Genomic DNA, 72,089 nt, shown 5'->3' on the forward strand with positions numbered 1-72,089 from the left:
AAATTGGACTTGAAATTTTCAAGCCTGTGATTAAACAGTCACCTAGACACAGTGTAATCATTTCTGTGATTTGGTTCTAATGTTCTTCCTCAATCCCTTCCTTGGTTTAGTTTGAGTTGGAGACCTCCCCAGGCAGAACCATGATGGACAGCCATTAACAACTACATAGGAGAGGACTTTATAAGGAATGCAGGCTGGATATTATGTTCTTGTCATTTAATGTCTGAAAGGGGGAATACAAGACAGTGGTAGAAAGAGGGAGGAAAATGGAAACCTAGCTAGTTAAATGCAGGAGAGCCCACATGCCCCACTTCCAACCAGTTCATCTCAGGCACCTGCTGAATGATTTAGAAGCATGCATGCGGAGGGAAGAAGCCAGTAAGATACACAAGGTTATGCTATTTCCAAATTTGGAAGTGAGAGGATTTTAGAATCAGAGGATGGGCAAAGGCAAACTCACTGATTTGATACCTAAGTCATACCAATGAGAAGAATACAGTAATCCAGAGATGGGTTCCGAATCCACATTTCCAGGGAAGAACTCTATACATCAACAAGTGTCTGGGCACTTCTCATTGCCAGGGAAGTTTGTGAAACCCACAGTGATCATCAGTATCCCATGTCATCTTCACACTAACCTTTTCAAGTTGATAACAGGCTTACATCTTTTTGCCAGATGATAAAACTGAGTCTTACAGGGTTTTGGGGCCCTGCTAGGTTCGGTTTGCACAGTTCTGTCCCCCAATCCCAATGTGTTCATACCTGTCTGCTTTGGAAAAGAAGTGGGCATCAAAAATAGTCTTGATTGAGACAAAGGCAGTTAAAGGAAAGTAGACACAGGACCACTGGTGTTCTACCTGAAGTGTATGAAATCGAAGTGGGCATTGTTGTGCCTGCCTGCCTGTCCCAGACCCACTTATGATATCTGGATATGTCAGTGTGGAGCACATGGTTAGGATTAGAATGAGGGAGGAAAGAGGATATGAGAGTGAGAAGCCACCAGTATTTCTGGAGTTATTTTTATTCCAAATGGTGGTCCCATGTTAACCTCCGGTTTAAGAGAGAGACTTTATCTGAGCTGGACTCCCCATACTTGTAGGAATTACTTCCTGCCTATTTCATCAGAGTGACTAGCAATAAAATATGAATATTTGTAGTAAAAAGAACCTGTGATTTCCTTAAGAAGCAACAGAGAAGGAGGATGTGGTTCTGTACCTTTCCACCTGTGAGATCTGGGCAATTTACTTGTGAGAGTCTTAGTTCCCTCACCTATCAGTGAGTGTGATCATTTCTACCTCTTGAAATTGTTTTGGAATTTAACAAAATATGTATGTAAAACACCTAGCATGCAAAATGCCTCACAAGTGACAGATAGCTCCTTCTTCATATACATCCACTGTATCTCCACCAGTCTTCTATCCAGTTCCTGCCAGCATCTTATTCGAGTGGAGAATATCATCTCATGTTCCAAACTTTTCCTGAGAGAAGCTGAAAGAGGAGCAAATTAGAGCTGCTTTGGGGCAGCAATTTTTACACACTCAGAAATAGTGCAACAAAATTAAAGCCTCCACACCAAATGGAATACCCACTCTCACCCCGCTACCCAACCTGGGTACCAGCTAACAAAGAATGCATCTCTATTCATTAATAAGTGGGCATTTTTTTGTGTTTATGTTATGCTAAATGTTGGAAATGACCCCCTTCACTGCCCTGAATGCCTTAGATCATATCTCCTCACCTTATCTTACTGGCAAAGAGGTGTACCTTAATTAGCATTTTACAAGCATTTTGTCTGCATTGGTTACCTTTACTCTAAGTTTGATAAGTCCTTCTTGAAAGCTCTATATTCATTCACTTTTCCTGAAGTCTTGCTAAATACTCTCTTACGCAACCAAGCTCTGATGACATCATGCTTCGTAGCAAACATACATCCTTGGTGAGTGGTCTTGCCAAATCGGTTGGTTTTCTACATTTGGCACTTTGTGTGTAAGTTGGTTTGTTCCCCTGTGGGGATAATTTCTGCACATAAATTCTGGAGAAACAGACTAACGAATACCTAATGCAAAGCTGATTACTCTTCCTTGAGTAAAGCGACATCTCCACAGGATTAAAGTCATATTTGAAAAGAACACAGACTTGGAATTGCACAGATCAGGGCTTGATCATTTCCACCATTTAATACCTACATTGTTATTAAATCTCACTCAGCCTCAGTTTTTTCATCTGTAAAATGGGGACAACAGTGTCTTCCACATACATTTACTGTGAGGATCGAATCAAATGTAAGATGTTTGGCCTCCTGCAAGGGCTCCACAGATACAGGTCTTAGTTTTCTTTCCTAACGTATCTCAAGCACCTAAAACAGAGCTTGGCCTATGGTAGGTGTTTGATAAGTATTTATTGAATGAATATCAAATCGATAAATATTTATTAAATGAGTAAATCCATATTGAATGAATAAATACATATTGAATTAATGCCAACTGATTGAACAAATAAATAATAAATATTGAATGGATAAACAGTTTATAAAACCCTACAGCACCAGGACAAGGAATATCAGTAAGAGCTCACCCCAGTAAGAGCTGTTAATGAGACCAGCAGTCACAGGTGGCTTAGTTGGCAGCCCTAAGCCTATTTTCATCCTCTTCCATCCTCTCCTTGGCTTCTCTAATCACTGTCTCACCCACTCATGCATCCCCAAATTTTATAGGCTTCTTAATAACCTTGCTGATGTGCCTGGATCTACTTGTGACCTGGCCAGACCCTGTGTGCTGGCTGTGCTGGGAAGAGGAACAGCTCTCAGTGACTCAGGTAAGGTGGAGGTCAAGGAGAAAAGTGAAGTCAGTTGCCTTTAGCATGGAATAGCCTTTTCTTCACATCAGGACAGCCTGTGATGCCCTAAACTCATCAAATGATGAACTCTATTTGGATTCTAAATGACAGTTGTCGAGGAAACAGCCACTATTCCCCCACCACCCAACACCTCAAAGGGAAACCTAGAAGTCTCTCTCATTAGAGCGAAGCCTGACTTTTGCTGGTTCTCCTGCCCTCTTGCCCTGGCATGCCGGGATCTCACAGCCCCCTCCTGCACAGCATAGCAGTGAAGCCTCAGCTGTGGTCCTGGAAAGGTGAATCTTTGGGACTCTAGATCTTAACTTCCTAACCCCAGCCTTGGCTCGTTTTCAGGCAAGTAGAGGTCAGCCTTTCTGGTTTTCTTTCAGTGGGGCTAAAAGCCAGGCCAGCCTTTGGGTGTTTTCAAAATCTGGGGCAAATTGCACTGTGTCTCCAGTCTCCTCAGCCCCAGCTCCCCCCACCATAACCCACATATTTGTTTCTGGTTAAAATGAATAACAAAGGCAGACATAAAGAAGAATAGAGAGGGAGGAGACACCACAAAGCAGACCTTGGGGGGCAGAGGAGAGAGAAGAGAGGAGAAAGGGCAGAGAAGGCCCCTTGCTGGTAGGACTGTGTTCCACCGCTATAGAGAGGAGGAGGGAAGGCTGACAGACAGGAGCTCCTAGCTTCCGACTGTTTTCAGGCTGGAAGCACCCGCCTCCATTGCTTTTTCCTCTGGCCTCATGATCTCTGCAGCCAACAGAGCGGGAAGTATGAGGGGAGAATGTAAAACGCAGAGCCCAGAGGATGGTGCGATCCAGAGTGCCGTGTTCCTAGACCTTCCATCTGCACACCCCCAGTGCCAGTGCGAGTGTGCTTTCAGAGCAGCCCAGTCTTTCCATGCCTCATCTTCATTGGAAAATAAGAAAAGACACGTCCCCTGCCTTAGTATTGCCTGCATGCTACCACTTGGCAGACCTTCAGGATTTTATGACAAATAGTAATGAATAATTAACTAATCATTTGAGCTGCTGAAGATAACAGCCTTGCCTCAGCTTGCACCATCCCAGACAGGCCTTGACAGTGTTTCCTCTCTTCACAAAGGCTGGCTGAGATGCAGGCTCTCTCCGAACACCCGTGAGGCCATCAGGGAACTGGATCGTTCCTTCCTGCATTCTGCTTCTCACTGGGCTGCTCACAGGAGAGTGAGACAAATACAGCTGGTGACTCGACTCTCTCTCAGTCCTGCTGTGCTTTTCTTTTGGAGACCAAAGCGCTGGGGGCCTACAACCTCCATGAGCTTCATTAGAGCAGTGGCTTGTCCCCTAGGGGACGTTTGGCACTGTCTGGACACATTTTGATTGTCGCAACTGGGAGAGGGAGTATTGTTGCTACTGGCATTTAGTGGGTAGGGTCCAGGGATGCTGCTAAACATCGTACAGTGTACAGGATGGGCCCCCACACCAAGAATTGTCTCGGCCCCAAATGTCCACCCTGCAGTAGAGTAGCAGAAGGACGTGTCTCCCCAACATGTTCCATTGCATCCTGGTGACTGTAGCTAGCCCAGTACCAAAGAACCTTGGGCTCCCTCGAGTGGTGATTCACACTATGACAGCCAAGAAGGGCCCATAGCTGCAGGGGGTAGGGTGTGTTTGTGTGTGTGTGTGTGTGTGTGTGTGTGTGTGTGTGTGTGTGTGTGTGTGTGTATGTGTGTGTGTAACAAGTCATTTCATTCATCACAAAATATGCTTTGGTTGATGGTGACAGCAATTTTCATAAATCATTAATGAGCCATTTTCTTCTCTCTATGTTGTTAATATCTATGCAGAGGCCTTTGAATTCGGAGAGCAGATTTCCTTCTGATTAGTCAAACAGAGTGTTTATTTTTTGAAATATGTTCTTCCCATTTAGAGTAGCACTTGAGTGTGAATTTGCGTAATTTCTTTCTGTTTGTTTTCTTCCTAAATGGAAACTCCAAGAGCTTCCATCACATTTCCCAGTCCTTCTTTTGGAAAGAGAACATTAGAAGGTTCCAGGATGGATGGCTCAGAGATAATGCTTCCACTTACATTTTTGAAGGGATGAGGATAAGGGGGTGGAAGGTAATTTTAAGATTCCAATTCTGATCATATGAACCATAATGACAGCAAATCTTGCATCGTCCTATGAATGTCTCTACGGTGAAGCCTTTGAAAAGCACATCTTTTTTATGACAGATTATTTGGTTTCCCAACCAAGCAATATTCTTAATGGGTTCTTTAAAATTTAACTGACTGTTCTCATTTATCTTGTAGCCTGTCATCATGCCACTCCCATGTTCATATAATAATAATATCTACTGAGTACATTCCACATGACAGGTACTGTGTCACATTCGTTAACTCATTCGTTCTTCACAATAGTTGTATAGGGAAATACAACTGCATCTTTCACAGGAGGGAATGGAGACAAAAAGATAAATAACTTCACAAGGTCGCTCAGCCAGCAAGTAAGAAAGTGGGAAAGGAGTCAAGGTCAGTCAGGTCCCAAAGCATGCTGACTGTCCCACTGAGATCTTTAGGGTTCTGGTCCATCAGAACAGCTCTCCAAGGGGCCCTGGGGGTCTCGGCCAAGCACCCCACCTCCTCCATCCTGGCATCATTCTTATGATCCTTTCCTCCTAAGCTCTCACTCCTGAGGCCAATTCCTTGCTACGCTCCATCAGCTGTTCTCCTCCTCAACTTCAGGTCTGTATGCCTGTTTTCTCATGAGAAACACCCTCCCTTTTTCCTCCAACACTTCAGGTTCTGTTTTTGTTCAAAGCCCACTTCTTACCACCACCATAAAGCCTTCCCTAATGTTTTCCATGTTGAAAATGTGCACTGTCTAGGTTTGGATGAAAGCCTGGCTCCTTCCACACACCGCACTGCCTAAGAGATAATAAAATATATCTATGTCATGCACTGGGTTTACAGTTTGAGGTCTCCGTACCTCCTTCATTACCTGCACAATAAGCTGAATCGATGGAATTAAAATACCCAGCCCACTTCACAGGATTCTTACCATACATAAATGAGATAATGGAAATGAAAACTTTTTGTAAATGTAAGGCATTGTTTGATTATCATCCTGGTCTTTCTATTTTCAATTTTTATTACTTTCATTTTTCTTTTCTCTGTCTACTTCCAGATTTTGCTCAGTTAGAGACACAGCCAGTCACTAGCAGCAGGGTTGGAGAGAAAGTGGTTTTTCTTTTCTTGATTTCAGAATTTCCAGCTGTAAAAATGCTACATGTTACAAGCAGCCTCAGGCCCCATCGTAGATTGTGTTTTTAGAAAAGCAGGGAGAGGCCAGGCGCCCTGGCTCACGCCTGTAATCCCAGCACTTTGGGAGACTGAGGCGGGCGGATCACGAGGTCAGGAGATCGAGACCATCCTGGCTAACACAGTGAAACTCTGTCTCTACTAAAAATACAAAAAATTAGCCGGACTTGGTGGCGGGCGCCTGTAGTCCCAGCTATTCGGGAGGAAGAGGCAAGAGAATGGCGTGAACCCAGGAGGCGGAGCTTGCAGAGAGCCGAGATCGTGCCACTGCACTCCAGCCTGGGCGACAGAACGAGACTCTGTCTCAAAAAAAAAAAAAAAAAAAAAAAGGAGAAAATCAAATTACTTCAGTCATGTAAATGATCTGAATAGCATCTTACAACCCAGAAAATGCAGATTTTAATAAAATGTGGGGAAAATTCACTTAACGATGCCACTCTGCTAGGAGGGGAGGAATTAGAGATTTCCTTTGCTATTAACAACATCACTATCCTGACACTGATGGGTGACAGAAACGGCTTTTTTTTCCTAGGATATTTATTAAATATATAAGGGGAAAATCCTGTTAAATGTTCATTGAAATTGTATTGGCTTTAGAAATTAATTTATAAAGAATTGACGTCTTTACATATTGAATCTCTCCATCTAATAAAGTATAGCTCTCCATTTATCCAACTCTTCTTTTATATCTTTTAGTAATTATGCCCATAAAGTCTTTTATATTTTCTGACATTTATTGCTGGGTAGCTGCAGCTTTTCTTGCTATTACCATAGGCAGTTTTTTATTTAAATTAAGCTTATTTCAATTAAATAAAATAATAAAATAATTAATGAAATCATAAAATAATTATTTTATGATTTCATTATTTAATTGAATTTTAATTCTCATGTGTATTATTTAAATGTTTGTTATAGTTGTTTATTATTAAATTTTATTAAATTAAACTTATTTTGGACAATCTTCCCTGTGTTTTGTGAAAGCTCTACCATTGTTTGAATATTAACATTGTAACATTTGTGAAGCACATATTCAGCACACAGGAACCACTACAATCAGCCTTTGAAACAAATGAATGTGACATTGTCTCTGCCTTTGGGAAGTGTTGCGTAACTTTAAAACATGATAATAACTAAAAGCATAATTAATACAGTAAACTGATTGGCTATGGCCTTGTGCTAGAATCCCGGAACTTTCTAATAAATGGGAACACCTATTATATGAGCCTAGAGGCCCCATAGTCCCTGTGGTCAGGAACGCCTCACTTTTAAGTATGAAAAATTCTCCCAATTGATAGTCACTTTAACTAAGAACTCTAAAAGCCAAAGATAAGAATTCGATAGGCCTGTGTTTCTCTTACTGGTTACTCACTCTCTGGAAGACTTCAGTGATGGATTCAAGAATACCATACTGTGGCCGGGCACGGTGGCTCATGCCAGTAATCCCAGCACTTTGGGAGGCCGAGGCAGGCTGATCACGTCAGGAGAGCGAGACCATCCTGGCTAACACAGTGAAACCCTGTCTCCACTAAAAATACAAAAAATTAGCTGGGCGTGGTGGCGGGCGCCTGTAGTCCCAGCTGCTGGGGATGCTGAGGCAGGAGAATGGTGTGAACTCGGGAGGCGGAGGCGGAGCTTGCAGTGAGCCAAGATCGTGCCACTGCACTCCAGCCCTGGGCAACAGAGCGAGACTCTGTCTCAAAAAAAAAAAAAAAAAAAAAAAAAAAAGAAAGAAAAAAAAGAAAAAAGAGTACCATACTGTGATACCGTGATTCAGCACAATATACTGGGGTGATCAGCAGAAACCAAAGAATATATTTTATGCATCAGACTGAAACACTGATTGTGTATTAAAATATTTTGACTAATTTAACTTGCAAATAATTTAAAACACCTATATTAAGATAACTAGGGATACCTTATGAACTGGAATGCGAAATTTCCATTTCTATTTAAGAAAAGGTGTTAGGACACTGCCCAGGAGGTTCCCAATCAGTCTCCTCTGCCTTTGGTGTCTTCAGGGGAAATGCCTTTGATGCCTCAGAAGAAGAAATCATCAATAACATGTGTATACGAGACCCATCTGAATCCAGTTCTCCCCTTGCTTTTGCTATTCCCTGGTTGCTGTTTGGACTCTTCAGGAAGATACCATAATGCCATTAATACATCTTTTTACCTGCTCCAGTGATCCTAGAGCACCCACTTAAGATCTGGTGGAATAACTGCCCCAGGCAAAGTTTCCACAACTTAAGGTTTACAATTTGAGATCTCTGTTCTTCCTTCATTACCTGGAAAATAAGCTGAATAGATGCAATTAAACTACCCAGCCCACTTCACAGGATTCTTACCATACATAAAAGAGATGATGGAATGGGGTGCCGACGCTGGAATGCAGAGCATGGCATTTGGTTTCCTGTGTGCTATGTTAGTACTATATCCAGAAGGGGTAAGCTGATTGATGAAATGTGGAGGGGAAGCAACACATTTTTGCAAGTAGTTCCACAGTGGAAGAAAGACTTGAGCCAGAAGGACTCCTGCCTGCTGCTGATAGAGGCTGATTTGTAAGATGAGGCTTGGCAGAGAGTATCAATTCTGAGCTGAATTTTACAAAGTCGATTAGTTGGCTATGATGCATCTATCACCAAGTTCTGTTTATTTTTCTTTTGGATTATTTCTTCCTATCACCTGTGTTCCTCCATTCCCATTGCCTCCTCATAGTTGGATTTCTTCAACGGATTGATTCATTCATGTTCTCATTCAATAAACATTTAATCAACTCTGTGCTGATTGCTCTGCCAAGCTCACAGTTCCCTCAAGAACTCACGATCTACTGAGGGAGAAAAAAATGAAGCATCAGTTACCAATTGGTGGTGTAAAGACAATTGCAGAGAACAGTGTGGGATGCTATGGGACTGTGGAGAAGATTGAGCTTATCCAGCCTTGCGGGTCAGGGAGACTTGATATCTAATCACTGAAGAACAAGAGGGTGCATGGAGGAAGGAAAAAGAAGGTACAATCCTCTAAGCCAAAAGAAAAGCTGCAGATAAACAGAGACATATAAAGTTCTGGTGTGGAGCTTGGGTCCTAAAGACTATAGAAAATTTGGAATAAAGGGAACAAGGTAGGGAAAGGAGTAGGAAGTGAAGTTGGAATAACGAGCAGAGACCTGGGCAATGGAAGGCATTGTGTGTTACACTAAGGAATTTGCATTTCATTATCCTTAGGGCAATGAGGAGCCATGGAAGGATTTAAAGCAGGGGAGAGACACTATCAAATTTGTGTTTTAGAAAGTTCACTCTAATTTCAATGTAGGAAATGGATTATCTGCATACTAATTTATTTAAAATTTCATTATTATAATTACATATAGGTCTATACATAGAATATGATTGATGGTCATTTACTATATTGAGTTCAGGATTTGTGTGTGTGTGTGTTTTTCTTTTTTCAAATCAAATAAGATCTAACTATGTGCAACAGAAATAGCCCTCTTTTTTTTTTATTATACTTTAAGTTTTAGGGTACATGTGCACAACATGCAGGTTAGTTACATATGTATACATGTGCCATGTTGGTGTGCTGCACCCAGTAACTCGTCATTTACATTAGGTATATCTCCTAATGCTATCCCTCCTCCCTCCCCCCACCCTACAACAGGCCCCGGGGTGTGATGTTCCCCTTCCTGTGTCCAAGTGTTCTCATTGTTCAATTCCCACCTATGAGTGAGAACATGTGGTGTTTGGTTTTTTGTCCTTGCTATAGTTTGCTGAGAATGATGGTTTCCAGCTTCATCCATGTCCCTACAAAGGACATGAACTCATCATTTTTTATGGCTGCATAGTATTCCATGGTGATATGTGCCATATTTTCTTAATCCAGTCTATCATTGTTGGACATTTGGGTTGGTTCCAAGTCTTTGCTATTGTGAATAGTGCTGCAATAAACATATGTGTGCATGTGTCTTTATAGCAGCATGATTTATACTCCTTTGGGTACATACCCAGTAATGGGATGGCTGGGTCAAATGGTATTTCTAGTTCTAGATCCCTGAGAAGTCACCACACTGACTTCCACAATGGTTGAACTAGTTTACAGTCCCACCAACGGTGTAAAAGTGTTCCTATTTCTCCACATCCTCTCCAGCACCTGTTGTTTCCTGACTTTTTAATGATCGCCATTCTAACTGGTGTGAGATGGTATCTCATTGTGGTTTTGATTTGCATTTCTCTGATGGCCAGTGATGATGAACATTTTTTCATGTGTCTTTTGGCTGCATAAATGTCTTATTTTGAGAAGTGTCTGTTCATATCCTTTGCCCACTTTTTGATGGGGTTGTTTGTTTTTTTCTTGTAAATTTGTTTGAGTTCATTGTAGATTCTGGATATTAGTCCTTTGTCAGATGAGTAGATTGCAAAAATTTTCTCCCATTCTGTAGGTTGCCTGTTCACTCTGATGGTAGTTTCTTTTGCTGTGCAGAAGCTCTTTAGTTTAATTAGATCCCATTTGTCAATTTTGGCTTTTGTTGCCATTGTTTTTGGTATTTTAGACATGAAGTCCTTACCCATGCCTATGTCCTGAATGGTAATGCCTAGGTTTTCTTCTAGGGTTTTTATGGTTTTAGGTCTAACATGTAAGTCTTTAATCCATCTTGAATTATTTTTTGTGTAAGGTGTAAGGAAGGGATCCAGTTTCAGCTTTCTACATATGGCTAGCCAGTTTTCCCAGCACCATTTATTAAATAGGGAATCCTTTCCCCATTGCTTGTTTTTCTCAGGTTTGTCAAAGATCAGATAGTTGTAGATATGCGGCATTATTTCTGAGGGCTCTGTTCTGTTCCATTGGTCTATATGTCTGTTTTGGTACCAGTACCATGCTGTTTTGGTTACTGTAAACTTGTAGTATAGTTTGAAGTCAGGTAGCATGATGCCTCCAGCTTTGTTCTTTTGGCTTAGGATTGACTTGGCGATGCGGGCTCTTTTTTGGTTCCATATGAACTTTAAAGTAGTTTTTTCCAATTCTGTGAAGAAAGTCATTGTAGCTTGATGGGGATGGCATTGAATCTATAAATGACCCTGGGAAGTATGGCCATTTTCACGATATTGATTCTTCCTATCCATGAGCATGGAATGTTCTTCCATTTGTTTGTATCCTCTTTTATTTCATTGAGCAGTGGTTTGTAGTTCTCCTTGAAGAGGTCCTTCACATCCCTTGTAAGTTGGATTCCTAGGTATTTTATTCTCTTTGAAGCAATTTTGAATGGGAGTTTACTCATGATTTGGCTCTCTGTTTGTCTGTTATTGGAATATAAGAATGCTTGTGATTTTTGTACATTGATTTTGTATCCTGAGACTTTGCTGAAGTTGCTTATCAGCTTAAGAAGATTTTGAGCTGAGACGATGGGGTTTTCAAGATATACAATCATGGCATCTGCAAACAGGGACAATTTGACTTCCTCTTTTCCCAATTGAATACCTTTTATTTCCTTCTCCTGCCTGATTGCCCTGGCCAGAACTTCCAACACTATGTTGAGTAGGAGTGGTGAGAGAGGGCATCCCTGTCTTGTGCCAGTTTTCAAACGGAATGCTTCCAGATTTTGCCCATTCAGTATGATATTGGCTGTGGGTTTGTCATAAATAGCTCCTATTGTTTTGAGATACATCCCATCAATACCTAATTTATTGAGAGTTTTTAGCATGAAGGGCTACTGAATTTTGTCAAAGGCCTTTTCTGCATCTATTGAGATAATCATGTGGTTTTTGTCTTTGGTTCTGTTTATATGCTGGATTATGTTTATTGATTTGCGTAGGTTGAACCAGCCTTGCATCCCAGGGATGAAGCCCACTTGATCGTGGTGGATAAGTTTTTGATGTGCTGCTGGATTGGGTTTGCCAGTATTTTATTGAGGATTTTTGCATCGATGTTCATCAGGGATATTGGTCTAATGTTCTCTTTTTTTGTTGTGTCTCTGTCAGGCTTTGGTATCAGAATGATGCTGGCCTCATAAAATGAGTTAGGGAGGATTCCCTCTTTTTCTATTGATTGGAATAGTTTCAGAAGGAATGGTACCAGCTCCTCCTTGTAACTCTGGTAGAATTTGGCTGTGAATCTGCCTGGTCCTGGACTTTTTTTGGTTGGTAAGCTATTAATTATTGCCTCAATTCCAGAGCCTGTTATTGGTCTATTCAGAGATTCAACTTCTTCCTGGTTTAGTCTTGGGAGGGTGTATGTGTCGAGGAATTTATCCATTTCTTCTAGATTTTCTGGTTTATTTGCGTAGAGGTGTTTATAGTATTCTCTGATGGTAGTTTGTATTTCTGTGGGACCGGTGGTGATAACCGCTTTATCATTTTTTATTGTGTCTATTTGTTTCTTCTCTCTTTTCTTCTTTATTAATCTTGCTAGGGGTCTATCAATTTTGTTGATCTTTTCAAAAAAACCAGCTCCTGGATTCATTGATTTTTTGAAGGGTTTTTTGTGTCTCTATCTCCTTCAGTTCTTCTCTGATCTTAGTTATTTCTTGCCTTCTGCTAGCTTTTGAATGTGTTTGCTCTTGCTTCTCTAGTTATTTTAATTGTGATGTTAGGGTGTCAGTTTTAGATCTTTCCGGCTTTCTCTTGTGGGCATTTAGTGAGAAATAGCCCTCTTTCAAAGGGTGTTGACATCAACTCGTTCAAACTAAACTATCTTTTTTAAAATTTAATTTTGTAAATAGGTAATATATTAAAGTGGTTCAAAATTCAAAATGTGCAAAGGCTATGCAGTGAATAGTGTAACTTCCACCCTGTTCCCTGGATATCCAGTTCATCTTCCCACAGCCAATGTTATTAGCTCCTAATATGTTTTTCCATAGAAATGCTGTACTTATGTGTATGCTCATATATTCTCTATTAGCCTTTTTAAGATCAATGGCAGCATACGATACACATTGCCGTTGGCCTTTTCTTTCTCACATGACAATTTTATTTGAATGTCTTTTTATGTCAGTATTTAGAATTGTCTCATTCATTGTTATGGTTGTACATTGTTCAGTTATGGACCTGTACTATAATTTATTTAGCCATCGTCCAAAACTGGGCATTCCAGTTGTTTTAAGACTTTTGATTTTGCAAACAATTCTGCAATTAATAATGTTGCCATTGCCATTTCACACATGTACAGGTGCATCAATAGGATAAATTTCCCAAAATGGGATGGCGGGGTCAGAGTATGTTCTTCGGTGCTTTTGACGGATATGAGCAAATTGTTGCCTATTGAAAACGTAGCAATTTGTACCCCTACCAGAAGTGCTTCCATTTGCCAACATAATGTGCTATCAAACTCTGGGATCTCTGCAATCTAATAGCTGAAACAATTTTATCTTACTTTAATTTTAATTTTAATTTTCAAATTAAATGAGTGAGGCTGCATGTTATGAGTGAGGCTAAGCATCCTTTCATATGAATAAGAGCCAATTAATACTTTGTCCTTTGAACTATGTGTTGATATTTTATTTTAATTTTCCTAGTGCATTATTGGCTTTTTGTGCATTGATCTGTAGAAGTTCTTTGGATATTAGAGAAATTAATTATATGTCTATATAAGTTGAAAACATTTTTGCATGTTTGTCCTTTGTCTTTTTACTTTGTTTGTGGTGATTTTTGCCTTCCAGAAAAACTTTATTATTAAATAGTTGAATTTAACCATCTTTTACGCTATAGGCCTTTGGATTCCGTGTCATAGCTTTAAAAGTCTTTTCCAACATAAGAATGTTTTTAAAAGCCAAGTGATTTTAACTTTCATGCCTTAAATGATAAAAAAAAAAAATGCCAAGTAGTTACTCCAGGTGCTTTTGTAACTTCAGTTTTTATTAGGTGAATCATATGAAATCACCAATATTTGATAATTTTTGACCTACAGAAATGGTATTATGATCAAATCTAGTACATTCAATGCTTCGATCCATTTGGAATTTATTCTGCAGTATATGAGGTCAGGTCCAACTTGTTTTTGCCGATGCCAATCCAACTGAATTATCCATCTTTTCCCACTGACTATTAATGATACCTCTTGATACTAATTTTCCAAATGAACTTGTATATGTTTTTTATTTTCAAAACTCTCCCATTGATCTGCCTGTCCATTCAGAATGTTGTATTAATTATTTAGATCCTATGTTTTAATATCTCATAATTCTTTTTTAGAATGTTCTTCTTTTTAAAAAATTTTTCCAAGTGAATTTAGAATTTTCTAGTCTAGTTCCCTAAAAACGAATGATAAACTTGTTTATACTTTTGTTGAGGTCACTTTGAATGTATAGCTTACCTGAGAGTTAATTGCCCTTTTTTTGATGGTACATTTTCTGAAGTAGCTTCTTAACTGTTTCTAGCCTCTCAATTCTCTTCTCTAATCCGTTCATTCTGCAGTCTGCCGCCTGACTAATCTGCCTAAACATCATCTTCATTAAATCATATCCCTGAGTTTCCCTAATCCGCACGTTTTGTTTTCATCTTTCTCCTTTTAGAAATCTGCCATGTCCTCCTCTCACCCCTCCACTAACTAAAAGCCTTGATAAATCCACTTGTTCATCCAGTTCACATCCTCAAGTGCACTCTCACCTGGCTATTGCGACATACCACTTTTCCCTCCCTTCCATGAATCACTGCTCTACCTCACTAGTTAATACTAAATAATGCATGACTTTTGTTACATCACACATATTTAACTTGAGTGGCTTAGGTTTCAAAAGCAGATAATTACATGTTTATTACATTAAACTCCAAATTTCTGTGGTTGAAATAATGATACACCCTCAGATTTTTATTACTTTGCACCTGCATATGCCTTAAATTCCTGTGTGTCTCCATTATGTATCTCTATTAATTCATTCAATCTGTCACCAAATATGTACTGCAGGCCTACCATGTGCCAGGCATCCTGACAGTCATCAGATATTTGTATCGGTGAAATTAAGCAGCAGTAACAAATAACCCCCAATCATGTGGGCTTACAACCATAAAGGTTTATTTTTTGCTCGTATTACATACCTGTTCCCACTCAGGTTTGACTCTGCTCTAAATCTTCATTTCAGAATTCAATTCATTCCAGGTTCGAGGAGCAGCCCTATCTGGAATATGCTGGTGTCTTGGCATAGGGGAAAAGCAATAGGGAGACCATATGAAAACCTTTAAAGCTTCTGCTCAGAATGACACATGTCAATTCCACTTATATTTTATTGGTCAAAGCAAGGCATGTGACTAAGCTTTGGGACTGGAGCTATAACATTCTGGTAGGGAGGGATTCTGTAGTGAAAGGTACAGAATACTTTTAACAAATAGAACAATTACCACAGCAATAAAGTGGTGGAAAAGGCAAATATAGAACTGATGTTACAGAGCTTACAAACTAGCAGAAAATGCCAACATTAGCCAAATAATAACCCAGTTGTGACAAATGCTTCAAAGGAGTAAGAGATAATGGTAAGAAAACATAAAATAGGTAAGTCAACATAGTCTAGGTGGCTTAAAAGACCCTGTTTTCCCTACCACTAAGAAATATTTGAGAGTTAACAAAAATTAACCAGGCAAGAGAGAGGGTTACCTCCTGGTCAAATGCTTTGAATAACTTGATGTCATTCAAACCTCTTGGATGTATTAATTTGACCAAGATGAGCAGAATTAGCACACTTCTATTTTGCAGATTGTCTGCAGCTAAATAACAACATAATCTTCTCAGAGGCTCACTGTTCCACAATTCCTTATTAATATGTTTTCCTCATTTGACAAGTCAGGTGTAAGTTTACAATTACATTATTGTATTGACAATTGTACTGGTTTTGAGGAGTCCTAAATGACAACTTGTATTTGGACTGGAATGTACTTTCCTACAAATGGCAACATGTGAGTCTTCACATTTACACTACCTATATGTTTGTACAATATGTGTAATATATATTGTATTTTTTTTTAAATTGAGTCTTGCTCTGTCACCAGGCTGGAGTGCAGTGGCGCGATCTCGGCTCACTGCCTCCCGGGTTCAAGTGATTCTCGTGCCTCAGCCTCCTGAGTAGCTGGGACTACAGGTACCCACCGTGCCCAGCTAATTTTTGTATTTTTAGTAGAGATGGGGTTTCACCATGTTGGCCAGGGTGGTCTTGATCTCCTGACCCTGTGATCCACCAGCCTCAGACTCCCAAAGTGCTGGGATTACAGGCGTGAGACACCGTGCCCAGCCTATATGGTATTTTCTTTTTGTTATAAAAATTTACTGCTATTTGCAAAAGAAGTGGGCAGTAATTATGGAGCAAGGGAATAATGTTACCATTTCAAATGGGAATGTACCCTATCCCTAAAATGTAATTTTTAGACCATTTCTACTTTCATAAGACAATATTACTCTCAATGATTTACTAAGAAATAAATGAGTAAACTAATAACGATGCTATATTCCTAGTCTTGTTTTCTTAATGGATGCCTCAGAAGACAGCCTTTGTAATTCTGTCTCCATACCATATGTCTCTGTTGACATTAAAGTGCTTAGTTCCAAATGAGTTGGCTTCATTCAAGCATCTTAATTCAAGAGTAGATGATTAGATCTTAAGCTAAAAACCTATTAGGATGTAAGCACTTGTATTTTTGAGAAGTATTAAGGGAACATCATAGTGTGGTTGCAGATAAATCCTCCCTATCTAGTAGTGGGTTGGCAGAAATCTCATTTGATCTTCAAACATGACAGACTAGCTTCATGTCAAAGTTAAACAGAGAATGAGAAACCTGCCAATGTTTGTTATACAATACACACACTGGATCATGTCTGTTTTTATCCTTTGCTAGGAGTCATTTCAGTGATCCTGTCTTTGAGCAGGGATAGTCAGAGAAGACCAAGTGTCCTTTAAACACACAAAAGATACCCTGAACAAGATTCTGAGATCAGGGTGGGAACACACCTCACTGGGAGTTCTAAAGTGAATGCCACACTGTGGTGGGCTTATGCACCCATGAGGTTTCTTAACAGGCACTATGCTACAAAGCAATCAAAGTGGAAAAAGACAAATCACATTCCAAATACTTTCAATCCCTTGAGAAAGCACATACTGATCTAAATAAAACCCAGTGCTATGATTGTTCCTGCTTTTATTTAACCACATGTGTGGTCCAAACTAATAGGATTCTCCCCCTTCTCCTCCCTGCTTCCAGTTAATTTGTTTTAGTCCCTATGTAATCCTGTCATCAGCAGGGCACAGTGATCTTCATATAGGGAATGTGAAAATCATTTGATAACCATCTGCCTAATGTTTTGGCAGATATTTATTTAGCTTACAGAGCTACTACCAAGTTGGGACTCCTCATCAGGAGTAGACATGTCTACTAGAGAACGGGGCCAAATATGAAGTCCCAGGGTTGAGATTTTCTCATTATATTCTGACAGATGACCTGTAGATGACTGTACCACTCCTGAAGAAAGAAATACAAGATTGATATATCATTACCTAACTTCAAAAGCACCTGCTACTTCCTTCCTTCTTTCCTTTCTTTCCTTTCCTTTCCTTCCCCTCCCTCCCTTCCTTTCTTTCTTCCTTCCTTCCTTCCGTCTCCCTCTGTCTCTCCCTACTTCCATCCTTCTTTATCTCCATCCCTCGCTCCTTCCTACTTTCCCTCCTTCTTTCTTCTTTCTTTTATTTTTTAATGTAAAAAATATCATGGATACAATGAAACAGTAAGGGTGGGTTTTGACTAAAACTGCTTGGGGAAATTTAGTAGCTCATACCTCTAACTGTACAACCCCTCATTGTGTTACCTCTTGGTTCACATCAATGTTGACAGCTCCTTTATTATTCATTAGAAACACGAATAACCACAAAGGAATAAGAAAGGCTTTATGAGAACAGAAATGCAAATTGCTGCTGGAGAAAAAGTCAGATCTGTATGTCAAATTAGTTATTGACTTAAACATGAAAACCTGAAAAATGAGAGCAGACATCCCGGATTAACTTGTGTTGATAATGCCTCTTAACTGCATCCTCCCCCCAGCCCCAAGGGGCTTTTAGTACCATAAAGATATTACGTGGTCCAGACGTACAAATTAAAACAGGACGACAGGTTCAGAACTTGCCAAAAAAAAATAAGGTCATACTTTAAATAAATGAGGCTTCATGAAAATAAAAATTTTCATGAAAATTCAAATCAAAACATTAAGAACTGAGACCACAGTGGGAAACTCAAGCTGCCTTTCAACAGAAATATCCCCATTAGGACAAGTTTTCATATTCTATGTTAAATGGGGGATTAAAGCCCTCTTAAGTTACTGAAGTTTAATCAAATTATACAAGCAAGCTCTAAAATATTATGATTTGTATGTGGCACTGGATATTTGGATGCTAGTTCGATATTTGATGATGCTTAGAAACTATTGTCAAACTTTTGTTCGGCCCGAAGTGGTATTGTGGGTTTGGTTTGGTTTTGTTTTTTTAAGTGCTTACTTTTTACAGATACATACTTTAAACATCCTTATATTTTAGAGATACAAACTAAAATGTTTATGAATAATTGGCCAAGAGTTGATTAATGTTGAAGCTGGGTTCAACATTAAGGTTCAATATATTATTCTATATTTCTATGTTTAAAATGCTTCATAATAAAATTTCAAAAGAAAGAAATACTGTGAAATATCAGGTATACAAAGATGTAATAAAGAATAATCTGGTGAACACCTATCTATCCACCATGCAGCTGAAGATTTAAAACATATAAATGTTGTTGAAAAATTATAAAGTGACTCTTCTACCTCAATTATCTGGCTACCTTTGTGGTGTCCCACTGGGAGGGTAGGAGCTGATGTCGACTCATTAAAATTGGTAACACCTCAAATGTTTCCTCCAGCTGGCTAGAGTAGACCTGGATTCAGGCTTCACTGAGGCAATGTGGTGCCAGCACCTGGACCAAAATCCCTGCTCTAAATAGTTGTGTGACCCCGGGTAAAGTTCCAAATTTCTGTGAGTCTCATTTGTGAAAAATATAATTAGTGATACCAACCCTGAAAATGTATTCAAAGCATGACAGACAATGTCTGTAAATCACACGGCTGGCACTGGGTAAAGTGTAGCTATTTTCTTCAATGTTTTAAAATAAGACATTTGGACATTTCCCAACTGAAATGTATGAGAATCTCTGAACAAACAGTAAATAGATACTTCATGGCCAGTTGATAAATAAAACAAAGCCCAGTTTTTGCCACTTAAAAAAGAAAAGAAAATCACCTTGAAAGTGTTTTAGTAGTTCCCAGGAACCAGGAGGACAAAGTTAGAGTATTTATGAGTTTGTGGTGCGGGGGAAGGGGTGCTGTAATATCTGATTTAAAGGGAGTCTCTCAATGCAGTGTAGGGGGGCACTTAGTTAGAACTGAACAAGGTTTATTATAAATAAAGATCAGAGTACACAGAGTGGGGAGGTTTTCAAAGTAAAGAATAAATGATCTTTTGAAATTTTCTATTATTCTAAGAAAGGGTGATAAATGAAGACAGGATAATAGACTTGGGGAAAGTTCTTGAAACGAACTATAATATTATCTTCAACTTCAGCTTCTTGGGCAAGAGTTTCATGGAAAAGTAACGTTAGGTCAATGCAGTTCGAAGAGTAAAGTTGTGTTGATGTAAGCAGTAGGTTGAGTGGGTATAGATGTTTTCTTTTCCCAGTTATACGGAGGGCTTTAATGAGAATGAAACCATCATTCTCAGCAAAATATCACAAGGACAGAAAACCGAACACTGCATGTTCTCACTCATAGGTGGGAATTGAACAAAGAGAACACATGGACACAGGGAGCGGAACATCACACACCGGGGCCTGTCGGAGTGTAGGGGGCTGGGGGAGGGATAGCATTAGGAGAAATAACTAATGTAAATGACGAGTTAATGGGTGCAGCAAACCAACATAGCACATGTATACCTAGATGACAAACCTGCACATTGTGAACATGTACCCTATAACTTAAAGTATAATAATTAAAAATAACAATAATTTTATTTAATTAATTAATTTATTTATTTTTAATCAAGATGGAGTCTTGCTCTGCTGCCCAGGCTGGAGTGCAGTGGCGTGATCTCGGCTCACTTGCAACCTCCACCTCCTGGGTTCAAACGATTCTCATGCCTCAGCCTCCCAAGTAGTTGGGACTGCAGGCATGCACCACCATGTCTGGCTAATTTTTTTGTATTTTTAGTAGAGACAGGGTTTCACCTTGTTGGCCAGGCTGGTGTCAAACTCCTGATGTCAGGTGATCCACCCGCCTCAGCCTCCTAAATTGCTGGGATTACAGGTGTAAGCCACTGTACCCGGTTGAGAAATATTTTTGTCTGTTTCGACTTTTGTTTTTCAGCCCCAGCATGAACAGGGATTATATGATAAAAAACGATGCATTTCAACAAAATTAACTTCCTTTATGATCACACTTTCAACTCATGCATTCTCTATTGCTTTTTACCATCTCATTTGAATATTTCCGACTGTCTTTAGAATGCTATTATAGCTTTATGCCAGTGATCCTCAGCTTTGCCTGCAAATTGAACTCATTTGAGGAGATGTTTAAAGTCCTGAAGCTCAGGTTCCATCTCAGGCCAATTAAATCAGAATATCTGGAGTGGTGCATAGGCATCAGTAAGTTTTAGCTCTCTCAGTGATTCCAATGTGCATATAAGTTTGAGAACCACCGCTTGAAGCATAGTTGGGGAAATAAAATTTTGGGGGAATTATGAGACTTTGGTTGGACCCTGACACTAACTACTGACTTCTGAATATTGAAGCAACTTTCTGATGCCATTAAATATTAGTAGAAAATATTAGTAATGACACAGTATTATATACAAACATCCTGCCCTTTAAGGTCTGGGAATTAAATTGCATCAAATTGCATCAAATTTTTCAGGAACTTAAAGTTTCATGGTAACCTTCAATCTTTGATCATCCATCCCAGCAACTTCCTTTTCTTCACTGTCTCATAGTGCTCTTCCTTTATTCTACCCTAGCATTGACTCCAACTGGGAGCAACTCCCTTTCTTTGATTTGTATGCATGTCCCTCTATCTCCCAATCCTCATCTGTGCAAGATTTACGCAGCTGTAGCAGACATTGCTGGAGGTTGGAAAAATGAATGGGAATATTGCAAAACCATAAAAATCTTAACGTCGAGTATTAGATACCAGCTATCCATGGGATGACAAGTTCTTTACCCACCTTGCTTGCTGTGCTGCTACTACCCTACACAACTCTGTGCTCCCACTCTATTTCTTATTTGCCCCTCTTTCAAGAGGAAATAAAAAGTCCTATCCTTGTCTTATTCAGTACACTCCATTTGTTTCCAGCCTCATTCCCACACTTAGCTTTGGCTTTCCCTTTGCATATCCAAAGATTCATTAAAATCCTTTGATAGACAATAAAGCATTTCCTCTGAATAGCACCTTCTCCATCTCAACTAGATTTGTTTAAGAAAAAGAAAGCACTGGAGAACTATTACTGCCACTCTCATGGGCATTATGACAATCCCTTCAACTCTTAGAATATATAAATAGTTAAATCAATTCAGATTTTAAATAAAAATTTTTTTTCGGATGCAATCATTTATTTCCTTATTTCAGCCAATAATTATGCCTACCACTATAGATACCACAAGATACAAACTTAATAAAGAATGAAAAATCTTCCAGGAAGCATCAGTTTATTGAGGACATTAAGACAGATTCATATGACATAGTTAAGTTATACATAATACAAGAGACTAATTTTGTGTACAATGAACTCAGTCCCCAAGAATTGATTTTGCTTTATTGATAGTCACTTTTCTGTGATCCATATTTTCACACTGTATAATGTTTGCAAAGAACCAGGCTTTTTCTCAATCCCATCTATGGTTACATATATGGTCAAATCACAAGTTATATACTTTTTTGATTCTCAGTCAAGTTTTCTATAACTTCATTGATAGAAAGCCAGATCAGTATAGGCTAAAGAATCAATAGAGGACTTCCAATTTCAGTGTAGGTACCTTGATCAGCCTTCCTTCTATGCATAATTTAAAAACTTGTCTAAATATGTGAAAAAGCATCATCTTAAATCGATCAATGAACTCTGAAAAAAGAAAAGAACTTTCAGCCTAGGAACTGGGATCATTTGTTGAAACAAATGAACATGAACTCTTGTTTTTATGACTTCTAAGGTACAGAGAATGGGACACAAATCCCAGAGCCCACCAAGGTGGGGAGTCCACATGCCTGTATCCCAAAGAATTATACTCTCAGAATAAGAGTGAACTAGAAATAATGCGGCTATTTCTCTTCACTCCCACTCTCAACCAGAAAACTACAAAGAAAATATACTGCTTTTAATGGTGAATGTGGTGAATGCGGAGTGAAGGTGAGAAAAGAAAAAGAAATCACTACTGAGAACTTATAGCCACAGCTTGTCTGAGATTTACAGCCTGAATTCACACTCATTTAGTGGTTTTTAAAGCCTCAAGCCAAGAATTTAATTGAGAGTGACCCCACACTAATTGTACCACTGGGTGAATGATAGAAATAAATGTAGATCCTCTCTAAAGAACACATCTTCTTTCCAAGCTCTAAAGAACTCTCATGAATACAATTCTGAGAATATGGAGCATACTGCAATAAAACTTTACTAAATGCACAAGGAAATAATGCACCATGAGCAATAACTAAAAACAAACAGAGCAGACATAGATTCATAAGGACTTCAGGTTGTGGAAGTTTCAGACACAGGCTATTAAAAAATGATGTGTAATATTAAAGAAATAAATTGCAAACTTGAAAATATGAAACAGAAACAATGAACTATAAAACATAACCAAACAGACTTTCAAAGAACTACATTGAACTTATGAAATATAAGATTCTTATGATAAAAATATCTCAAGCATATAAGGAATTTCTGTGTTGGTTTATTCATATGTGATAAAAGCATGTTGGTTCTGCATAAATATAGATGTTCTTATCCATTAGAGATGACTACTAAGGTATTTTCAGGGGAAATGTTCTTTCAGATGGAATTACGTGATATCTGAGATTTGTTTGAAAATTTTTCTAAGAAAAAAGTGTTTAAAGTGTGTTGGTAGAGAAAGATACAATAAGATTGTTAAAATGATGATTATTAAAGTTGAGTAATGCGCAGAAGTTGTTTTTATTACTATTCCCTGTACTCTTGTGATGTCTTTAAAATTACATAATAATATGTTCACTTATTTAAGAGACATAATATATTTATGTAGCTAGTATGGGCCCAGATATTGTTAGTGCTCACTACATAATTTTTAGGTATGATTTTAAAATGTATGATTATACTGTTTTCAAGTCATATTATTATATATATGACACACATATAAATTTTCACTGGCTGCTACAAACCAAAAGTAGATGTTTTACAGGAAAGAAATGAAATGGATGAGTTTGACAGTAGAGTAATGAAAGCTGAAAAGGAAATTTGTGAACTGTAAAAGAGATCTGTAGAAATTATCCAGAAAGAAGCATAGGACAACAAAACAAGAGTAAAAATAAACAAAGACACAGACATGTGCGGTGTAATGAGAACACATAATGTAGGTTGGACTGGAGTCCCAGAAGGATAAGACAAGGCGAATTAAGCAGAGACAGTATCTGAAGAGATAATGGCTAAGGATTTTTCAGAACTGATACAATGTTCCAACTCATAGATTCAAGCCCAGTTAATCCTGAACAGTGTAATTAAAAAGAAATCCATACTTAGATACACTATTGTGAAACTGAAAACATAACATACAAACAAAACCAAAATCAAAATGAGGAAATTACCTTAAAAGGAGCCAGACAGCAAAGGTACGTTCTTTGGGTGAGCATCAGTCTGAAAGCACCTATCTCAGCAACGAAAGCTGGAAGAGAGTGCGATTATATCTCCAACATGCTGAGAGAACCTGGAATTCTATGCCTAGTGGAAATGTACTTCAGAAATGAAGATTAAATCAATACATTTTCACACACACAAAATCTGAGCCAGTGTGTTACCAGAAAACTCTCTAATGGCTATTCTAAAGGATGTTATTTAGGCATCAAGAAAATGTTCCCCAATCAAACATCAAAGATGCAAGAAGAAAAGAAGAGAATGAAAAGTGACAAATACGTAAATGAATAGAAATAAGTATTGGGTGTATAAAACAATAAATAGTGTCAGGCTAATCTCATTCGAGAACACAGCATAAATCCTAAACAAAATTTCATCAAACCAAACCAGCAATGCTCCAAAAGAATAGAACATAATGACCAAATTAGACTAATTTCAGAAATGCAAGGTTGGTTTAATATTTGAAAATTAAAACTTGTAAATTTGGAAATTAATGTACACATTGACAGATTAAAGGAGAAAAATCGAATGATCATCTAAATAGAAGCCAGAGTATTTGCTAAAATTTAATACTCATTTTATGATCTAAATTCTAAAAAAGATCAAAATTTCTTATGCCAACTGGCAATAGGAGGTCACTTCCTTAACCCAATAAAAGGCATCTATAAAAACTTACAGTAAATATTACAGTTAATGATAGTAATGGTAAGAACATTCTCTCTAAGATCAGGAAAAAGATAAAAATGCCTGCTATCACTCCTTTCCTTCAAACTTGTACTGTAGATTCTAGCCATCACAATAATAAAAAAAGAAATGATTAAAATTATCACTATTTGCAATGATATGTATGATTATCAAAATAGAAAACCCCCAAAATATAAACGTTAATTATTAGAATTAATAAAAGAGTTTGGCAAGTTTGCCAAATTAAAACCAATACAGAAAAATCAACTACATTCCTATATACCAGCAAGAAATAGTTGGGGCCAGAAAACACCACACGGCACTGAAAATAAACAAACTACAACTATACACATCAACATGGACGAAGCTCACAAACATATCATGAGTATAGAAAGCAAGCCACAGAAGAACACATACTGTATTGTTCCATTTATATAAAGTTCAAAAGCAAGCACAATTGAACAATCTATGATTGAGGAATGTATACATAGGTGGTAAGACAAGAAAGAAAAACAGGGGAATGATTATCATGTAAGTGAGGATATTAGTTGCCTCTTGGAGAAGGCAGATAGTGCACAAAAAGGGTCTTTACAGTCCTTGTAATATTCTGTTTTAACTTGGTTAAGCTTATTTTCTTGTCTAAATTATTAATGATGTTCATACGTTTTTATATTCTTCTGACATATTTCACAATTTTTTAAAAGTCAAAGAGTAAACGGGGATAAGGACAAACTTTGGTAAATATTAAATGGCTGGATAAGGAAGTACTGGCTGTATCATCTAAGATTTGTGTTTTCTTTTCCCCCGATACATTTCTGAGTCTTTCAACATCTAATCATGAAAACAAATCTTTCTCTCTGGCATGAGGTTAAGTAACACCTTCAGGGATAATTCACTCTTATTTAGAAGCTCATCCATTCTCAGAGCTTCAACAATTACCATGATGCGTATGACTTTCAAAACTCTATTTTTATTGCCTTCCATTACCCAGCCCAAGTGTCAATTTTTTCTAGCCATTACCTTCTAGAGAGTGCCATTTGAATGACCTACTGTTACCTAAAACTCCATATCTGGTTTGATGATCTATGTTGAATTTATGAATACTCTTCTAAAATCTACACTCTCTCCCTAGGTGTGTTCTTTCATTGTCTTGGTTTTAACACCATCTATATATTGCAGCTTCCAAACCTCTTACTCTAACCCTAAGCCTCTCTTGTGAGTTCCTGGTTCATGTACCTAACAGCGTATTTGATATCTCAATTTGGATCTTTCACTGGCATCTCAAACTGACACATCAAATATGTAATTTCGTATTATTAGGGCCATGAAAATCATAAATATGCTTAGAAAATGACAAATAATTTTGCTTAGCTGATCTTAGTATGAGGGATTGAACAGAGGTAGAAAATATTACCAGAAAAATAGTTTGGGGACACATACTGAAGAGCCTTTGATGTTTTGTTTAACAGTTTGGACTTTTTGGACAATGGACAGTGACAGAAATTTTTATTTTCTGTTCTTTTTTCATACAGTAAATATTAATTGAGGACCTCCCACATGTTAGGTAGACAGTATGCTCAGCAGTGAGAATACATCCACATCTGTAAGTCAGTTTCTGTCTTCATGGATATTACAGTCTATTGTGAGATTTATGCCACTAGATTTATATTTTAGAATGATAACTTTGTATTTGTGGAAAATTAAAGGGTGAGACCACAGGCAAAAATAGGAAGGCAAGAATGCCAAATGCCTGGACTAAAATAATTGGGAAGTAAAGATGAAGAAATATCTCTGAGAGTGTTAAGAGGAGGATGTACTGCAATTGGGCCCAGGTTAGAATAAATGGAATGGAGAAGCATGGCTTAGAAAGGGACTGAGGATGGCATCGCAGTTTTCATCTGGCTCATGAAGCTTGAGGAACGGCAGTGCCTTTACCTGAGATAGGTGATGTGGAAGAAGAACGGCAGGTGGGTGGGAGACACCTGACTTCAGTTTGGACAGTGAACCTGAGATGCCTATGAGACAGTCAGTGAAGAGGCTGGGTAGCTAATTAGAAATATGGCATCATGTTTTTTGAGAGAAGCTTCAGATGAAGGCATTGGTTTGGAAGCCCATCTATAGGAAGTATAGCTGAGTATGGAGGATGGAGGTGGGTAGTTATGGATACTGCCAAGAAGGAGAGCCGAGATGATCGTTCAGATGGCACACAAGAAGAAAAATTTGGCACTGCTCAACTGATTACCCTCAGCACTGCCATAGTCAGCTGTGAACCTTGACCTTCCTTTCCCAAAGCTCTGTGAGTCGGCCTCCCACTGTCCTGCATTCTGGGAAGGAGAGAAGCAACACCACATATAGGCAGAAGAGTCATGGCGGGGGGGGGTGGATTTAAAGATCTATGAAAGGTTTGCCTGTCACCACACCTGGGATTGGCCATGTCGCAAGTGTGGCCCTGCATCAAAGCCTTGTGCATAATAGCCTTCCGCAGACTGCAAACACTATACCTGATAGAAGAAACATGTTCTAGTTATACACATTAGTGATACCATTGTTACTAATAAAAATAGCAGCTCATGGTTTGTTATGAGTTAAGCTGTGTCCCCTCAAAAAGGTATGTTGGACTTGAATCCCCAGATCCTCAGAATGTGACCTTATTCAGACATAGGGTCTTTACAGAGATAATCAAGTTTTATAGGACTAGTGTCCTATCAAAAGGCAAAGTTTGACACGGAGACAGACACACACACGCAAAGATGAAGACAAGAGATTAGAGTGATGCCAAGCCAGGGAACGCCAAAGATTACCAGCAAACCCCCAGCTTGGGGAGAGGCCTGGGACAGATTCTCCCTCCCAGCCCTCAGAAGGAACCAGTCCTGCTAGCTCCTTGTAGCCTCTAGAACTGTGAGGCGATCGGTCTCTGCTGTTTAAGCCACCCAGTGGTAGTGCTTTGTTATGGCGGCCCTAGCGGACTAATACATGGCCGTGTTTTACTGGACATTTTGTCAAATGCATTTTTTGCTCATGCTCATTTGATCCTCTCAACGACCCCTTGTGGAAGATATTATTAGGTAACCTCTTTTACAAGGTGGGAAACTAAAGCAATCAGAGATGCATGTTCCTGTGTGATAAGACACAGGAGACAGAAATTTTAGTGGGGAGAACAGAAAATTTCACACATGGGGCCCAGCACACTAACCAGCATCGTAGGAGAAGGTGGTGATTAAGCGAGGTGGACCCAGAGTTAGCCTCCTAGGCTCCAGTCCCAGCCCTGGCAGCTCTGGCTGTGTGGTCCTGAGCAAGCTCCTTCACCAACTCTGCACCTTGGTATGATGAAGAAAATCATATCGAAGGTTCTCCTGAGGATGAAATGACCTAATTCCTGTGAAGTGTTTAGCACAGTGCCTGCCGTGTTACTATGTGCTCAACAAATGGTAGCTATTTTAAAACAATCATTCATGGGAAATTACAAGGGAGCAGAAAAGCCCTTGTAATAAGCCCTTGAGGGTAATACAATCATAGTTGCCTCTCGTAAATGTACCGTACAAAGGGTCTGTAATAAATGCATTGTATATATTTAACGGTCTCTGGGTGCCTATGGGTAGGGATGGATAGCAACTACTGCTTATTCCACAGGCAGACATGGCCACTTGGTGATACTCTTCCGTGGTCCCTTCACTCACCACTGGAGGAGGCCCTCTCCTGAGGTCAAGCCCATCTTGACCCCCCAGGAAGCTGCTTGTCATAGTAATAAGGGTTGAGACTGCCTTGTCAGATGACAGGCAGGAAAAAAAAAAAAAAAAAGAAGAAGAAAAAGAAAGAATTGTGGGCTATATGCAACTGGGAATTAATCAGTTAAAAGGTCAGAACATAAAGTATGGGTTTTGATATAGATGGATCCCACATGCTTTGAACTTTAAAAATCACCGCATAAGGTTTCACTATAAGCACGTTCACCATAAAGGGACTTCGCTACACAAATAACAAGAAAAGAAACGAAATCTCCATCCTGAATTTTAAAAATGCAATTAAAATCGGCGCAGACCCACTGAGCCTTGCCAAATCCTGCTTTAAATAACAGTTTGGAGAATCACAAACTTCAATTACTTTTGGCAATGTCTTGGTTTTCCATGAGGCACTACAGGTTATTAAATGTCGTAGCTATTTAGCTTGCTAATGAATAGTTTATCCTACATTCAATTAGGCTGGTTTTCCCTCCGTTTTTTTTTGTTGTTGTTTTCTCTCTCCTTTTTTTTTTTTTTTTTGAACCCACTCAAAGAATTGATGATAATTAAGGGAAAGCTGTCAAGGGTCCAGGTTTTTTTATCCAAGATATCTTTATAGTTCTAGGGCTACCTAGAGTAAAAATCTGGCTTCATCTTATAAACCTAATATCTATCTTCCACATCAGGAATGGCTGTCATAATGATGATAATAGTAAGAAAAATTGCAGTTGTATGTTCTACACAACACCTTTCAAACCATTCTGCATATTTCACATTTTTCTCTTAATACCTTTGTGTAGTAGAAAAGGAGCAGGTTTATTATTCCTTTTAAAGTCAATGAGGCAAAGGGGGATAAATGAATGTTCCCAGATTATAAACTTCATCATGAACAAAGCAGAATGAAACATGAACAGGTATTGTAGTGTTAATTCTGTGTTCATTTCATTGCATTATCCAGTTCCCTGGTTTCTCTCTCACTCTCAAGTGACTGAGGCATTGTTATCAGGGGGTGCAAATAGTATTTTCATGTATTTTTGAATCACAAGATTATCAAGGTCTGACCAGTTGGACAGCAGTCTCTTCCTGATCAGTGATGTGCTTGTTTATTTCATAGCCCTGCTTTAATCAGGAGAGATTGTGGCCCTAGTGATTTTTGACATTCATAGAGAAGGTTGAAATTGGACATAGACTCTGTGTAATTCAACAAGTATATTTGTGAAATGTACTTCAAAGCAGGCAAAATTAAAATCACCAATAACAAAACACCTAACCATAAGAAAAATAGGCCAATTAAAGAGCCCTTCAATCAGTATCAGCTCCTTCTGCAGCTCTAAAATGAGACCGCACTTCAGGGATTCTGGATCACACCCAGGCCAATTCAATATTTCAATCTAGTCAGTGTGTGCTCTGTCCTAGGTGCTAAGGTGAAGCGTGTGGGAGACAAGATGAAGAAGACACAGCTGTCCCCTTGCAGAGCTCTGTGGCGGTAGACTGCCCCAGCCCCACCCCAGCTCACACCAGGTGCCTCATGCATGTGAGGGCTCAGCAATTTTCAGAGCAAGCTCATTGTCACCACTATAAGAACAAATCTAGACAAAAAGTAGGTCCACCTGGTGAGCCAAATGCCTGGATCGTTCTACAGAGGAAGGCTTTGAGGAACGACTTCCAGCTCCCATGTGGCTCAGCCACCCTCTCTCCTTCCAATTCCCATCCCAAAGCTCTTCTCCTGCCCTGCCCACTTAGCTCCTGATGAAATTGACTGAGATATTGGTTCATATAGGGCAGAAAAGGCAATGTGTCAGCCCAAAACTGGAGCAAAGTGCTTCCGCCTCGGGGGTGTTTTCAACCCTTACACCATGTTTTTGCCTCTCTACTTGTTTTCCTCACATGCCCCTGTCATGTCCCTATCTCTGGAATTGGAACCACCGTGCAGACCCTGAGGCACTCTGGCCCATCTGGTGTCCAACTCACCCCTTGGCCCTGACCACTTCTCATAAACAGAGCCCAATCCCTAAACCTCAGGCCACTTCTGGGGCTTGACATGTGCCAGCTCTCCTGGCACCCCCTCTTTCTGGCCTGAGGCTCAGGGAAGCTCACTCCCACATCTGGGGTGGCCAAAGTATAGCTAATATTTATTAAGCACTTACTAAGTACCAGGCACTCTTCTAAGCACATTGTATGTTTATTCAATCCTCACAATAGCCCTATAAAGTAGATATTATTATTATCCCCTTTTTAGGAAGGAAATTTAAACACAGAAAGATTAAATCATTTGTCCAAGGCTATCAGCCCCAGACCTTCAAGTAGCCTGTGCCTCGTTCTGTCACCCAGGCTGGAGTGCAGTGGTGTGAGCTCTGCTCACTACAGCCTTGACCTCCTGGGCTCAAGGGATCCTCCCACCTCAGCCTCCCAAGTAGCTGGGACTACAGGCCTGTGCTACCATGCCCGGCTATCTTTTTGTTTTTTGTAGAGAGGGGATTTCACTTTGTTGCCCAAGCTGTTCTCAAACTCCTGGCCTCAAATGATCCTCTTGTCTCAGCCTCCCAAAGTGCTGGGATTTTAGGCATGAGCCACAACGCCCAGCCTGAAACTTCTTAACAAAAAGTAACTCCACAGGGATTGGTTAGAACCCTCTTGGCCATAAATCCAGAATGCTAACTGGGCTCCTTCCTGCCAACACTTTTCTTTCTTAAAACTTCAGAATCTTTATGTGATGGTAAGAGAAAATGTGGTCATTGGGGGCATTCCCAGGCTCTCCAGTACTCAGCAATCCCTCTCTGCACCCCATGTCCCTCTTCCTCTGGCGTCCTGTTGCCACCCCACTTTCTACACACAGAGTCCTCATTCTCTGCCGCCCCAGGCCTTCAGCTGTTCTCCCGGCTCTTTGTTATTATACATTATCATTAATGGATCAGCACCCCCTCACAAGGTTTCCAAATAGAGGCCTGGCCCACCAGATCGTAAAGGTTAGGCCCGTGTATTCCAGAGGGCTGTGTCAGATGAGGAATTCTATTAGAAAGCTTTGCATCTGGAGTTTTCTAATGGTGCCTTCAGGCAAAAAAAATTAAAATTAAACCACCAACCAACAACCCCTCTCCACCCCCACCACCCCCTTTCCAGCTTTCCCCACAGCAAGATTTCTGACTTGGTTAAATAGAATTCATTAATAAGCAAGGGGGAAAATCACTCCAGGCAGTTTACTCTCGAAAATGTAAACTGTTAAAACATTTTGTGGTTATAAGAATTCTGAAAATAATGTGTTGTTCTCTGGTGTTTCATGCTTTCTCAGGATCAACGATTTTCTGATACACACAGGAAGCGTTGAGATGGTCACACCTAAGACCATTTAGCACCTAGCATTTCTTTCTGATGGTGATGTATTTGGAAGCTTGAAATCTGGAGCTGCAATTGACTTGGGCTTCCTCTGCTTTCAGCTATCTTATTTTCTCCCTAAAAATATGATTTATTTCCATGGGTGTGTGTAGTATATGAGCAATCCTTGGTACCCTTACAAGCACGAGATTTGTCCAGCTTTTCTCTCCTTCCCTCCCTGCTTCTCAGTACCCCCTCATCTACCCCCCACCAGTCTCTCTCTCTCCATCTCACACACACACACACACGCACGCACACACGCACACACACAGACACACACTAGGATGGGGGTGGTGTTCTAGAAAGTACTCAAGAAACAAGAGACAGGACTCTGGGAGGAGGGAACGTGGAGTCTTCATTGCAGGGGGGTTCCCAACCTGTCTTTGTCTGAAAACTGGGCACTGGGCCAGCCTCAGCCCCATGGATTGCCACTCTTGGCCTCCAGCCCAGTGATGGATCTGACTGTCATTTCCCTACCCCCAGCGAGGCAGGAGGCACACTGAGAAGAGGGACGAGCAAGGAGAACACAGAGCTTGGCCTGGAAAAAGGGAAGGAGTGGCAACGCTGGAGATAGGACTCGGCTGGGGAGGTGGGGGACCCCCTCCGGTCCCAGGCCCTCCTGTCAGCTCCCAGCTCCTCTGTTAGAATCCATTATAAACAACCAGGGAGAGGAACAACTCCATCAGAAGAGCAGCACCAGGAGGCAAGAGGAGAGGCAGGAAAGCCAGGCTGTCTCACGTGGAACAATGGGCCTCTGGTAAACATTCATCTTATCTTTAAAACTCTGAAAGGGGAAGTCAACAGTCTTTGAGAATGAATTCCATAGTTTAATGCCCCGCACAAGCAAGAACTTCTTGCTTACACCCAACTTAAATCACTCATACAACAGACTGATCCCTATCTATTTAAAATGTGTTGCTATAGGCAGGGAAATAAGGCTGACAACATTTGGAAACCGACAAAGGGACAGCTTCCATGAACTTAAGAAAACACACAAAAGATAACTATAATAGCTATAAGATTCTCCTGCTTTGAATAGGTGTTTTTTCCTGCACACTTTTTACATTTGGATATTGTTTGTAAATGTATTTCCCTATATTAAATGTATGGCACGTCAGCAGCATAAAGAATCTGAAAGCTCATCTAGCCCAATTTCCCTTACCTTTCTGATGAGGAAATAGAGACACAGAGAGGTCAAGTGACTAGTCCAAGGTCACACAGGGAGAAGGGTTAGAGAAGGAACTGGAGTCCAGACAAAGCAGGCCACTTTCTTCTCTGTCTCTTTCTCTCTCCTCCCTCTCTCTCGTAATGCCTTCCTGCCTTTCTCAACTTCAAACTCATTTGAAAACTTTTAAGGAAATATGTATTTCCTTCCGGGGCGCCAGCTCATATATTATCTCTATTCATCTGTGTCTCAGTCACTAGACTATAAATTGTGTGAAATCATGATCCATTTCTGTTTTCTTCTCCACTGAATCCTGAAGATTCAGAAAAAATAACTGAACTGTAGTAGATCCCAAGTCTTTGTGAGTCATGAATCAATTAGTGGGAGAGTGATAATAATGTCACTATTGATATAGCACAATCAGAGAAAAAGAATAATCAGGTGGTACGTTGCAAAGAAGTTGCATCCTTCTTTGCACTCTGAAGTGCCATCAGAAACCATGTTTTGGTTCCATGGATTTTTCCTTTTGTAGTGAGTCACAGGTATTTGGCGCTGTGGAAGAAATGTGAATGCATATCCTAAGAGACAGTGAATGTGCAGGAGAAATTTGGTAACTGTTCAAAAGTCTGTCTCACTCTAACAGGCAAGAACCTTTCAGAGTCTATCCACACAATGACTGACATCAAGTAAAGGAGAAGCCCGTACAGATGCCAAATGAAAGCCTTACCTGGTGAACACTTCTCCGTGTCAGGGTTTTGCTCCCCAGTCATGTGTGTCTTCAGGCACACAGTCTCACAGACTTCTCCAAGCTGAGATTCACCACTAGTGGCATGGCTGGAAGTCCTGAGTGATGTACACCTAAGATGTTCTGCTTTCCGGGCATATAGCAGGGATGCACTGCCTGGGACTTTTATAGCAGGCTGAGGCCATGGAACCAGATCTAGCCAGTGAGTTGTAAGAAGAGATTTTCATTGCTGGTTCGGGAATCTGAAGAGCTCTTTCCATTTGCCAAAGCAATGAGCAGTGTTCATGACAGTGGTTGTTACCTTAACCTGGTTCCCTGAGTGAGGAGACAGAGAGCAGGGCCATGCAATGAATGTGGATCAGCGCAAGGGAAGGAAAGCCTTCCTTATTCCAAGCCACCAAGATTTGCACATTGTCACGTAGTATGACCTAAGCCGATAGATCCAATGTGTGAAGTAATTTAAGGAGTTACCTAATGGGTGTGGCATTTAATAGTGTTAAAATCTGTGAAGAGAAAGTTATTCCTTTTTCAAATCTTTTGTGGTCATTCGGAAGAGTCCAGAAGAAGCCTGGTTCTGAGGCTCACGAGGTTTTAACAGATCTGCCCACCTTCCTTTTAAACACAGAGCAGAACTTGAGCTTGGAACTTAGGGTGTCTGCTAGGATTTAATTCTATTGGTTTGTTTTCACATTTTGTTTTAGAGTGACCTCTATTTATGGAATGTGTTACTATGTTTTTTAAATATATGGAATGTCATAAACTTTCCTTTGAAAATTTATTTATTTAAATTATAGTAATGAAACTAACATTTCCACTGTGCTTACTATGTGACAGATCTATTTTAGGTTGTTGGCATGTACTTATCTGTTTAACCCTCATAACAATCCTATGAAGTAGTTGCTATTTTTATCTCCACTTAATAGATGAGAAAACAGAGGCACAGAATTTAATAAGCAGCCCAAGTTCCCCCAGTTAGTAAGTGATAGAGCCAGAATTCAAATCCAGATAGTCTGGTTCCACAATTTGTATGCTATGAGTTTATCTTTTAAAAATATTATTTCTCCTGTGCTTCAGTTGGTACATGCCCACAGCAAAAATTATGAAGGTGGTACATGAATGATTATACTTTGGGAAAAAATTATGTCCTCTTTTGTCAACCAGGAGATTTGGTTTGCCCTCTTGCCACGGGGTGACCTTTCACCAGACTCACCCACATGTATTCCTCTTCAGGCCAGAGAATGCCTTGCCTGGTTCCCGCATAGGGCATGCATGGCTCAGGAGCAGGAACTCCAAGCAAGAATCTTCTATGTGGCAATAGAAGGAAGATGTATTTGTGAGAGATGGAAGAAAAAGAAAAGGGGCTATAGATGATCAGATGGGAGTGAGTGAGTGAACATTTATGTCTGAAACTTTTCTCTTCAGAGATATCCTCCTTCTAGAAGGCTTAGAGCTGTGAGTACCCAATCAATACACGCATGAGGTTCTTGCCACCCACATACAGTGCCAGCTAGCTCCAGCTGTTCCCAGGTCCTCTCTGTATAGAGGAATTAAAGGAGGCACCCTGATAACAATCCACTGATTAGGTATTTCTGTGCATTTTGTTTTAAGATTTTCAGCCCTTGGAATATCTTATGTAGACTACTTACTACTTCAAGTTTTACAGCAAAGAAATCTAAAATAAATTTCCTCTTGAAACTTATCTAGCATAGAACACTCCAGTTTCTTTGTGTGGTGGCTCACTAATGTTATTGGGAAACTTTTCTTGCTGAGATTATTCTGGCTTTAAGGCCTATAGATATTCTGGTGGGGAGAAAACTAGCTTCAAGGATCAATGAGTTTGAAAGGGAGCCTTTCCTCAGTCAGGATGTACTGACTTTGGCTTCCCCTAGTAGGAAAAGCAAGTGTTTCTGAGTCTCTGCAGTCCCCAGGCCATTTTGTTCTTGCTGTATTTTTTATTGTTGTGCCTAAGCAAATGGAAATAAGGCTAGTGGTGAAAAGATGCACAAAAGAGGCTCAGACTCATACGTTATTCAATGCAACATTATTTGGTGGTGGTTGGGTTGGGAAATCCATATCCATTATTGATTAAACATAGGAAGTGTGAGTCAACAGACTGGTATCTCTTAGTCTTGTTACCTTCATCACCATTTCCTGGACAGCAAACCCAGTGAATCCTCTCCTATCACAATTTTCCCAATCAGCCAAGAAGACAATGTTCGTTTTATTTTCAAGGAATTTGTTATTGTTCCTCTAAATAATTAGAAATTACGGGAACACAGCTTCTCTTTCCAAATATTAAGAAAATGTACGTATTTAGGCAATAGATGGCAGTGTTTCCACAAATGTTAATATTGCAATAGCTCTTAGAGAAAGCTTAGTGCTCAGCTCTTCAGTAGCTTGCCGTGATCGTATAGTGGTTAGTACTCTGCGTTGTGGCCGCAGCAACCTCGGTTCGAATCCGAGTCACGGCAGGAGGGGAGAAGGTTTTTGGAAGAGAATGAGACTGATCCCAAGCTGTATTGCATCTAAACAACATTTGCAACCAGACATGCAATCATGAAAAGCAATAAAACAGAAACCATTATGAATATTTTCAACTTCAGGGAGATGACATATGCAGAGTGACTTTATTAATGTAGTAATCCTGTTGCAAGTGTGTTGTGTGTGGGGTTTTTTATTTGCACTGACGGGTAATATGATAAAACTGGAGTGTAGTGGGCATGTAATTATTATTAATTACAACTACTTAAGCTCTGCTTTGAGCAGACTCGTCAAGTCTGCTTGCTTTTGAGCCTTGCCAGGGCTATACAGTAATAACAACCCTGAATTATTTGGAAAGATGTCAGCAGTAGATGTGGAAATCCTGTTTAACCAGGCATGAATTGTTGTTGGGAGGGTTTTTTCAGGATGACAGAGAGAAAATGAACTGTCCCTTATCAGTAATTGCAGGAAACATTTTGTTTCTATGATATGAACTGGCTGTAATTTAACTTTCCTGCATCATTGGATAATGTAAGAAGCCAGTTTTTGCTCAAAATGAAAATCTCTGAAGTGGGCATTTGGGTCTGATAAAGGGCATATTATAAGTAGACAATGGGGCTCAAACAATAAATAATGTCCATATATGGCAAAAAAAATTTTAATGACATTTTCCAAAAGACTGGGGTTTGTATTGTAAGTGGTTAAATGTTGAATTAATGTGAGAAACACAGCTTTAATGGGCCTTTCTCCAGGACTTAAAAACATGGACAATACAGCCTGAAAATGTCAACTGTAAGTATGTTATAATGAGGTTTTACTGCTCCAAAATTATACCCCACTATGTTTTAAATAAGGGGTCACCAGAAGGTGTTTTTTAATGCCCCTAACCCCTGTCTCACAGACAGCCTAGCAAAAATTCATATTTGTTATTTATGTAATGCTAAAAATATTTTCAAATAAAAATATGTGCAGAAACTAGAAACAGAATCTATCAAGTTCTTTCAGAGCCAGCAAATTCTTAGAAGTAATATTCTAGAAAAACTGCAATAAATATCTCTTCTCCCTTTCCAAAAAAAGATCAGTCTCTGATTATGGACCCAAAAATATTGGCCTCATAGCATTATGAAGTAAGTAAAATGTGCTTATGTCCTCTTTCAATACCCACTTTCAAGACTATTTTCTACTCTGAGGTCTCCTCTTCCTAAATATGGCAAATTCCCCAGTCCTCACCCCTTGCCCCTTATCCCCCACAAATTCTGCTTTCTGTTCTCCAAAGAGTTTAACCTAGGCTTTGCCTCAAGTCTGCAAGTCCTTCTCAGCTGCCCGGTACTAATACTGTTTCAAAAAGACAGCTGAATTGCAGTTGTTCTTACATTAAAACAGAATAAGCCCATCTATGGTTATTTGTATTAAGAGGCTGAAAGTGCAATAAATTTCTCATTTGAAGAAGGAGATTGTGTTGGTCAGAATTCAATGGTTACAAGCTAAAGAAACAACATGTACTGATTTAGAGAGAACCATGTACCCAGGAATGGGTGTAGCAGGGGCTTAAGAAACAATTGGAACTAGGGAATAAAAGATGGCCAGAACCAACTATCTCCATCTCACCCCATATTTCTTTCTGAATGTTGCCTTTATTCTCTGAAACTGACTTCTACATGGCAAGAAACATGGCAGCCGGCAGCAACTCCTGCCTTTTATATCTGAAGCATTGCCTCCAGCAGGAGATTACCTTAGTTACTGCTCAAAAAATACTAGGGAAGGATCTTATTGGCTTACCTTTGGTCAGGTGTCCATCACTGGACCAATCAGCTGTGTACATGGGGATAGATATATGTAGCATACAAGAGAGTCCCTCCCTTGTCTTGAGGCCAGTCTCACAGTAACAGCATTGCTAGCCCTAAAGACACCTCAGTTGTCTCCCTCAGAAGCTTTTCCCACTGCACTAGTCAAGCACACCATTTGGTGGCTACTTCCACCAACCCATGAGTTCAGTTGCCAAACTACTAACAAGTTTACTGTCTTGTTTAAAAGAAAAGCAGTGGGGGAGGGGAAGTCAGAATATGACAATCAGTCTGGACTCAACTTTGAGCATAGGAACACAGGGCAACTGCTTGGACCAGGGGAGCACTTCCTGTTTTCTCTCCTCTGTCTCACCAAGAGAGGCCTTTTTCCCCTGGATGACGGTGCTCCCAACTTAGCTAGGAAAGAGCACAAAATCTTCCTGACTCTACCAAATAAATCAACTTGAATTTGGGCAAGTTATCTAAGCTCTCACAGTCAAAAAAAAAAAAAAAAAAAAAAAATGGAGAGAGGGGAGATGATATTACCTTGAGAATTAAAAGAATAATATACAAACAACCAAAGCCACTTAGAACAGGAGCACATAGTAGAAATGCAACACTGGTGCCTAGCAGGCATGCAACAAATCATATTTCTTCTTACTGTTTTAAGGCTGCCTTGTGCTCTCACCCACCATCCAGCCTCCATTGATAGACTCTCTAGAGTGAGTTTTCCATTAGCAAAAGGACTCTTTCCCATTGATTTCAGAAGTTTTTTTAAAAAAAATGTGATTAAGTAGACTACAATCCAGGGGTAGAAGAAGAGTCAGGATCTACTGAGTGGCCAGATCCATGTCCAAGTTTGCAGTCCTGGTTCACTCTTCATGAGGTTATTGTGGCTGAGTGTCATAATAACCAATGGTTGTTTTCATCAACAAAGAGTTTGCTGACATTGGGTTTCCTTCTTGCTGTTGTTAAAATGCTAAATGTTGCTAAAACCAACACAACATTGAGTTAGTTTTCAGAAATGTTAAAGCCCAAGTTATGAGAGAAAATTCTTATTTTGAATCACATTGAGAAATTATCTGCTTTTAAATTTTGTAGAATCATTTGACAAATATCTCAAAGCCCCATTATCTCCATGCCTATATTGTCTATATTTTATACCAAACCCAATACCTGCTCATGAAACATCAGGGAGACTATGATATAATCTTACAAAAACTGTCTCTCCAAAATGTCAATTATAAAGCATTTCAGGGCCAGACTTGGTGGCTCACACCTGTAATCCCAGCACTTTGGGAGGCCAAGGTGGGTGGATCCCTTGAGATCATGAGTTCAAGAGCAGCCTGGCCAAAATAACAAAACCCCCTCTCTACGAAAAATAAAAAAATTATCCAGACAAGATGGCGGGTGCCTGTCATCCCAGCTACTTGGGAGGTGGAGGCATGAGACTCACTTGAACCTGGGAGGCAGAGGTTGCAGTAAGCTGAGATTGTGCCACTGCACTCCAGCTTGGGTGACAGGATGAGGCTGTGTCTCAAATAAATAAATAAATAAATAAATAGCATTTCAGGGAAAAGGCAAGCCATTCTCCAACTAGATTCCTTGACAAGTCTTTAATGAGGAAATATTAGAAAAACGACAGAATCCTGATTTTGATCACATGGCTTTGACAACTGTAGTTTTCACCAGTTGCATTGTCATACCCTGGATCTATTTATTCAAATTATAACATCATTTGCTCATTGAAAAGTCAGGAAAGCTTTTTTTTTTCTTTTCTTCCTAGGAGTCAACTACCATGGCAAAAGGAAGTCTTAATTCGCTGTATAATCTGTTATTTTCTGTCCCTCGTGTTGGTGTAGCAGCAGTCAGTGATCTACTAGAGTTTGTTCAAGCAAAAAAAGTTTTACCCATGTAACTGTAATTGAGTACCTGAATTAAAAATTCAGAACTACATGTGCTTGCTTTATTACCATAAGCTTATGGCTTTACCTAAATGCCTCTTTCTTGCTTGCTCCCTCCAGTATAGTTGGTCAGAGCTATCTTCTTAATCTCCACCATTAACCTATTGAATTGGAAAGGGTTTATATTACAATATTTTCTATGCCTACATTTTAGTGAGCTTTCATAAATAAAAGAAATTAACATTTATTTTTCTGATTAAGTCATAAATTGAATTCAAAGTAAATTAGTCATACAATGAATACTCTCTTATTTAAAAACCAACATCTATTCCCAAATTATGAAGAATAAGTGGGTTTTTTTCCAATAAAAATATGCCAATGCATAGAAAATGATTTTTATTACGTCAGAATCTGAATGGATGGAATTCACTTTCAGGGAGTACTGCTGGCCAGAGAGGTTGTTGCTGCAGGCCCCATGGTAGCAGTGGTGGGGAGGCGGCGCTCCTAAGGTGCAGGACACTGGAGCAGCAGTGGACCCAGAGTGTCAGCTGGTGGTGGCTTTGCGAAAAGAAAGTGCTGACCCACCAACAGCTGCTGCAATTTCACCCACAGGATCCAAGCATTGAGGGATGATGAAGAGACTATTTCTTCCCTCTGTAGCTCAGCCATAGGAAGCATGAGACATTGACAATTCTGCCCTTGCTCCTAACTGTTCTAAGGTGTTATCACTTATCTAGTAACATCACCCCCATAAAAGCTGAAGATCTGTGGCAAGGCCTGGAAATGTGGGCCTTGCAGGGAGGAAAATTCTGACAAAAGCTAAATCTGAGAGAAAGCTTTTCTCAAGAGACCTGGATTCAGATCCTTCCTTTGCCACTCTTGACTCCTTGACTTTGGACTTGACCTCTTTGTACTTTGGTTTCTTAGCAAACCGGGGAGATTATGTGAATTAGGTAAGGGGATGTATATCTGGTGTGAATCCTGATGACCGGTACTCCCCTCCCTTCCTTTCCTTCCCAGAGCCATAATCTTTGTTCTATGTTCTTTGTACGGACTTCCCAGCATACCAAAGTCAACCAAAAATAAACATGCCTTGGGTTGAGCCACTCTGATTGGCAGCAGCTGTAAGACGCGGATGTCTTCACCTAAGCTCCGTCATTTGATTGCAGGTCATGTGGCCACTAGAAGGGTGAACTTGTGTGTTCCAGTCCCTCTGATAATAAGCAAAGAACCAGGCAGGGAGGTCCCGGTCAAGACGCGCCGGGATAAGCGAAATTGCCACTAGATGGCGCTGCTTTTTTGTTGTTCATCAAAGACCAGGGGCTTTTTCTTTCTTTCTTTTTTTTCTTCCAGGGATTCCTGGTCCAGGGTGTCAGCATCCAGTATCCTAATCTTACCAGACCTCTCTGTTTTCTAAAGGGAGGTCCTATTTTCAGCATATTATCAAGATCAGAGGACCAGACTCCACCTACAATCTGGGGGAATTACCTCAACAGTGTTGTCTTTATCCAGAGGTGATTTTAAAAGAATATATTGTATTTGAATGTCAACGTTCAAAGGCTTTGAGGCAGAAAATTCCATTTCAAAAGAAAGTGTGATTAATGAAGCCACATAAATCCTGTAGAGGCTGGAGCAATTTCAGAAATCACACCATACAAATCAAAGAAGCAGGTTTTTCTACATCCTCTCTCACTTTCTCTTGTTCTTATTTCTGCACCATCTCAACCTTTCCTTCCCTCTTTCTCTTTCACAGTTTCTTGAATACACGTCCCCCCATCTCCAAAACATAAGGGAACTTGATCAGAAATCCTAGATACAGCTAGCTTCAGGCTCTGGCCTGAGCCATTTCTCCTCATTCTTCCCCCAGGAGATTCAAAGAGAGTTGAGGCTGTAGCATTCAACTTACACACCTCACTACTTGCTTATAAAATGGATTCAAATACTGGAACTCCACTTGGCCCAGTCTTAACAAGATGTTTTCCTTAAAGAAGAAGCTAGGCCAGGCACGGTGGCTCATACCTGTAATCCCAGCACTTTGGGAGGCTGAAGTGGGAGGATTACTTGAGCCCAGGAATTTGAGGCCAACTTGGGCAACATGGCGAAACCCCATCTCTACAAAAAATATAAAAATTAGTGAGGTACAGTGGCATATGCCTGTAGTCCCAGCTACTCAGGAAGCTGAGGTGGGAGGATCACCTGAGCCTGGGGAGGTCGAGGCTGCAGTGAGCCATGATCACACCACTGCATTCTGGCCTGAGTGACAGAGTGAGATCTGCCAAAAAAAAAAAAAAAAAAAAAAAAACTGAATTAAAGAATAATGTAGATCTGTACCTTTTCTAGAAGAAGTGGCAGGGGAAGTTTAGAGACTGCCCCACAAAGAAAGTTACCCAAAAATCCCCTTTAGGCGTTTCTTTGTCTATTTCAAATTTCCTGCTTATACCAGCTGCTAAGTGTGCCACCGACTCTCCTCTGGGTTCTCCAACCAGTCACTCTTCTATTAGCCTTCTCCAGTCCTGCATCCTGTTCACATTCCCCGTTCCATCCATAAACATAAGCTCTCTATTCCTTGTGCTAGGAGTCCCCTCAGCACCCTGGAGAGGGTGATCGCCTTGGCCCAGTCTATGTCAGCTTCCAAGATGAGCTCCTTATCCAGAGTAACAATGTATCAAGTTGTGTAGTGTAGCATAGTGGAGTGTAGTCCAGTGATTGAGCACATGAACTCTGGTGACCGATTCCTGTGTTTAAATTTAAGCTCCACCAATTACCTGCTTGATGACTTTAGGAAAGTTACTTGGCCCTTCTGTACCTCAGTTTATCCTCATGTGAAATGTAGATAATAATAGTATCTGCCTAAAGGGTTGTCATGCAGACTGAATGAGCTAATATAGGCAAAGCACTTAGAAAAGTATCTGATCCAGAGAAAGTACAATACAAATATTCACTGTGAGTATTATTATTATTACTATTATTACCATTATTGTATGCCACACATAAAGATGAGTAAAGAGAATACAAGAATGAGCAGTATATTATCTTTGCCTCCATAGAGCTGTCAGGCTAATGGAAGAAACTGTTAAGTCAATCGGCACTTGCAATCCATCATGATAAGATTATGAAAAAGAAAGCTACAAGTATGATAAGAGTACACATAGGCGTTTAACCCCTAGTTGGGAATCTAAAGAAGACTTCTTTTTGGCACTGAGACCTGAAAGGGGTCATGGAGTAGCCCCCTTCCAGAGACAGCTACCAAAACACACATCTCTTCTGGCTTTTGTGGGAAGGACACAAGCAGAAAAGAGGGAATCTTCTTCACATTTCTGCTGGATCTCAGTATGGCTCCAGTGCAGTGAGATCTGAAGGGAACTCAGCACCATTTTGCAACTTGAGAGCTTTGCATCTCCAGGGGCTGTAAGAGGTTCCCCAGGCAGGGAAGTAGGACTGTTCCTGAGCTATGTGATATGGGAGGGGCACATATCAAAGCAGTCAGAGAAGGAGGATACAGATGGATTTATTTCTGAATGTCCTCCTGGGTGCTCCTGGAAATATTCTGACATGTCTTCAGCTAGAGGAATGGTTGGAGGAAGGGCAGAAGTTTGGTAGGCTTGATGAGCTGGTTGGTACAGAAAAATATAAAGACTTACAAACATTGGGAAAGTAAGTTTTTCCCTTTTTCTGCTTTTAAAGATTCATAAGATATCCAGGTTGATCAGTCAGCAAACATATATTACATGTCCGCATTGTATGAAGCACCATAAAACATGAAGATGCAACAATGAAAGCAAAGGTTCTCAATGAGCTTGCAGTCTATAGGAGAAAATAGACATGCAAATCAGTTCACTTATAATCCAACAAAATGTGTCATCATAAAGGTATGAGAAAAGCCTTATGGGAACACAGAGGAGAGTATAAAAACTACAAAGACATGTCACCTACATCTGGCCTGTAGAGCTCACAGTGGTGGAAGGGCACAGAGGGTAGGATAAAGACAGGGAAAATCATGGAGTGATTAGTAAGATTATCACGCTATAAACAGAGGGCTCTGATTTTTTCTTTAAGCCAAGAATTGCCATAGACATTTAAGAATCTTCTTAAGTGACAGTTTAGGAGGATTTGGGAAAACTCAACGGCAGGACCACTCCTTCATTCTGCCAGCTACCTCCGTCTCCAACGCATTTCCAAAAAAGGCACAGTAAAAAGAAAGTAACTGAATAGAGATGGAAGAGGTAAGGAAAAGAAGAAAGGACATAGACCTATGAAGAAAGGTAGCTGTCATCAAACTCTCCAAGGAAGACTCGTATTTCTTCCTTTAGTCAAAAAGAATCCATAGGTGAGCTTCCCCCTAGAGCATCTACTGAGGTGCAGAGCCTAAGTGTATTTCATTCATTCATTCATTTCAACTATCATTTATTGAATGCATATTATATTAAGGTGTTACTCTATGTGTTGGGAGAAAGATGAATGAAACTAGGTCTCTGTAGTGAAGTAGCCCATGGTCCAATCAATCAATAATCACAGTACCACACTTCTGGGTTTGCTGTGGCAATCCTGCAGTTTGAGGGAAAACAAATACCTGGAGATTAAGTGGTCCCATCTAAGCTTCAGTGGATACCAAAAAAAAAAACAAAAAAACAAAAAAATTACGTAGCAATGCTGAAATTTCAATCACACTAAAATTCATATATGCAGAGAAAATATAGTTTCTTATATATGTTTCCTTATATATGTCTCAATCATTTGTGCCCCTTTTCCCCAGATCTCTACAACAGGGCATCAAGTGCACAGCTGGGCAAGCAGCAGGGCTCACATGGGATCTTGTAGAGGATGGAGTGAGGGTCAGAGACCACACAGTGCCCCTGTTTTGCCCTCGATTCCTGCTGGTACAAATACTAAAGGCAGGGCTGGCAGACCTTGTGTGCCAGCTTCTCTCATCTTGATCAGGGTCTAGTGGCCCTTTGCGGCTGAGTCAGCCTCTTCATCCTGGTTCTCTGTGACACTAAGAATCACTGTAGAGCAATACCACTAGACCTATCTGGCCCCAAGCAAGGCTCGCTGACAATTCATCTGCCCTTGAGTGCTGTGGAACGTGTGGGTGTCAGCCACGCCATAGAGAAACCTAGAGCTGAGCAGTAAAATGAAATTCCAAACACTTATTTTGCCTGTCCATGCCAGCGGCTAAACCCAAGGCCTCCTGTAGGAATTGGGCACTTGAGTACTTCCGTATTTACTCACTACTCCTTCCTTGTCTCTAGAGCAAAGGCCCAGGAGGGGAAATTGGAACAGAGCTGATCAATTCACTTTCCACCCTTTCTTGCCATAATTATCCTCCTAATGTTGCCAGCACTAGAAGAAATGGGCTTTCCTTCCCACTTCCTCTTCTTGCCTAGATGTCCCTCATGTAAAATTCTGTCCAGTCCACCAGACTTATCCCCAGATATGTCAAACTGGAGCTAAAGAAAGTTTTAAAAATCCTTTCCCTCTCCATAGAGCCTGTTTGGTCTGCCTATTATCTCACTCAAAATGTCAAGAACCCGCCCTCGGAGCTCTGCCTCTGAGTCAATAAGACCCATGGCTCCAGCCTCTGAGAGCAGGCAGTGAACAATAAGTGAGGAAGGAAATTAAACTCTTGTCCTTAATGTCTGCAAAGAGTGTGTCACTTTTAAGATAATAAAATTGTGTTTCTTTGTCTTCTAATTGGGTCGTCCACGGAATGTCGTTCTGCAGGTCGCCCCTGGGTAAACTGGGGCAAATGTTTCAAGCTCGAATAAGTTTAGGGAATGCTGAGGTAAACAAAGGTAAACAGGTTGTTTTCATGTGAAATCGTCAGTGCCTTTAATATGCTAATATGTTCTGTGAATTCCAATATGCTATTTCCAAAACTTATTTGACCCTCGAACACTTTTTTCACATCTCCTAGAAACAGTGTTCTGCAGAATACAGCAATGGAAAAGGCAGAAAATCCTTTGTCCTCAGAATTATCCATCACTACATTTCTTCTTCTGTAAGGGAGAAAAGACGAGTGGCTGAGGCACAAGTGTTTCAATATCTGATTTGTTTCCCATCTAGGCCCCTTCTTTACTCCCTTTGGTCTGTGCTTATTTTTTAACTTAAACTATCATGGCATCAGTGTTATGAGCATAGAGTATGTGGGGGTTAGACAGTTGGAGAGACTAGAACTTAAAAGTGCTTCTCTCAATGTAAATAAGCAAGCATACCCAGCCCCCACCCCTTGCCAAAAAAGCCAGAGATAAAAGGACCAAATTCCCGAGCTTCTCTGGGAATTCTCTGGTGGAGATGCATGCCGACCCGGGTTGCCCTTGTGAAGGATGGGAAATGGATGATGGGTCATGGTTAAGGAATGCAAAATAAAGATCTCATGACTTTCAATATAAAAATACATATGGTGTAAGATTACTGCACAGTTCCCCACAATCAGAAAGAATGCAAATATTCCCTGCATGGCAGCAACAAGGAAAACAGAATCTGAGTGGACAGAAAATTGGGATCAACGGGAAAGTTCTGGCCAAACTACTTTGCAGAGAATATAATGATCTTCAAATAGGTTCCCTAAAAGGGGCATTACCTAAGGAAAAATAATCAAAACTCAAGGGACATAGATGAGTTTTTAGGGAGGACAATGATGGATGACAGGAAATGGCTGGAGAAAACTATAGACAGCCAGGATAATGGGCCCAGTGACCCTTTTACCTCTTCGAACTTTTCTTCTGTCCTGTGTAAATAGAGAAGAGGCCCGATGTCGCACAAAGTAAAAAAGAGGAAAAAATTGATATTTCATGTGCAGCCACATGTGGGCTGAAAGTATAACTCATAAAGAAAAAAAATCAGTCCTCTTGTCCACATCTCTGTGTAAGAGGGCTTGATTTACATGTATAGCTTTAGCACGAGAAAACATCTGAGCACACAGGAAAACAGCAAGGAGTTCTGGGGTCCCAGAAGAATCAGATATTACTGGTCACTCCGTGCTCCCATGGATAGGAGCAATAAACCATCCTTAAGAATGAAGTAGATGAATACTTTTTGCCCCTGATCTGATTACTACTCTCAGACCTTTCCTCAAAATAAAACATGATGTATGTATTATTTTCTAAGTCAATCAAAACTAACTAATGGTAGCACTCTGAATTAAATTGTTAAATATTGCTACTGGCATGTGGGCATACTTTTTTTTACAAAAGGTTCTAATAGAGATAGAAATGATCATTTGAACTGTTATGAATCCATACAGCTCTTAAAAAATGAAATAAAATAAAAGCTGCCCATATCAAGGCTGTTGTTATTGAAAATCCAGAACTGTAGAAACATTTCATCTTCCTCTAGACGGAGGCTGGGGGCCTCCATGTGCATCTTTGTTTTACATGCCCAGCATCCTCCTGACCCTTCCCTTTTTGCTACTTTCAACTTCTCCCACAACACAGGGCTATCTATGGCTGGCAGGGCTGGGAACACAGCACTCTGCACCTTCCTCAATCGCAGAAGTGGTCACTGGATTCTCATTGGGCGGATTTTGTACCATATTCTTCTAGCCAAAGAGATTAGTCCAAGGTGTGGACCTATGACCTATGCTGAGCCAATCTGAATCCTTCCTTGGAGTGTCTTGAGTGGAAAGTGAGAGGATATTGTCTCAAGACCGGCCTTTTCAAGGTTGGGTTTTATAAGTGTGTTGGCCTTTAAGCCTTATTGCCTTCTTAAAGTAATTTAAGCTAGATGCTTATCACGTGCAATTGAAAGAGTTCCAACTAATACGGGGGCTTTGGCAGAATGAGAAAGGAGCCTTACTTTCTTTTCCTGACTCCATAAGAATACTTATAGCAGGCAGAGGAGCACCAGGCCAGAAACATTATGGTGAGCAAACATGGACTCCAGGGACATTCAGGCCTTTTGGGAAGAACAAGCATTCATGGACTGCTAATAATTAATGAATTTCAACTGATCAGTGTTCTATAAGTAAAAGTAGCCAATAACCAGAAGCCTAATGTCTGGGGAAAAGGCAGGAAAGTTTCCATAAGGATCTGACAGTCTGAGACCTGAAGATGGGGAGTTGTTATTCTCATCTTCCTGGGTCAGAGTCTCCTTTGTCATGTTAACCCTGCATAGCATGGTGGCTGCTTCCATTTTAAAATGTCTTTTTCTCACTAACTGAGCTAACACTAGCCTGTTTATATGATTATATTAGTGGGAATATAATTACTTTTTCTGTACTTTTCACACTTCCTGTGGCCTCATCAAAATGCATGAGAGAAACTTTTGGTCTGAGTAAAGTGAAGTGCTAGGTGGAAAAGTGAAAAAAATAGCCCTCAAGGAAAAAAAAAAAGTAGCAATTCTAATTCTTCTCTCATGAATTACCTTTGGAGTCCTGAATATCTATTAAAATTTCTGACATACCTGTAGATTTCTGCTCAATCATAAATCATGAAAATATAGAAGAATTGGGTATGCTTTGGTACAAAGAATATGCACTTTCATTGAAAATGAACTCTATAAAGGTATATCAAAATGAATCTTTGCTGCTATGCAAATTAGCACTGGGCCAATTCTAGTGTGGCATCCTTTGCTTTGTTGAAATGTATCCAACTGTGATGGATCCACTGTCCATTGGTTTGTAGCAAGTAATTTACATTTGTCAACTTTCATTTGTATGTAGATAAGATAACTGACATTGAAAACCCATCTTCTTATCTTTCTCAATGGAAGAGTTAATCTGATTTACCATTTTCATGATGTATACTCTGCATTCCTCTTCAGTATCTTCAAATTCCAGGTAGTTTTTGACTGATTTGTTGTGTTCCTGCTTTTACATCTTATCTCATGAAAGAACATATACACTCTGTTAAATTAGATCTTAGGGCTTCTAGCCCTCCTCAGACTTTCTCTACCATGCCCCAAAGTATCTCATCCAATAATTAACATTTATAATTATTTAACAAATCTGTATTGAGCCAGACATTGTTCTAGATCTGAGAATTTAGAAAACAGATGTTCATTTCAATTAGTATGATTTTTTTAATCTCATTTAATATTTCATAAGAATTGGCATCTAGAAAGAAATGAAGAAAGAAAAACAGGAAGGAAGCAAGGAAAGAAGGGGCTTGTCTCTTTATGAATGCTACAGTTTTGCACATGGTAGACATGCCTTATTTTTTTTTTTTTGCCAAAGACCCAGGCTCTTAAATTATGTGATATTATTTTGTAACAAAATAGTTGAAGGCAGGATGTGAAAAAGAAACCAATGCAATTTACGTATAATTAACTAAGACTAAGTTTAAAAACGAAAAAAAGAATGGCTTACTCTCAGTGGTGCTACTGTTGAACTGTCATCTAGAAGCTTATATAATTAGTGGAAGCATGTTAATTGAATTATGGCAATTAAGTCAGCCTTGAGACAAGAGGGTCCCTCCTGATTGACGAGATAGTAGTAATTCTGCAACCCATTTCCCCTGGAAGGAAGTTTCGGGACTGTGTCTCATCTTGCCCCTTAGTATTTTAGCTATGATGAAGTAGCCAAATCTTGATTTCTCTGGTGTTAATTATCCACTTTGCGGGTTTTCTGGGCTCTTGGATTCTTCTCTTGCTTTCCGCAGGGTTACCAGGTTGACAGCATCAGTGGTAGGCTAGAGCCATGAAGAAGCCATGCAATTTACATCTGTTGTTTTTACTACCAAATATCTTCATCAGTAAAAGATAAGGAGTGGGAGGAATGAAAATATTTGGGGGGTTGCTGTGGAGAAAATGATTATCTTTCCAGCCTTTCTTTAATAGCATCTTTTTTTTTTTTTTTCTTTTTGAGACGGAGTCTCACTCTTTTGCCCAGGCTGGAGTACAGTGGTGTGATCTTGGTTCACCGGAACCTCCACCTCCCGGGTTCAACTGATCCTCCCACCTCAGCCTCCCAAGAAGCTGGGATTGCAAGCACGTACCACCAAGCCCACTAATTTTTGTATTTTTAGTAGAGATGAGGTTTTGCCATATTGGCCAGGCTGATCTCAAACTCCTGACCTCAAGTGATCTGCCCTTCTCGGCCTCCCAAACTGCTGGGATTGCAGGCATGTGCCAGCATGCACAGCTCTTTAATAACGTCATTGTTGATTGAAGTGTTGAGAAAAGACTGAAGCCAGAGTTCACATAAGTTTGGGGACAGTTTGGGGACTATAATTGTTCATATTAACCCCTTTTTATAGAACTGCAGGGTGAGCTAGCAGCATGTATATCAGATTCTGTCCCCAACCTGATATTAATAAATGAAGTAGCCTTGGGAAATTTCCTTCCTCTCTCCAGGACTAATTTACTCTATAAAACAAGAATGCTGTAGTTCCTTTAAACTACAAAATTCTATACTTTTTGGTCTATTCACAAGCTCAGGTTCATGTTTTCTAGGGTTTTGAATATAGATTGTTAGCATCATATGTCCTGGGGTGACAAAGCTGCGTGGGCAGTGTGTATGCCAGCCAGACATACCGATGGGAAGTGGAGCAGACGCCACTGAGGACTGTCAAAGGGTCGGTGTTGTGGATACCTCCAGAAAAAGAAAGCAAAAGAAAAGCCAACAGGGAGGAAGGGGTGGGAGGACCACACTGAAATGTCTGAAGACAGCGGTCCTGGGGAAGTTCTGTGAGCTGGGCCAGCTACATAACATGCAAGGCTACATAACGTAACAGGGCTTGATGCAAAATTAAAACATGGGGTCTCTTGTTCAAAAATCAAAAATTTCAAAATGGCTACAGCACAGCATTCAACTAGACACAGGACCCTTCTAAGTGCCAGGTCACATGCCGGTGAAGTGGGCCCTGTCTGTGGGCATGGTTGGTAGGGATTAATCCTGTTTCCAGGGGTTGGAATCACAGCAACCTCCCCGCCCTGGTCCCCTGAATCTGCAAGGCTCACTTCAAGTCTGCTTTTCATTCAGTGCTCTGCTTCTTTCTTGCTTGCTTTTTTTTTTTTTTTTTTAACAGTGCTGCTAGCTGTATAAATATTTTACAGTTCCCCTATGAAAAGTTTCCAAGGGGCCCATGTTGAGGGAAAAAAATCTTTGAAAGGATTTTTTCCATAGCAATTAAAACCTTTCAAAGCACCGAGAGCTCCCCAGTCCCACTTTAGTGCAACAAACCTCTATTTTTTTGCCCAGTTTGGATGGCTCTGGGTCTGAAAGTAAGCCAGCCTCTTTGTTTGGTGACTTTGCGGGTTGCCGATAGACATTTGGAATTTAAATTCATTAGATACATGGCAGAGCCGTGGATGGAACTGGGATGGATTTAGAAATGCTCTGATCAGAAACTCTAACCCCTATTTCCTGTATCTCATTTACTGGGGTAAAATGACTATAAATCAACCTAAAGCTCATTTTAGCTCCCCAGATGAAGTCAAATGTACACTCTGACTTATGCATATACCATTTTTAGTTAACGCACCAGTAAAAATAATTGTGCAAGCCTAAATTTGGAAGTGTTCCCAGCGTTTATGACAAAACTTAATAAAGCCAGGCACATTGAATGTAATATGGGAATTTTATTGAAATGAAATTAGTCCATCATGTAAGCTCCACGTTTTCCTCAGATTTCTTGGACTTCATGTGAGAGCTCTCCTGGGGACCCTAATAGGGTCTTGCAAAAATTCAAGTCCAGTACGTAGAGACACAGGGCTCACACGCAGACTCTGCAGCTGGTAGGATGGTGCACTGAGTTTCCATGCAGCAAACCACACACACTTCTCCAAGCATACCCCTTTTTACCCCGGCTCTAAACAGCAGATATATTGTTGTGGTTTTACTCAACACACGAGACTCCTGGAGAGATGGGGGTGGGGGTTCATTTGTAATTCTAGTAACAGTGGTATGTGCCAGAAACCTATTATGTAATTTCCCTGGGGAAACAGCATGGTGGGAGCCATTGTGGATGTTCATATAGTTTGGTTGCTGAGCTGTATTTAGGCATGAAAGCCAGGGGGCTGTGAGATGCTTTTTTGGCTGCTCAAAGGAGGAAGCAATATTTATTTCTTTGAAATGTAGGGTTGAGGGTGGTGGTGCAGGGACGAGAAGATGTGAATAAAGAAATTGAAGTTCTGATATAGATTATATTACATTTACAGTGGTCCTCAGACTTTAATGAGTACATAAACACTTCCTGGGGTGCTTGTTTAAAAAAACTGTTCCTGGCTGGGCGCAGTGGCTCACAGCTGTAATCCCAACACTTTGGGAGGCCAAGGTGGGTGGATCACCTGAGGTCAGGAGTTCAAGACCAGCCTGACCAACATGGTGAAACCCCATCTCTACTAAAAGTATGAAAAATTACCTGGGCGTGGGGGGCACCTGTAATCCCAGCTACTCGGGAGGCTGAGGCAGGAGAATCACTTGAACTCGGGAGGCAGAGGTTGCAGTGAGCCGAGATCGCACCATTGCATTCCAGCCTGGGCAACAAGAGTGAAACTCCGTCTCAAAAAACAAACAAACAAACAAACAAACAAACAAAAACCTGTTCCTAGGCCCTAACTCAAGAGATTTTAATTTATGACACCTAGAACTACACCTAACAACTTGTATTTTAAATAATACCCCAGATGATTTTGACAGAGGTAGTCTAAGGATCTCAGTTTAAAATACTTCTAACTGGTTAGTCATCAACAACAGCAAAGAAACTTCAATATCTTTAATAAATGTTTGTTTTTGAGGTGTTACCATGTGCTGAGCATAGGGGAAGGTCTTCCAGCCCAGCTACTTCACTGCATTTGGACCATCATCTTGGTAGGTGTCTAGTTTATTTTTTAAAATCTCAGGAGACTGATACAGTCACGATGAATACGTTCTGAGAAACGCATCATTAGGCAATTTCATTATCGTGTGAACATCATATAGTGTGTTTACACAAACCCAGATGGTGTAGCCTGCTATACACCTAGGCTCTGTGGTATAGCCTGTTGCTCCTAGGCAGCAAACCCGTACAGCATGTTACCATACTGAATACTGTAAGCATTATAACACAATGGTAAGTATTTGTGTACCTAAACATATCTAGACACAGAAAAGGTACAGTAAAAAATGTGGTATAAAAGATTTAAGGCCGGGTGCAGTGGCTCACGCCTGTAATCCCAGCACTTTGGGAGGCTGAGGCAGGCATATCACGATGTCAGGAGTTCAGCCTAGCCAACATGGTGAAACGCTGTCTCTACTAAAGATACAAAAAATTAGCCAGGTGTGGTTACACACACCTGTAATCTCAGCTACTTGGGAGGCTGAGGCCGGAGAATCGCTTGAACCCGAGACGCGGAGGTTGCAGTGAGCCGAGGTCATGCCATTGCACTCCAGCCTGGGCAACAGGGCGAGACTCTGTCTCAAAAAAAAAAAAAAAAAGTAAAAATAGTATACGTATACAGGGCTCTTCTCATGAATGGAGATTGCAGTACTGGAAGCTGCCCTGGGTGAGTCAGTGAGTGAGGGGTGAGTGAACGTGAAGGCCTAGGTCTTTACTGTACACTACTGTAGGCTTTATAAAGACTGTGCACTTAGGCCACACTACATTCATATTAAAATTTTTTCTTTCTTCAATAATAAATTAATCTTAGCTTACTTGTAACTTTTTTACCCTGTAAACTTTATTGTTTTAACTTGTTAACTGTTTAGTAATAACGCAGCTTAAAACACACATTGTACAGCTGTAAAAATTTTTTTTCTTTATATTATTATTCTGTAAGCTTTTTTCTATTTTAATTTTTTTCTTTTATTTGTAAAGTTTTTTTTGTTAAAAACTAGGACACAAACACACACATTAGCCTGGGCCTACACGGAGTCAGGATCATCACTATTACTATCTTTCACCTCCGCCTCTTGTCTCACTGGAAGGTCTTCAGGGGCAGTCACACACACGGAGCTGTCACCTCCTATGTTAACAATGCCTTCTTCTGGAATACCTCCTGAAGGACCTGCCTTAGGCTTTTACAGTTAACTTGTTAAAAATAAGTAGAAGGAGGTATACTCTAAAATAACAATAAAAAGTATAGTAAATACTAAGTGATAGGACTTTTTCAGCTCTGTTATAATCTATGGGACCATTATGGTATATGTGGTTTGACATTGATCTAAAAGTTGTTATGTGGTGCATGACTGTACTTCATAGCTCTGTTTTATAGCCTGTTTCAGTACTTACTCACCATTGCTGTTTATACTTTTTTTCTTAGGGTTATACAAATTTCTTCTTGCTGAAATTCAAGCCCGTTTCTCCTTGGTTCTTCTTTAGAAGGACTAGAGACTACTCGGATGGTGTCTTAATAATAATCCTGTATGTATTTCAAGGAGGTTAGAGTTATCTCCCCCATTAACCCACAGGCAGACAGATTTGCTCATGGCTCAATGGCCAATTTCCATCTGTAAGGCTTCAAACCATTAGGTCCAAAGATGGCTGAACTAGGCCTGCACCATACGTGGGTGTCTTCTCTGATTACCTTCCCCAAAGCCATCTTGGTGGGACTTGAGGGATTTAAGGAGCTATTTTTGGACACCGACATCACCATTTCCACAGTCCATATGGAGAGAGTGATTATCTTTTTTACTTTCTCTTAAATGCAGTTCTTTCTACTTCCCTTCATCTTCCCTAAGCTTCATGTCTCTAATTAACAGATTATGAAACTTCTAGACCTCTTGGGCTAGAACAGACAATGAATTGGAAAATTTAAAGGGAATTTGGACAATGCCTTTTCCTCATGGTGACAGCATTAGATAGCCTCTGAGGTGGCCTCCTGCTATTCACACTTTCACACTTTGTGCAGTTACCTGCCTTTGAGTGTGGGCAGGACCTGTGACTTGTTTCTAGTTGATAGAATATAGTAAAGGTGATGGGATGTCATTCATGTGATTATGTTACATTGTAACATAGTATATGGTATAAGTCATGTGTTGTGGGTTATGCCTCATATACAAGACTTTGTCTTGCTAGTGAAATTGCCCCAGAGATTCTCCTTGCTGGCTTGATGAAGTAAGTGGTCATGATGAGAAAGTCCATGTGGCAAGCAACCATGGTGGCCTCTGGGAGCTGAGGACAGTCTCTAATCCATAGCCAGAAGAAAGTGGGGCCCTCAGTTCAGCTGCAAGGAAGTAAATTCTATTAAGAACCTGAGTGAGCTTGGAAGCAGGTTCTTCCCCAATCAGGCCTGCCTATGAGAGTGCAGCCTGGCTGACAGCCTGCTTGCAGTCTTATGGGATCCTGAGCTAAAGACCCAACTGAAGTGTGTTCTGACTCCTGCCCCACAGAAACTGTGAGATAATAAATGCGTGGTGTTGTTTTAAGCTGTTAAATGTGTGGTGATTTATCAGTCAGCAAGAGGAAACTAATAGAATGGCCATTTGATTTGGCTTATCTGACAGTGTGTGGGGAAGTGTACAAGGATTTTTTGAGAGAAGACCTCCAAAGAAACATTTAGCCTAAGTGTCAGGCTCAATAAAATACCTCATATTTATATACTTGTAAATATTTTGGACCATGCTGAAGATATTCTATAACATTTAAATAAAAGCTATTTTCCCTTTAAAATGAATAATAAATGTAACAACAAAATTGTCATTTACTGAGCACATTCTGTAGCTTTGGAGTGCTTTGTAGATACTAATTCATTTAATCCTCTTAACTGGCATGTAGGTAGGCACTATTATGAACTCTGTGTTACAGATGAGGAAGCTGAAACACCAAGAAATGAGGTCATCTACTTATGGTCACAAACTATTAAACAAATTTGCCAAAAAAAAAAAAAAAAAAGACAAAACGTGAGAAAGGCTTTTGGCCTTTTGGTATCCAGTTATGTCCAATTACGTTTTCCATGTACCTTCATTTTTTTTTTTTTTTTTTTTTTTGAGACAGAATCTCACTCTCCCCAGGCTGGGGTGCAGTGGTGCAATCTCGGCTCACTGCAACCTCTGCCTCTTGGGTTCAAGCGATTCTCCTGCCTCAGCCTCCTGAGTAGCTAGGACTACAGGCACATGCCACCATGCCCAGCTAATTTTTGTATTTTTAGTAGAGATGAGGTTTCACCATGTTGGCCATGGGGTTTCAATCTCTTGACCTTGTAATCTGCCCACCTTGCCTCCCAAAGTGCTGGGATTACAGACGTGAGCCACCACACCCGGCCCATATCTTCATTTTTAGAATTATGTCTAGAGATTATGAAAACGGGACATGGCATGTGCCTCACTAGACTTCCAAGAGGGCCTATATAAATTAATCAGCTATTTTCACTAATAATTACGATAAGTGCTGAGTAGACATAAGTGAATGCTTCGGTAAATCTATAAAGCTGGAAATTGAGACGTTCAGACCCTTGAACCAAGTAGGATTTCCACAGGAACACTCATTTCTGACAAGTTATTTGCATGTTGTTTCTATTTGTCTCTATTTTAATGGCTTTTTTCACTATATTTTTCATTTTGTTAATATTATTTTGAAAATGTAGAAACAAAAGACTGAGCCTGACATGGTCAATGGATGGACCGTTTTGTGGCTGTCTTAGGCCATGCTGTTTTTATGCATCCTGGAATGATATTAAATTACCTTTGGAAAAATAGCTGTACCATGTCCCAAGCTGGTGGGAGGCCTATAATTTACTTTTTTTCTACAGGCCTTAAATGTAATCAAGCATTCCCAAATTCTATTTGCAGCTTTTTTATTTCCTTTGGCCTTAAGAACCCCATTCAGATTCCGCCAACATGTTTTTAGTGAATGCTAGGAGGTAATTCCTAGTGTCTTCACTTTACAGATCAAAAAACCCTGAGACTCAGAAAAGCAAAACTCTCTGTGGTTAAACAATTAGAAATAACCAATAAGGGATCTGAAATCAAACTATCCTGTTTCACACTCAAGGCCCTGTTGACTATATAACAAACTGAGTGCTATGTATTCCCTCTAAAAAGGTTCTTAATGACAAATGATCATGAGCTAGACCATGCATTCCCCCACTCCTCATCATGGAGTGTGCAGAAAAATTAAGTAGAAGTTATTTAAATATGCCTGATACTTTGCCCCAAATTGGTGCATTTTTTAAGCTCACTGGGAAGGCTCCAGCTGCCCCAAGTGTGTCCTCCATTGCCATCCATGCCACTGCAGACTTATTCCTTTGGATCCGGAGGCTTCGCGCTCCTTATAAGTTTCATTACAAATCCAACAGATGGAGAGAGCACAGAGCATGATGGGAAGGCAGTTCAGAGCCACCCAGGGGTTCTTTGAAAGCCTCCCGCATATATTCTTCCAGTTAGAGATAGCAGTGCCAGCTAAAGAGGTGTGATTTGAGGGAAGCAGGAGGGGTAGTTTGTACTGTGGCTCTTCTGGAGTGCGCAGGGCTGAGCCCTGAAGTGGAGGCACCCTTCCTAGTATATTTGTAACCAGACACCACCCCACTTAGAGAAGTAACTGAGCTTTTAGCCTCCTCTGAACAAACATATTTTAAAGCTCCTGAATAAAATATAAAAGCTCCCTACCCCACTCCTACTTTTGCTTTGTCCCTGGGTCTAGTTTAATTATGTATCCCATGCCCTGAGCGCTCCCCTCTGGGGAGTGTCTTCACAGTCTGCATCTCCTGTGTCTGGGGCGTTGAAGAAATTCATCCTTCTCCCTGAGAGTCGATCTGGAGTAACCCATCACAGCTGAGCCCTGCTCATGCCCCACATTCCAGATCACATCTTCTGGAAGCCCTACAACCGATGAGAAGAAAGTAGGACTTGACTCATGGGGAATTTGTGAGGGTCGTAGGGAGGCCAGTCGCAGCAGCAGGAGAAGAATGAACCTTCATTTTGAATCTCTCACACTCAGAGAGAATAACCCAATTTCAACACTGCTAACTTGTTCCTTAGCTGGTAGGTCTTCTGGTGCTATCTGAAACCATTTCATTTTGCTTTACTCATTTGTTCAATAACATTTCCTTACTGTGTGTCAAGCGCTATTCTAGGTATTGGGGATACAACAGTCAACTGGGTCCCTTTACTCAAAGCATAAATTGTTCAGTGGGAGAGTCGGACACATGGATGAGTGATTGCAATTTAGAACAATACATTATGTGGGAACACATAGGACAATCTAAGACCATATATAAGTACTTTATTGCTGCATAACAAATTACCCCCAAACTTGGTAGCTTAAAACAATACATATCTATTGTCTCATACAGATTCTAAAGGTCAAGAGTCAGGGAGTAGCTTAGCTGGGTGGTTCTGGCTCAAAGTCAATCATGATATTGCTGTCAAAGTGTCAGCCAGGGCGCAGTCATCTGAAGGCTTGGCTGGGGCTGAAGGATCTGCTTCCAAAAAAGCTCACTCATGTGGCTGTTGGCCTCTGTTCTTTACCACATAGGCCTTTCTTTGGGCTGCTCACAACGCGCCCTGCCCTAGCCTCCCCATCAAAACAAGCAACCTTAGAGAGAGGCAGCAGACAGAAACCACAGTGTTTTTTATACCAAGTCTCAGAAGTGACTTCCCATCAATTCTGCTGTATTCTATTGGTAACAGACCAGCCTTGATACACTGTAGGAGGGAATTACACAGGGCATAAATACCAGGATGGGGGTTTATTGGGGACTGTCATGGAGACAGTCATCCTCATCCAGTCTAGGTGCATGAGAGCAGGACCCCAACAGAAACCAAGGCCACAGGAGGAAAAGAGTTCAAGCCCTAGTATTGTTCCATGGCTCATGAAGATTTGCAGTAGCTCTCAATTCACTAACAAGAGATGGTTTCTCTCCTGACACAATCTCTTTCCTTCTTTGGATGCTTAGGATGGCCAGGTGCCCTTATACTGGGCTCATCCAGTCTCAGGACCTATCATTTTCTGAGCCAGGAGGAAAGTGGGATGAGAATATACTAAATTCCTTGGCCACTCTGAGCCACAACCCCCTGCATGAGGAGCTTTATCTGAACTCTACTAAGACCTCTGTAATAGATCAATTGACAAATTGTATGGGTCATAAATGTACCGGATTTGTATCATTATTATTGGTGCAATGTGGAGACTAATTCAATGTCAGTAAAAGTACCAGATGACCAACCAGAATTGCTAATATCCAGTAATGTGTGTCCACTGAAACTTCTTTTTGTCTTAATTTACAAGTGACTTTGTGGGAAGTCTGAAGGTTGGGGATTCTTAGAAGATTTCTAAATGAAATAACATCTTAATATTTTTGCTCATTTTTACAACTATGTCAAAATGGAAACACATTTACAAGAATTTGACTTTTTACTTACCACTAATTGAGATTTTTTTTTAAAGCATCAATTGTGGGGTTTGGTAAAAATTGACATATTTCTTCCAAGGGAAAATATACTGACCTTTGCAAGGTGTCAAAGATAACAGAACTCTGACGATAGACTAATCTCAGAGACTGATTATCTTTAACATTTATATTCCCTGTATCAATAGAAATGAGAAGGAAATGAATGAGTCTGAATTTTAAATTCATCATTTTCTGCGTGCATTTGTGGTCTGGGTCTGTGGTCACTGAGCCAAGCACTGTAGACCCCAGAGCACAGGAGAGACCTCATGTTTAGGAAAGTGGGAGTTGTTTTGTGTCAAAAATAGTGGCAAAAGGAGTATGATGCTCCCAGGAGAGCAGGAAAGCATCTATCAGAAGACTCAAGTGTACTTTCTCTCTGCTCATAACCTTCAACCTCTTTGTTTTCTCTGAATCACTCTCAACTTTCTTCCACCACAATCTAAGGCAAGGCTGATTTTAAAATACTTTTTCATTTGCCTTTTATTTTTAGGAGGTTACCAGAGGCAAAGGTAATCATGCTCTGATGAACTGTAACTCTTCCCAAATCTCCTAACCTCTTCTACCTTATGCATACTAGTTTACTCTGCCCTTTGCATTAATATTAGGCCCTTTCCAATAAATGATTCAAAATGTAAGACAATTGATACACAGTATAACAGAGCCTAACAGTAGGACTCAGACAACTGAAATATTGGCTACAGTGGGGCAAAATATGAAAATATGGAGCTATGAAGTAAAATAACAATATCCAGAATCTGCTTGGTCATTTGGAAAATTATTTTTTTTTAGAAAAGTTTTTTTTTTTTTTTTTTTGGAAAATAGTAGGTATCAAGAAAGAAACTCAGAGAAGGGTAGGACTGTCTCATGTCACTTACTGTATTTTGACGCATGGCTGAATTTTAAATGTTAAAATGACTTAACATGGTTACAGACTTTAGAAACTTGCCACCCACCCCATATATCCCCTAGAGCACATAAAAGATATTCCTGTTAAAGATACAAATGTATATGAAAAGGCTAGTAGTACTAAAGTTTGGATGATAAACTTATCTGTGTTTCCAAATCATAATATTGAACATTCGTTCTTTTGCTTTAGCAACAGGTTTTAACATCAGTTTTTCATATCCTAAATCCCTAATTAGTTCTTTTCTTCACCATCTATTCTTTTAATTGTTTATAATAACTTCTCTTATCAGACTGAAGATATTAATTACACTTCAAGTCCAATTCTATTTTAACTGGTTTCTTGAGACATAAGTCCTTTTCTTTGTGTGATTGCTGTTTGTCTTCCTCCTTCCCAACTATGTTGTTGGAGAGGAGGAAGAAGCTACTTAACTTTTCTTTCTACTTTTTCAGCAAAAGTGGGGAAAGGTGAGCTGTGTCATAGACAGTATTCTAGTGGCTGGCCTTTGGAGTGTTGCCGCTCCCCTTTCCTCATGGGGCACTGCCCTGTCTTCTCTAACCCTAGAAGTACTCCCTTCAAAGAAAGAGCCCCCCTGTTGCTGCTGCCTGGGCCAGGGGTGAAGGATGGCATGGGCAGGCATTGGCATTCCTGGATATCCTACAGTAGAACTGCAATCCAGCCCTGTGGCTGGTTGTTTGTGAACCCTCCCCTGCTCCTAACACCCTTCATCTCTAGACAGGGAGCACCAGCTCTGTGCTGAGGCTGGCTTGCACCTGCTCATAAGAACAGATAGTTCAGTTTTCAGGAAATTTGCCAGCCAGTTGTTAAACATAGCCATTATTAAAAATTAAATTATATAAGCTTATAATTAAATAAATTATATGAAAAGCAAGCTAATAAATACTCAAAACTCATCACTTCCTAGTTATTTGGCTATATGTTATTATTATTCGTGTTCTCAAGGTTATTTATCCATGATGGAAGTGTTTACAGCATGCATGTCAGCAAACACTAAAAATCTGGGCTTCTTCCCCGCCACAGAACCAGTTGTTAAACATGTACCAGTATATCACTAGGATACACTTCCATAACTTCTCAATTTCTTGGCAGTACTTAAACCAGACTGGCTGGGTTTAAACCCAGATTTCGCCATTTACTGTCTATGTAACTTGGGCACATCATTTAACTTCTCTGTGCCTCAGTTTTATCACCTGCAAAATAGGGATGATATAGCAACTATTTCACAGGGTTGCTATGAGGATTAAAAGAATGATATTTGTGAAGCACTTTTAAAAAATGCCTGAAACCTAATAAGTACTGTGTATTTGCTAAATAAAATAAAATAAAAATGATTCTAAGAACCACTTTTCCCCTCTGATTCTATTGCAATTTTTTCTTATCTCTCAAAACCTATTCTACCCTTTTTCCACACTAATAAAACATCCAACTTTCATTGTACCCATGACCATTCAAAACAAAGATAGGATTTCTCAGCCTCCCATGAATAAATTGGGATCAAGTGATATAAACAGAAGCATCATGTAATCACATCCAGGAATTAATCTTCAAGTGACAGTTGGCAAATTCCCTTTGTCCCCTTTTTTTCTTTATTCTCTCTTCCACTGTGGTCTCTGAAACTTGGGTGTGATGGCTAGAACTCTAGTCGCCATATGGTACCACGAGGAAGAAAGTCATACCCTAGGGACAATGGAAATCTGAACATACAAATATGAAAAGAACCACTCATAGTTGATGACAATAAAGATGTAAAAAGTGGCTGAAATAGGTTCATGGTTTAGAATGAAAATAAAGACATACAGATTCAGGTGTTAGAGGCTTGAGAGCTAAACTTAGACTCTTAATGATCTTCCAGTTCCAGATCCATGAGGCCCAACTCCCGTGGCTCATGTTATTGGATTTGTGGAAGATTCCATGTCCCTTATTGCCGTGTGCATCTTTATAATATACTTTCACTACTGGAGCTAACATAATTGGCAATTCCTTGAAACTAAGCCTGAAACTAACTAAACCTTTTCATTTAGAACACAAATGTGAAGGTATAATTCTACTTTTACAGGTATATTTTGTGCATTAAAATTTTTTTGTTGGGCTGGCACAGTGGCTCATGCGTGTAACCCCCGGGCTTTGAGAGGCAAGGATGGGAGGATTACTTGAGGCCAAGAGTTCAAGACCTACCGAGGCAACATAGTGAGAACCCTGTCTCTACAAAAATTTTTAAAATTAGATGAGCACGGTGGTACACACTTGTAGTCCCAGCTACTTAGGAGGCTGAGGTGAGACAATTGCTTGAGCCCAGGGGTTTAAGGTTACAGTGAGCTAGATTGTACCACCACACTCCAGCCTGGGCAACAAAGCAAGATCCTGTCTCTAAAAATAAAAATAAAAAGTAAATTTTTTTTGGTGCAGACAAACTTACACCACAGGCCTTCTCCTTTGGAAATGTTTATTCCACACTATCTGGATTTTTAAATATTATTTTTAATTCATGTTTTCCTTGGGAAAAATTGCATAGATGAAGTTTGTTTATCCTCTAACTCCTTTGTTGCTCATTCTCATCTGAGTTAAGCTCCGTTTTGAACAGAGGCGTGCACCTGATGGACCCTCCTCAGACCTACTCCCAATTCAGTAACACCACAGACTTTCTTTGCTTGTCTCATCACAATTTACCAATAAGATAAGATTTTCCTTAAGACAATGCTAAATAACTGGCCAGTTAATCAAAAACAATCTGATTTGCATTGAGACAATATTTGATTCTATTATGGACTTTATTATTGACTCATATGAAAGTATTAAACTGGCTCTTCCAGTTAAAGCAAAGCAAAGTTTAATATTTGCAGAATATTTAGTTAGATGTTTGGCATTATCCTAAGGGCATTATTTAACTTAACTTTTACAATGACTGTATCAAGGAAGGATTTTAGTTGCAAGCAAGAAAAACCAATTCTGGGTAACAAATAGGAAAGAAATAAATTGAAAGGATATTCATTTGGGAGCTCACAGGGTTGCCAAGAGTGCCACAGAATGAGGCTTGGAAAATGGGCAGAAATAAAGATAAGGCAGCCCTACTATTAATTTTAATACTGATGCAATTTCTGCATTAACAGATAAACCATGATATCTCAATGGCTTAAAACAATATGTATTTCTCACTCACAGTTCAATTGGCGTTTGAGGGAAAGAAGGTGAGGCTTTGCTCTACGTAATCACTAAAGAGGTCAAACTGACAAGACCACAAATGTTTTCAACATTGGACTTCCAGGATCACCTTGACCTGAACATTCTGTCACCAGATGAGGGGAAAATAGCAAGTGGAGACAAGTCCATGTGTACCTTTTTTATAGGTCAAGCCTGGAAGCAGCCTACGTCACTTCTGTCTACATTTCATTGGGCAGAACTTAGTCACATGACCACACTTAGCAATGAGAGAGGAAATACCACCTAGTAAGAAAGAGGAACAGCTAGCTTGTCTCTGCCCCAGCCTATCCTTCTGGTTGCCAGACATCTGTGTCATGCTTCCTTCTACACACAGCACAATCACACACTCCCCAAGAAAGAGAACTCAAAGCACTGTCTACTCACTGAGTTAGGCTCTACGTCCAGATTCTCTAGGGATGCCATCTTCCCCAACAGGTCCAGATTCATGGCTCACCATGGCCCAGCTATCTATAACTAGAAGGACAATTACCTACTGCCTCCTCCCCAACACATCCCTTCTAGAGTGGTGGGACAAGAACAAAATAATTGCAGTAAACATACCCTTGTGAAAAAGAGAAGACTCATAGCAGTCACTGGTGAAGGTGTCATATTTTACTGGAGGAAAGATGTTATGAAAACCCTGCTCTGGGAGTGAGGAAAGTTTCTGGAATAGATCCTAGATCTGCTTTCTCGGAGAAACTCCCTTGTCCATTGGTCTTCATAGCTCCTGGATCCACTATCTAAAAGTTTCTTCTTTGTCCTTTTCCTCCTTGGCCACTTGTAATATGAGTGAAGGAAAGTACACCCTCCTAGGAGGCTGCATAACTTTGGTGGCCCAAAGCTTATTTTAATAATCAAAGGTATGCTTTAGTCTAACTTTATGGTTTCTTTGGCAGTACAATTCCCTCAAAAACCTAGTAGATTTCTAATTTATTTACTTCCAATCAACTTTATGTGCTAGAAAGCATATCCAAGGTTCTTCCCTTGTCATAGTTCTTAGGCCTGATTTATCTTCTTGCTTTCTAAGTCTTCATGTTTCATTCTCTATCTACTGTATTGAGCCCATCAGGTCTAAATAGGAAGACTTCACCCTTGATTTGTTCTTAGCTGCAAGGCTGAGTCTTATTCATTCTGATTTCCTACTGTTTCCGTTTTGGAAGCAGTCAATTTTTCCAACTTTTCAACACCTCTAGTTTCTGACATTCCATTTCATTTTTGCTTGAAAACAAGCCAATTCTTGCCTGAGTTCATCCATTTTTTTTGGAAATTGCTACTAACATTCTGTTTTCCAACCCTTTTCCCTAGAGCTGAAGAATCAGCATGCACTTGGCCTGTCTTTTGAGTTATAGCAAGAGGCAGTTTTATCAAAGGTTTTGCCACTGCATAACATAGATCTTCATCTTTCCAGCCTCCAAAGTCAGTTTTTCTGCCATTCACATCCTCGTTGCTTAGCTGATGCCAGACATTTTAGGTTTTTGTTATGGCAACATTCCACACTCTGGAATGAATGTGCACATTAGTTATGGAAATTCTAGCTGTTATTTGGATTTCCTGAAATCTCAATGACATAATATAATAGAAGTTTTTTTCTCATCCACTAAAATCTAATTGGTGAGGAGGCTCTGCTCCCTATAACCATTCAGGGACTCAGGCTGATGAAGGCTGTGCCATATTTAAATGTGACTTCAAGGTTAGACTGGGCATCACCAGCCAGCTAATAGTTGAAGGAAGAGAGATTATGGAGAATCCGGTGGGAGGACTTTATGGATCAGACCTGAAGTGATATCTATTTCTATCGACCACAACCTATTAGCCAGAACTCTGGTAATAAGGTCAAACCTAACTCAAAAGGGAGACTGAAAATTACAGTACAGTTGTATGCCCAGCAGGAAAGGAAAAAAGGTAAAAAACCACACGGAGTCTCTTCCGTAAACTGGAACCTCAGCCAAAATCATGCCAAACAACAGATGAGTGGGGACAACACCCCTTTTGCTGCTGGAGGCTGGACACGGAAGCTTGTACCACCAATGCCTCCAGCATCCAGACAAGATACTGTCATTATGTTGCTGCCCCTTAGAAGACAATGTTGCTGCTACTGTCACACCATCCACACTGGAATGGGTTCTGCATGGTCCTAGTCTCTTTAACTCACTAGCTCCCAAGTCAAAGCCCAAAGCAGATTTGTAGAGTTTAGATCATAGGCCTACTCCCTTATTTGCACTAAAGGCTGGGAAAACAAGTCTGCATTTTTAGCTTCTATAGTGAGCTGTAGACTCTGCCCTCAATCGTAACTAATAAGGTGAGAGAATCTCCAAATAAACATGAGGAATCAAACTAAATCAAAGGAAACAATTTCATGATGGAAATTTCAGCAACAATGGCAAGCTGGTAGGAAAGAGTATTTTGAACAAGTAGGAGGTGGCCTACTTGTATATGTATATGCATACTTGTATATACATATACTTGTATATGTATATGCATACTTGTATATACATATACTTGTATATGTATATGCATACTTGTATATACATATACTTGTATATGTATATGCACGTGGTCTTGATTCCTATCCATCAAGATTTCTGAAGGTTTGCTTTCATCGAGAGCTGTCTTGCTCACCACAGCATCCCACTGCCAAGAATAGTGCCTGGTACTTGGTAGTCACTCAATAAATATTTACCAAATCAAAGAATCTTTGGGGTGGTAGATGTGCTCACCTATGCTTCTGTTCCTTCTTGCATTTTTGATGGCTGGTAGGGGTTGTTTAAACCTAAATACAAGAATAAGAGTAAAAGAGCTCCAATATTAGATAGATGGACCACACCACAGGAGTGTCTCCTGCCTAGTTTCTGACTATAGAAGTATTCTTTTAATTATATAATACAGTCCATGAAAATCAGAGATAGGAGGAAAGACCAGTACACATTGCCAAAAATTATTTTTCAGGTTTTCTACATTTTATCTTTCAGAAGGATATACTGAAATTTAAGTCTGAAAATTAATTTTTTTTATCCAAAGAGATTCATGTTCTTGGTCCATATATTTGGAATGATCTCTTTGAGGTGCTTCTTTTTCCTTGGTAGGCTAGTGGCCTTGAGTATGTCTTATGAGAATCTGTGTTTGTTTCCTTTTCTTATAGAATTCCTTCCTGGGAATGTGAATTATGGCATCTCTTTGACAGGGAAAGATTTGCTTTTCCAAAGGTTTTAAGTGGCACTGATATTACATGACAATATTTTAGAAGACAACCGGCTAATACAGGGTAAAGATGTTTAATCCTTTCCTCTCTTAACAAGAAAATCTCCTTTCATCCTGTATTATTTTTCATAAGAAAAACTATGGCATGCATTACCACATCTCAGTTTATTTGCCCTGATTTAGATGAGGTTAAAAAGTTATATGTTCAATGAGCTCTTTAGGAAAAAAGAGAAATGGGAAAGAAGAGGGGAGGGGAGAGGAGGGGAAGGGAGAGGAGGGGAGGAGAGGGAGAATCTGGCTTTCTTTTCCAGTATAACTTAGATTTAGAATTAAGAGTCTGAAAATTACAAAATATGGATGTTGGACACCATAAAAAGGGAAATTTCTGGGAAAGGGGTATTCTGTCTCTTCTATTACACCCTAAAACAGGAATCCGGGAGCATGGCCACCTGGCACAGATGCCCTGCCTTGCCTGCTGAGGCTGCCTGCAAAAACCTATCATATCTTAAAGAGACAAGGCTGTATTCTGAACATGGCTTATCTCGGCCTGAGGAATCAGACCCCTTTTACATCGTTTCATAGCCATAGATGCTTAGATTTTAAGAGTGCAGAGCCAGGTGCCTGTATAAACTATGTGTCTGAAAAGGGGCTGGGATAAAGATGCAAGAACAGGACAAAAGAAATGTTCTGCTCAAACAATGCGTAAGTGGAGAGTCTGTACATGTCGGCCAAAATGATTGTAAATAGGACTGAGACTATTAGCCTGGATGCTCCAGTCCAGATTCAGTATTTGAAATACCTCCTGGTACTGTATTTGCAAATCATATTTGAGTAAGCACTGGAGCTTTTTTCCTTTTTACAAATTGACTACTTTTTGTTGCAGGATAAGATGAAGGACAAGATAAATGCTCTAAAAAATTATGAAAAATTATTATTTTTTAAATTTCTGAGCACGTTGGAGTTAATAGTTTTGGCATCTAGTGTTTCATTTCAAGGCTAATATGCCATGCCATCTGCCAAGTGACAGTGTCTTTATTAGGTTACCATGGTATATAAAAAGCAAAATGCTTTGCAAAGTTTTTGAGCAGGATGATTTTTATTTCCCCCTTCAAATTTTTTCAAATGTAAATGAACATGTTTTCAATAAAACTGTTGAAATGAGTTATAAATATTGAGATGGTAGTACCCAATAATTTAAGGCCGATGTTTTCTTTTACAATCTTAATTTTTTTAAATCTGAGAATAATCCTAAGGCTTAGAGAATCTTACAAATATATATAAACTATTAATCCCATTACAACATTAACGACTACAAAAAATACTCAGAATTATTTCCTCATAATTGAAAAAAAGGCCTTTATTTCAACTGTATTTAAGAAAACTGAAACTGTTCATTTTTCTTTTGTTTAAGCTGGGAGCAAAGTACAGAGTCTCAAAGAAGGTGAAAAGAGAAAATGGGATTTGCAGAGTTTTTGACATAAGCTAATAATTTTCTCCTTAAAGCTAATGATTTATATGCACTAGTTTGCCTCTGCCTCCCAAAATGTAGTTTGAGGTGGCAATGTAATTCAGCTTTGCTGGATCAATTTCATCCAGCTTCATCTAAGCCGGATGATTTTTGCAAGTGTTTTTAAAGATAATGTGTGATCAGTATGTCTCTTTCATGCTCTGGCAGTCAAAGTTTCAGGCTTTCTCCCCCTTCTGTCTCTGGGGAAAATTTTCCAGGCTTCAATTTTTCCATATGCCTCGTAAAAAGAATTTTTTTAAATAAGTTGTTTGTGTCCAGGGGTACATGCACACATACACTAAGAGGCATACATGTGTATTTAACTGAAAGAGACAGCAGTCATATATACTTTTGACAGTACTTTGACATTCATATAAGCAAAAGGTGTAGGGAAAGAGATTTCTGGCCCACCAGTCTCACTTTTGTTATTGAAATGAAGCACATTAGGGATTGTTCTGGAAAAGAATTTCTGTATAACTCATGACCTAAGCCTACTATTACAAAGCCTAGGACTGTGCCTCCCATAAGAGATAAGATTAAAATGACATGGAGATGGGCAAGGGTAGGAGGCCCAAAAAGTACTCAGCATCACCGCTTATTTCCAATAAAAACTAGTGTTTCTAATTAAATACTAGACCACTAGGCTCTGTTTAGATCCACGGTAGAGAAATTGCATTCCTAAAAGCAACATGAGGGAATATAGAATACTTAACCTTCAAAGTAAGTCAATAAATACTTGTTGAGTAACTATTTATATGATAGGAACTGTACTAGGTGCCAAGAAGATGACTTGAGTAAGATAGACACTGCCCTAGGTTTCTTGTAGCTTCCAGGCTGATGGTGAACTGGTACTTCCCAATGATGGATAGTACTGTGCTTAGAAAACTAAGACCCCAGAGATTGGAAGCAAGGCCTCACGAAGACAAAATTTCACAAACCCAATGTCTGTGCCACAAGATTGATTTCAGTTAGAAAACAGAGCAGGTAGAAGAGAGATTGACAAAAGTTGAACAGATTCAGGACATTGACTCAGTGAATGTCAAGAGGCTGATTGATCCCTAGCGTGGTACTGCTGAAAGCTATTGAGGTTGTCAGTGGGTGGACACACAATGAGCCTTTTCAAGTAGTTTATTCTCCAATGAGCCTTTTGATAAAGACTTGGAATTGTCTGTCATATCTGTTGAGCATCTACTTAACCACTACTTCTTGGAACTTGTGTCATCCTAAGTAGAAATCCACCTACATAGTATTCTGTCCCTTCTTGGGATGATTAGAAAAACATTCCTGGTTATGAGGGTGAAATATCAAAGAAGGTAAAAAACTGAGGCTACTCTGGCCCGAGGAGTGGTCGCTGATTGGCTACTTCGGAAGTGGCTCACCAGAAAGGCCTTTGCCAAGCCGTTGCCTCCTCCCTACGCCAGTGATGCAATATCACCCCACCAGAATGTTTTGTTCTCCAAGACCCTTGTTTCAATGGGTACATCCCATTAACAAGGCCAGCAGATGTCAGTCCTGATCCACTTTTTCTCAATAATGAGCGAGGAGGAAGAGTCTATCGCTTTCCCAATCACTGCCTTCTATTTGCTGGCTTTTCTTCTTCCTGAGATGAAGGCCCCCTGCTTGGTTTGCTTTGTTAATATTTGCATTATTCAATAGTTATTATGTGATAAGCATGTTGTTTGCTTTCGATTTTGGTTGGTTTATTTTTTCGTGCTTTTATTCTTAGCTGGTGGCTTAACTTGAGTTACAGCTGTGACCTGTATATTACTCAGCATGGATAGAATGTATGTTTTTACAGCTTCTTACCTGATGCCTCAACAATCCAAAGTTGGGTCAAAAAAACAAAACAAAATTTAACAGGAAAAACATGTAGCTTTTATTCTGCAAAGTCATCTCCTTGGTGTCAGCCTTGGATATATCCCTTTTAGAATGAAGAGGCTTAGGCTTGCAAGTACTTCAGCAAACATCGTTTCTGAATGCACATATTTTTAGCTTTCTGATTAAGAAGTAGTAGGATCCCTGTGCATTTATTGAGTGGGAATCTTCTCCTTGAGTTAAAACATTTTATGTTTAAAGATTAAGTAATTTATCATAAGTGCATATGGAATGATTTTAAGTAAACAGAACATAAAGCTACTGTTTAGAATGCATTCTGCTGCTTGCAATATACTATTCATTATGAAGACATGCTTTAAAATTGCTATTGAAGTTTTAAACTCCAGGACTTACTAGTGAAGAAAAATGTGTGTTTTTGCCTTTGATCTAGTATCGTTTGTTACAGCTGATTAGCTGTTACGTACTCCAAGGTAAAATTGTCATGTAAGATGATTTCAACATGTTATAACAGAATCTGAACATTGAGAGATGGCCAGGGACAAGAGTGCATTTGGGCAATACTCTATGACTTAAGTTAAATGTTACATACTTATTTTACCAAGTTGCTTAACTCAAACAACAAGAACTTTCTTGATTTATTAAGAATAGCAATACAACCTAGAAGACATATGCAACTTTTAAACAACTCTCACTGAATATTGCAGTATTTTATTTCTTTCAAAGTAAAGACTATAATAACCAGATGCCTAATGCTGACTTTTTTATTTTTCACTTGAACATGACTTCTGGCTTTCAAGAATTTTAAAATCAAATCTAAGTAAACTTAACTCTTCTGGGGGCAGGGAGACAAAATCAATCATTATTTATAATTCTTTGCAATGTTAAAAATTAAAAACCAAAGGGTAGGTATTTGTAATTTTTTATTTCAAGCTGTTATTTTAATTACTTACAAATTTTTTGCCTATTTTTAACTAAAAAAGAGACTCACTAATAAAAATACATTGATACCAAAAAAAGTATTCATATAAAACATCTTTTTATACTGTATTTAGACTTCCTGTGTTAATGTCAGCTGCAAAATTAAGAACAAAGCAAAGATAATTTCGGAAGACTTGTCTGGGCCTATAACATCGTGTCCTGTTATTCCATCCAACTATCTAGACCAGTGCTTTCAATGGAAATATATAATGTGAGCCTTAAACAAGAGTCACACTTGTAATTTTAAATTTTCTGGTTGCCACATTTCTAAAAGTGAAAAGGTAAAATTAATTCCAATAACATATATTCAAAATATTTTAACATGTGATCAGTATAAAAAGTTGTACATTATATATTTTGTGTTCTTTTTTATGTGTCCTACATTTTTGAAATTCCCATATAGTTTGCATTTATAGCACATCTCAATTCATGCAAGCCACATTTCAAGTACTCAGTAGTCATCTGTAGCTAGGGGCTACTATATTGGGCAGTGCAGGTCTAGATGATCAAATGCCTACACTGAATGATTTCATAGAATATCACTGTTGAGCTGACACCGATCTAAAAGATTCACATGTTGGAGCAAGATTGTTAGTGGAGTAAACTCCTCGAGTGTACAGGACCCCTTTGTTCTTGTTCTATTTTGTTTTTAACAGCTTGCTCTGCTCCATAAAGATCCATCAGTCACCCTCAAACTCTTCGGACCTTCTGCCTGTTCATGCCTATGAAGCTGTGTTTGCTAAGGTACTCAGTGACCTGGAGCAAACATTCTAAAACAGCACAAATGGCAGAAGCAGAGCCCACAGGCTTCTTGTCAGGAATCCGTTTGGAGTATGGAAAGAATCCCAGTGCCTGTGGACTTCTGGGTTGTCTGCTGTGCAGTTCTGAAATGTAACCCTGGGATTCCTAAAAGAATGTCAACTCTATGCTTTGGATTTTCTGTGAGTCTAAATTTCACAAATTTAACCAGTTTTTCTTTCAAATAGGTCCCAACTTCTTAGACAATATGTCTCAGTGTGGGGCTCAGAAAGCATGGCTGCTCTAGAGAAGGTCCCTCCTATTGCAGGGCTGGTTTTCCAATGCAGAGTGACTACGGAGGTGAACTTTCAGAGCTGGCATAAGGATTATTTGGAAATGGTAACAGAAAGAATACAGAAGCTGGGGGATAAATTGTAGATGTTTCGGGGAAAAGAAACAGCATAGGTATTATGAAGTTAATCCCCTTCCCGTAGGCCCTAAATTGCTGCAAGGTTAGCCGAGAGAGAAATTAAACTGAAAACTGAGAAATAATCCACGAAATGAAGATAAGTATCTTTCTTTGTTTTTTTATACCTCTACTATTTTACCCCATTCTCAG

At 39.8% G+C, this 72,089-nt stretch overlaps 1 non-coding gene across 1 annotated transcript; it reads left to right on the forward strand.

The window, feature by feature from the left end:
- Positions 1 to 36,075: 36,075 nt before the first annotated feature.
- Positions 36,076 to 36,147, forward strand: TRNAH-GUG (transfer RNA histidin (anticodon GUG)). Its single transcript has one exon. It is a non-coding gene; the product is annotated as a tRNA-His (tRNA).
- The last annotated feature ends 35,942 nt before the right edge of the window (positions 36,148 to 72,089 follow it).

The sequence above is a fragment of the Pongo pygmaeus genome, chromosome 13 (genome assembly GCF_028885625.2).
Source record: "Pongo pygmaeus isolate AG05252 chromosome 13, NHGRI_mPonPyg2-v2.0_pri, whole genome shotgun sequence".
Taxonomy (NCBI): Eukaryota; Metazoa; Chordata; class Mammalia; order Primates; family Hominidae; genus Pongo; species Pongo pygmaeus.